The sequence below is a fragment of the Miscanthus floridulus genome, chromosome 19, assembly GCF_019320115.1.
Source record: "Miscanthus floridulus cultivar M001 chromosome 19, ASM1932011v1, whole genome shotgun sequence".
NCBI classification, from domain to species: domain Eukaryota; kingdom Viridiplantae; phylum Streptophyta; class Magnoliopsida; order Poales; family Poaceae; genus Miscanthus; species Miscanthus floridulus.
The window spans coordinates 30,843,060-30,915,148 of record NC_089598.1 but is presented as its reverse complement, the minus strand read 5'-3'; the positions used below and the strand labels follow the sequence as shown (position 1 = coordinate 30,915,148).

Here is a 72,089-nt window from a genome sequence, read left to right as displayed (position 1 = left end):
CGAAAACCGTTCCATGGTCTGTTATCATGGCCTATGTGATTCTGCCTTACACCCCACTGTTATCACCGTGGAGTGGGGATCGTCACTTGGTAGGTCTATTTTCAACAAGGCATGACTCCAACTGTGCGCTATGCCTGAATCGGCTATTTTAGCCGATATCGAGTGCCTTCACGAGCAGTTCGCATCATGAGACCGTTGAAGTAAAGACAAATCAAAAGATGTGTTAGCCCCATGATCTTATTATTATATTACGGCCTGCATGATTCTGCCTCATGCCCCACTGATATTAGTAATGAGTTAGGGTCGTCGAGTTCATTGTTGTTTCTACGGCATGCATGATTCTGCCTCATGCCCCACTGGTTATAGCAGTAGATGAGATCTAACATGTTCATTAGATTTATCTTTATCAAACGGTCAAGTGATGTTGAATTGTTTCTTTATATGAAAAAAAGTTCGGTTACTCATAATCATTGGCTTGTCATAAACCATTCATCATTGATATCTTATTGCCACTGATTAATAATTGCTCACGTAATGATGTTTATCCTAAATGATAACCGATTCTTCTTGTACAACCCCATGAGCTTTAACCGATTCATCTTCACGAATATGCTGGAATCGGCTGTTTAGTCGATTTCCTTTCATATCGGCTCTCAGATCCGCACATTCAGAACTGTCTGGCAACACCGGCAAGTTCTGCCCTTAATTACTGATGAACTTTCTCTCCTTGTCAATTACAGGGTCAAATTGACTGGCACATCTTGGGAGGATTGCGCAGGATCGACCACCCCTACGCTGAAGCTAGGCGGATCTGCTCCATCGAGCGGACCCTTTCGGCTTGCTGCGTGTGTCCTCGGCACAGGACGAAATTCTATGTCGACAGCTTTTATAAAAATGTAAGAATTTAAAGCTTTTGAACCCCAAAATTTGTAGAGAGCTCCCCCATAATATATGCAATGAATTTGAATTTCAATGATGATCATCAACACATCACTTGCATATATTAAGATAGAAACTCCTCCTAAATTTTGCAATCCATGGGGGTGCAACAAGTGTATGTGAACAAGTGAATATCCGTGAAAAAGGGAGATGCAATATGACATGTTATACAACAAGTTAAAGAAAATATGATGGCCAAGATCTCAAAGTAACAACTTGAAATAACACATGGCCATCCAAAGTAACATCCACCATTCACATTTAGAGACAAGCAATATAACTAATAGATATGTAGATAAACATTACTTGTCCTACAATCATCCATCACACATGTAAATATAGTTGTCTATCACATAGTGCCATCACACGACATAGTTCATACAAGCTAAAAGTTTTAAAATCTCACAAACCAACTAACTTATTACATTAAGATCAAAGCCTAACACTCCCCCTTTGTCAACAAGTGCCAAAAGGGGTAGGCCGCGTGAAAGAAACAACTACTCATCATCATAGTCCTCATCATCATCTTGGTCACCACCACCACCATCATCATCATCATCGTCATCGTCATCATTGTCCTCACAGTATTCTTCATCATCAACATCCATTGGGGCCTTGCCATGGGGATGGGGCTGATCGGATGACTCGGCATAGTAATCCTTACAAGCCTCATCATAAAATTCAAACGGATCATGAAGTTGCTCCAAGTCCCGAGGCGGTGCAGAGTGAATATCAAGCTTCTGCTCAATGCGGTGCATCCACACTAACATCTCATGCTCACGCTCAGCACTAGCACAACAAGCTCCAAACAAATATTTCATGAAGAACTTGAACTTGCTAGGGGGCTTACCACTAGAGGAGGAGGACTAAGGCTCCTCACTATGAGCATGGTGAGAATGTGAAGCACGGGGTGGAGAAGCATGAGAGGAGGAGCCTAAGACACCTTTGCCTTTGCCCTTAGCGAGGTCCACTAATTCACGCTTTTCCTGAAGTGACGTCTTGTTGGATAGCTTAAGGATTTTGTGAGGGACATCAGAAGGGAAGTGAATGCCAGACACATGCTCAATGATATGCATGATGAATGGAGCATAGGGCAGTGTGTAACACCCTAGGTGTTTGGCTTCCACTAATTGCATGTCATTCATACACATGTGCATTTGCTATGTCATCATGTCATTATCTGTGAAACATACATATGCAACATTTTAAATTGTATGTGTTTCATGCTTGATTGCTTAGAATGGTAGTAGTGCAACATGTGAAACATTGTATTGAAACATACGTATGAATTGCTTGTTTTACTTTCTTTATCACATGTGATCAGTAGAAGTGGAATAACAACTTTGTAAAATGGTTGATTATGGTCTAATACACCTTAACTACATTTAGTTTACTTGTTGGAACATTGTTCATGTAGGTCAAAATGACAGTTTTGCCCTCAAGTGAAGGGTTGACTAGAATTGACCATAAGAGTCTCATTGTTTGACTGTTTAAAAAGTGCAATTTAGAGACTTTGCATGGCTGTGCACTCTTTACAAAAGTTGTAGCAAATTTATCAAGGAACAAAAGTTGTTTTATAGCCAAGTCATGAAAATGTGTGGAACATGGTCAAACATGGCCCACAAGTCAGAGATACATGCTGTTTTCAACACTTAGAAAAATATTCTAAGTCATAGTGTTTTCCAGTTGCATCAAGCCAACTCTAGCTTCATGTAATTTCGGATCCATGACTTTTTAGGTGTTGATCTTTGAAAAGAAAGTGTAGAGGGCAGATAGGTCCATAGTTTTGATGTTCAAATCTTCCACTAACTCGTCACGGTTTGGGAGCAAATGATCATTGAAATTGCTCTGTCAGTCACCTTCGACGATGACTGAATCGCGTTTTCAGAAGAACGATTCAGTGAACATGGCCGACCGGGTTCAGAAAACGCCGGACGCGTGTGCGCCGCGCGTCGACGGCCGGCTGACCGCGCTGGCCACGCGCCGTGCACCTCCTGGCGTCGCAGCCGCGTCTTGAGCACCCCGCGCGCCTGTCCGACGCACTCGCCTCCCCATTTCGTTTTCCTCTCCTCCCACAGAGCGCAGCAACGCACGAGCTCTGCGGTCCGCCATTGCCGACCAAGCATCGCCGCTGCCGTACGAGCTAACCACCGCGAAAACGCGTTGCCCCGTCCGCCTGCAGCCTCGCCGTGACCCCCTCCACCTCCTCCACCCTTCAGCCGGGTCGTTTGAGCCTCGGTAAGAGCGCATTTCCGTTTTTCCCCATCGCGGCCATGGCGGGAGCTCGCCGGAGTTGGCGCTCCACGCGGCCAGCTGCCCTCACGCCGCTCCCATTCCTTCCTTGGCCGCGCGCTAGGTCATAGGAGCACCACTGAAGCTTGTAGGGTCACCGCTAGGAGCTGTGTCGTCGTCGGTCCACCGGAGCCGGCCGTGCCGTGGCCGTGCGCCGCCGTGTCAGTCGCCGACCCCGCTAGCCACCACCATAGCACCGATTGAGGTCACCAATAGATGCGCATGTTCAAGGCGAATGTCGTAGCGTAGATGGTCTCGCCGGAGGAGCCACCGGCGGCGAGCTACGCCACCGACCGACGCTCCTCCCCTGTTTCGCTCACTGCCGAGCGGGCCCTCCCTGTCAGCGTCGTGGTTCAGGCGGGAGTCCAGCTCGGGCCGCGCCGTAGTCTTGGGCCGCCGTTCTTGGGCTGGCCCGTGTAGGGCTGAGTGTTGTTTTCCCATTTTATTTCGTTTATTTATTCCACAGATTTATGTACATCTTGAAAAATATGTAGCTCCTAGTATATAGATCCAAATGCTATGGTTCTAATTTTGTTGGGTTCCTGGTCATGTCTAGTATTTAACAAAAATATTATATGGGCACTTGTTTTAGAAATTTTTGATGATTTAAATAGGACTTTGAAATGTGTTTTTAGGAGCATGCAAACTTGTTTGAATTTTATCTTGAGTTTCTGTGGTCCAAAAATTATGAAATTTTGTGGGTCCTCTATTTAGGTTTATTAGAAGCTCTGGTAAAAATTTCAGAGCTAGTGCATGTGTAGTTTTTAAGTTATAGAATTTCCTTTTATTAATAGGTGGATCTTGTGTGAATTTTCATAATTTTTCTATAGATCTAGTGAAGGTGAAATTTTATGGGTACTATTATTATGCTATAATGATGCTAGGAAAAATGTGAAATCTGTTGCTTGACACTTTTCATTAGGATTTCTTAATTATGCCATTTTAAGCTAGTATGCCTTATCATTTTTGTGTAGACTGTTATACTTACTCAATGGCTTTGAAATTTTTATAGTAGTCTATGTGAAGCATGAAATAGCTACTGTAATTTTTGTAGATTTTTCTGAACAGGTTTACTATATATTGCTTTAATCACCTAATTAACTAGATAAATTAGAAAAGGATATTAAAGAATTTATTTAGAAGTTAGCACTGTACTTTCTGATGTTGCTTAGGTATGAAAAACAAGTTGGTTAACTTGGTTTGATCAAATTAGGCTTTTGCACCATCATTAAATAATTAAGTTAGCAACCCTGTCATTGCGGGACAGATTCTAGGTCTACTGAAATTGGAGTTGGTCAACTTTAGAATCATGCTTTGATGTTTACAAATAAATTGTAGAGAATGTCATAAGCTTTCCAGAATGTCCTCCTGTACGTCATTTGGAGTTATAGAACTCGGGTTATGATAGATTTAAGTTGCTACTTGTTGCATATGAAGCTTTAACTGTTATTTTAAGTATGTCTTTATTATCCTAAGTTCATGGTACTGTTCCTAGGTGTTAGGCCTTTAACTGAAGATGAGCATCTTTATCTTAGGTTATGCAAGCTAGGTAAGTTGCTCTTGTTATTTAAGTTAAGTTGGATACATGCTTAAAGTGATTTGAATAGAGCGAAGTACTCGGTAAACGAGTGTCCAGTAATACCTTCGTAAACACTTACTACGATCCATTCATCATGAGCATCATGTCATACCTTATGCATCCATGGTATTTATCTTTTGCATCGGCATGCAATAGGTGTACCGGAAGGAGTGACCCTGCTGGAATTCGAGGAACTGAACGAGCAGCAGCAGCCGACACCGGAAGTTCAGGAGGAGCAGCCTTCAGGAGAAGTGCCAGACGAGGTCGCTGTTGAGTGCCCTGACCACCGTCCTTGCAACTTTGTGAAAGGCAAGCCCCGGAGCATATTAAGCCTCCTATTTTCCGAACTGCAGTTACAGTATTGTTATTACATATATTGTTGCATTAAGTTTAGGTGTTGGATGCAAACACTTGCTGCATTGGTTACCATTCCTTGTCCAGATATTGTTACCATGAATCCTATATAGCTCAGGCTCGAGTAGTGCTTAGCCCTGCTTAAACGCGGTAGAAGTCGGGTGATTTCCTGTCACCTGCGAGATATAGGAAGATACATGTGGCACGGTTGGCTATATTTGCTATCGTGGAAAAGAACCAGTCTTAATTTGAAATGAAGACCGGACGGAGGCTTGCCGGTTTGCAGTGACTCCGTCTGTGTCAATTAAGGACTGGATCTTGGAGCCTTTCCTGTTCATGTTGAACGCATGCCTCTCTCTTAGTTGGCCGGCCCGATGACCGACCGCGAAGCCGAGTAGCTCACCTCAGGCCGGGAGTCGATAAGTATAAAGTGCGCCTCGGAAGGGAGCCGTAGGCGTGAGTCCAAGGGCAGGTGATTTAAAAGTCCTGGTCGTCCTGGCAGAAGGGTAATCCCTGAGAGTGCTGGCGCTGATCGAACCCGCGAATTTGGTTCCTGAGATGTCCCAAAGGTGACCCACGGCTACTCTTGCAAAGTATGCCAGGGTGAGGGTTAGGAATACCCCCTCAGCTGAGTTGTAATTCGATTCGAATCGCTGTCTCTCCCGGTTAGTGAGAACTTGACGGGCTTATCTCCAATGTAGATACACCTAATAACTTAATGGTTCGGAATTGATGATATGATGATGACAGCCTTATTATACCTGCTATGGTTAATACTGTTTGCTCCTAATAAGTGAGTGCTCTAGTACAGGTGCTAATCTAGCAGACAGGTAAATAATGATAAGCTTGATGCTTAGTTGAAATTGGTTACTATAATCTTAAGCTCTTTTATGCAACTGTGTCAAGCTAGCCCACCTGAAAAGCCTTGCATGATCCTTGGTGTCTTTTATTCTGATTTTTGTCGGGTAAGTCTAGCTGAGTACCTTCTCGTACTCAGGGTTTATTTCCCACCTGTTGCAGATGACCAGTTCTACCTTGGTTGCTGCAAGTACTGCCTTCTCCCTGCTGGGGATGAAGACTAGACCGTTGGGCGCGGTTTCTACTAGTTCTCGTACCTGATAATGCTTTTGTGGGACATGACTCTGATCTTGGCAATGTATTTGAAAACTATGATGTTGTACTAAACTATGTTGCTTCCGCGCACTCAAACTGGGTTTGTAATATTCTATTTCAACTCTGATGGATGTAATCCGAATGCTACTTATGAAATGTTGTAACAGATGATGTGTTGTGTTGAATCATTACGATCTTGGTTTGTATGTCGAGAGTTGATTGAAATCCTTCGTGATTTCCGGACTACCGGGATTATGGGAGCTTAAGTACAGGAATTTGATCGCTTCGGTGATTGTTTTTGTACTTACGTTCTTATGATTTGGTCGGTTCTGTTACAGCTGGCATCAGAGCAAGATTTGACACTAAACACGTCATTTGTGTATTTAAAACAAAAGTATTTGTGAAAATCCTAAATTAAATACTAAGTATTGCCAGTGGTCATATCCCTTATGCCCAAATAAGGACTCTTAGGTGGCTTATTAAAATACTAACTTGGGGGTTCCTGCTTGTTTCTATTTCGTCGTCCATACGGCGTGCTATTGTATGGATGCCATCCGCTTGGGTGGTAATGTATGGATCAAAATACCTCTACGCTTTGGTAAGTGTGAGTTGTGAGAGCATGACCGTCCAACTGTCGGTCTAGGGGAGAGTAGTTGTGGTTGCTCGCATACTTACATGTTTAACCATGTATTTATGAGAGTACTTAATTGTGGGTATCTCTGACGGGTAGCTGTGATACTAGAGTATATGCATCAGGGGGTGTGTGTATGAAAGTATTTAGTTTACTGCTTGTTTTCTATGCTTTTTGGGAAATTATTGGGCTGAAATGAAATCTTCTGCAGGTACACTAACAACGTATCGTTGTAGATCGACTAGCTACCGTATACGAGAGAACGTATGTATGCCACCGTATATTTCGCTAGCCTTTAAATTTTTCTAGGTTTGTGAGGACGTACGGATCGTGCATGCATCATGTTCAAGCATACATGGCATTTCTTGCATTACTCCCTCCTTTAAAATTGATGGTCCTGAATAATTAAATTTCGTATCCCTTAAATGATTCTCCCCTTACGTTGTAACTTTTTGCTACAGATGGCGCGCACGAAACGCACTGCTCGCAAGTCCGCTGGTAAGTTTCTTGTTAATGATCACCCTGCAGTTGTGCTCTTTGATTCGGGTGCTTCGCACTCCTTTGTGAGTTCTACTTTTGCATCTGAGCATAATATGAATGTGATTACAATTGTCAAGGGTGGGTATTGTATTAGTGCTGCTGGAAATAATATCCTGACTAACCAAGTAGTTAAAGATGTAAAGCTTGAGATTGGGAATCGAGAGTTCCGTACGGATCTTGTGGTTCTACCAGGGGTAGGAATTGATATAATCCTAGGAATGAAGTGGATGAGCGGGAATGGAGTGTTGATCGACACATCAACCCGTGTAGTAATGTTGAGGGATCCTGTGGATAAGAAAGGTTTTCTCGTGCAGTTACCTCGTGATATCTCTATTCACAATACAGCCAATGCTACCCTAGCCAAAGCCATTAAGGATCTACCGGTTGTCTGTGAGTTTCCAGATGTCTTTCCTGATGACTTGCCTGGATTACCTCCGGACCGCGATGTAGAATTCAAAATAGAACTCATTCCGGGTACGGCTCCTATTTCTCGAAGGCCCTATAGAATGCCGCCCAATGAGTTGGCTGAGTTGAAGAGTCAGTTAAATGAGCTTTTGAAGAAAGGATTGATTCGGCCTAGTTCATCTCCTTGGGGTTGTCCAGCTATATTTGTGAAGAAGAAGGACGAGTCTCTACGCATGTGCGTGGATTATCGTCCCCTAAACGCTGTTACTATCAAGAACAAGTACCCTCTTCCTCGCATCGATATTCTGTTTGATCAGCTCTCTAAAGCTAAGGTATTCTCCAAGATCGATTTGAGGTCTGGCTACCATCAGATCAAAATTCGTCCTGAAGATATACCTAAGACAGCTTTCTCTACTCGTTATGGCTTGTTCGAATACCTCGTCATGTCATTCGGGTTGACAAATGCTCCGGCACACTTTACGTACCTGATGAATTCTGTATTCATGCCGGAATTGGACAAATTCGTCGTCGTGTTCATTGACGATATCCTGGTATATTCTCAGAATGAAGAAGAGCATGCTGCACATCTGAGAATTGTTTTAACTCGGTTACGTGACAACCAGCTTTATGCTAAGTTCAGCAAGTGCGAGTTCTGGTTGAACAAGATACCTTTTCTTGGTCATGTATTATCTGGCGATGGAATTTCGGTTGACCCTACTAAGGTGCAAGAAGTTCTTGAGTGGAAGGCACCTACTACGGTCACAGAAGTCCGAAGTTTTCTGGGTCTGGCTGGCTATTACCGTCGCTTTATCCCGGATTTCTCAAAGGTCGCCAAGCCCATGACTCGACTACTGCAAAAAGATGAGAAGTTTGTGTGGACTCCGAAGTGTGAAGAGGCTTTCCACACTTTGCGGACCTTACTAACCTCTGCTCCTGTATTGGCACAGCCTGACATCGAGAAGCCTTTTGATGTCTACTGCGATGCATGTGGCACCAGTTTGGGGTGTGTTCTTATGCAGGAGGCCGAGTAATTGCTTATGCTTCGCGTCAGCTTCGAAAGCATGAAGTCAACTATCCTACCCATGACTTAGAACTAGCCGCAGTTGTTCATGCCCTGAAGATTTGGAGACATTACTTGCTGGGTAATGTGTGCAACATCTATACTGACCATAAGAGCCTCAAGTACATCTTTACTCAACCTGAGTTGAACATGCGTCAACGACGATGGTTAGAATTGATCAAGGACTACAACCTTCAAGTGCATTACCATCCTGGTAAGGCAAATGTTGTTGCTGATGCCTTAAGCAGAAAGGCCCATTGCAATTCCTTAGTTAGTGAAGACTTTCATCTGGCACACCTCCTTCATCCGGTAGTACTCCACAATATCACAGTGGATTGCTCTCTTAGAAGTCGAATTATCGGACTCCAGAAGACGGATGTGGGTGTGTTTCATATCAAACGGAAAATGAAAGAGAAAGAGACCAAGCACTTTAAAGTCGATGACAAGGGGATTCTCTGGTTTAATGATAGGCTGGTGGTACCCAAAGATAAAGAACTTAGAAATCAAATTATGGATGAAGCCCATTCTTCAAAATTGTCCATCCATCCTGGTAGCAGTAAAATGTATCAAGATCTCAAGCTGTATTATTGGTGGACCAAGATGAAGAAAGAAATCGCAGCTTATGTGGCAAGGTGTGATAACTGTTGCAGAGTCAAGGCTATTCACATAAGGCCCGGACTATTGCAGCCACTATCTATTCCTGGCTGGAAGTGGGAAGAAATTAGTATGGATTTTATTGTTGGATTACCCACTACCAAAAAGGGTTGTGATTCCATCTGGGTTATCGTAGATCGTCTAACTAAATCTGCTCACTTTATTCCGGTCAAGTCTACCTATCATCCTCACAATTATGCTGAGATTTATTTTCAACAAGTGGTACGTCTCCATGGTGTACCCAAATCCATTGTTTCTGATAGAGGACCTCAGTTCACGGCTCGCTTTTGGGAGTGCTTACATCAGAATCTTGGCACTCATCTAATCCGCAGTTCTGCCTATCATCCGCAAACATCAGGACAGACTGAGCGTGTCAATCAAATTCTTGAAGACATGCTTAGAGCTTGTCTTATCTCTTGCAAAGGCTCTTGGGAAGACTGGTTACCTCTCGCTGAATTCTCTTATAACAATAGTTATCAAGAGAGTATAAAAATGGCTCCTTTTGAAGCTCTTTATGGCCGCAAGTGTAGAACTCCTTTGAACTGGGTGGAACCCGGAGAAAGAAGATTCTATGGTATTGATTTTGTAAAAGAAGCCGAAGAGCAAGTCCGGACTATACAGAAGAATATGACTGCCGCACAGGCTAGACAAAAGAGCTATGCTGACAAGAGGAGAAAACCTATTGAGTTTGAAGTAGGAGATCATGTTTATTTGAAGGTATCCCCCATGAAAGGAGTCAAGCGTTTTGGAATTAAAAGGAAGCTTGAGCCTCGATATGTTGGACCCTACCGCATTATCGAGAAAAGTGGAAGAGTAGCATATAAGCTCGATCTACCACGTGAGTTGGGAGCTATATTTCCGGTATTCCATGTGTCCTAGCTGAAGAAGTGTCTTCGTATTCCCGAGGAAAGAATAGCAGCAAGGAAAGTCAACTTGAAATCTGATCTTTCTTATGAGGAAAAGCCCGTGCAAGTTCTGGATACTCAAGAAAGAGTGACTCATACACGAGTGGTTAAGTTATACAAGGTAGTTTGGAGTAATCATAGTGAACGGGATGCAACCTGGGAGCGGGAAGATTATTTAAAGGAAAACTATCCGGCTTTCTATACTGATTGGTACGCTTTCCAAATCTCGGGACGAGATTTTTTTCTAAGGGGGGAGGGCTGTAACACCCTAGGTGTTTGGCTTCCACTAATTGCATGTCATTCATACACATGTGCATTTGCTATGTCATCATGTCATTATCTGTGAAACATACATATGCAACATTTTAAATTGTATGTGTTTCATGCTTGATTGCTTAGAATGGTAGTAGTGCAACATGTGAAACATTGTATTGAAACATACGTATGAATTGCTTGTTTTACTTTCTTTATCACATGTGATCAGTAGAAGTGGAATAACAACTTTGTAAAATGGTTGATTATGGTCTAATACACCTTAACTACATTTAGTTTACTTGTTGGAACATTGTTCATGTAGGTCAAAATGACAGTTTTGCCCTCAAGTGAAGGGTTGACTAGAATTGACCATAAGAGTCTCATTGTTTGACTGTTTAAAAAGTGCAATTTAGAGACTTTGCATGGCTGTGCACTCTTTACAAAAGTTGTAGCAAATTTATCAAGGAACAAAAGTTGTTTTATAGCCAAGTCATGAAAATGTGTGGAACATGGTCAAACATGGCCCACAAGTCAGAGATACATGCTGTTTTCAACACTTAGAAAAATATTCTAAGTCATAGTGTTTTCCAGTTGCATCAAGCCAACTCTAGCTTCATGTAATTTCGGATCCATGACTTTTTAGGTGTTGATCTTTGAAAAGAAAGTGTAGAGGGCAGATAGGTCCATAGTTTTGATGTTCAAATCTTCCACTAACTCGTCACGGTTTGGGAGCAAATGATCATTGAAATTGCTCTGTCAGTCACCTTCGACGATGACTGAATCGCGTTTTCAGAAGAACGATTCAGTGAACATGGCCGACCGGGTTCAGAAAACGCCGGACGCGTGTGCGCCGCGCGTCGACGGCCGGCTGACCGCGCTGGCCACGCGCCGTGCACCTCCTGGCGTCGCAGCCGCGTCTTGAGCACCCCGCGCGCCTGTCCGACGCACTCGCCTCCCCATTTCGTTTTCCTCTCCTCCCACAGAGCGCAGCAACGCACGAGCTCTGCGGTCCGCCATTGCCGACCAAGCATCGCCGCTGCCGTACGAGCTAACCACCGCGAAAACGTGTTGCCCCGTCCGCCTGCAGCCTCGCCGTGACCCCCTCCACCTCCTCCACCCTTCAGCCGGGTCGTTTGAGCCTCGGTAAGAGCGCATTTCCGTTTTTCCCCATCGCGGCCATGGCGGGAGCTCGCCGGAGTTGGCGCTCCACGCGGCCAGCTGCCCTCGCGCCGCTCCCATTCCTTCCTCGGCCGCGCGCTAGGTCATAGGAGCACCACTGAAGCTTGTAGGGTCACCGCTAGGAGCTGTGTCGTCGTCGGTCCACCGGAGCCGGCCGTGCCGTGGCCGTGCGCCGCCGTGTCAGTCGCCGACCCCGCTAGCCACCACCATAGCACCGATTGAGGTCACCAATAGATGCGCATGTTCAAGGCGAATGTCGTAGCGTAGATGGTCTCGCCGGAGGAGCCACCGGCGGCGAGCTACGCCACCGACCGACGCTCCTCCCCTGTTTCGCTCACTGCCGAGCGGGCCCTCCCTGTCAGCGTCGTGGTTCAGGCGGGAGTCCAGCTCGGGCCGCGCCGTAGTCTTGGGCCGCCGTTCTTGGGCTGGCCCGTGTAGGGCTGAGTGTTGTTTTCCCATTTTATTTCGTTTATTTATTCCACAGATTTATGTACATCTTGAAAAATATGTAGCTCCTAGTATATAGATCCAAATGCTATGGTTCTAATTTTGTTGGGTTCCTGGTCATGTCTAGTATTTAACAAAAATATTATATGGGCACTTGTTTTAGAAATTTTTGATGATTTAAATAGGACTTTGAAATGTGTTTTTAGGAGCATGCAAACTTGTTTGAATTTTATCTTGAGTTTCTGTGGTCCAAAAATTATGAAATTTTGTGGGTCCTCTATTTAGGTTTATTAGAAGCTCTGGTAAAAATTTCAGAGCTAGTGCATGTGTAGTTTTTAAGTTATAGAATTTCCTTTTATTAATAGGTGGATCTTGTGTGAATTTTCATAATTTTTCTATAGATCTAGTGAAGGTGAAATTTTATGGGTACTATTATTATGCTATAATGATGCTAGGAAAAATGTGAAATCTGTTGCTTGACACTTTTCATTAGGATTTCTTAATTATGCCATTTTAAGCTAGTATGCCTTATCATTTTTGTGTAGACTGTTATACTTACTCAATGGCTTTGAAATTTTTATAGTAGTCTATGTGAAGCATGAAATAGCTACTGTAATTTTTGTAGATTTTTCTGAACAGGTTTACTATATATTGCTTTAATCACCTAATTAACTAGATAAATTAGAAAAGGATATTAAAGAATTTATTTAGAAGTTAGCACTGTACTTTCTGATGTTGCTTAGGTATGAAAAACAAGTTGGTTAACTTGGTTTGATCAAATTAGGCTTTTGCACCATCATTAAATAATTAAGTTAGCAACCCTGTCATTGCGGGACAGATTCTAGGTCTACTGAAATTGGAGTTGGTCAACTTTAGAATCATGCTTTGATGTTTACAAATAAATTGTAGAGAATGTCATAAGCTTTCCAGAATGTCCTCCTGTACGTCATTGGAGTTATAGAACTCGGGTTATGATAGATTTAAGTTGCTACTTGTTGCATATGAAGCTTTAACTGTTATTTTAAGTATGTCTTTATTATCCTAAGTTCATGGTACTGTTCCTAGGTGTTAGGCCTTTAACTGAAGATGAGCATCTTTATCTTAGGTTATGCAAGCTAGGTAAGTTGCTCTTGTTATTTAAGTTAAGTTGGATACATGCTTAAAGTGATTTGAATAGAGCGAAGTACTCGGTAAACGAGTGTCCAGTAATACCTTCGTAAACACTTACTACGATCCATTCATCATGAGCATCATGTCATACCTTATGCATCCATGGTATTTATCTTTTGCATCGGCATGCAATAGGTGTACCGGAAGGAGTGACCCTGCTGGAATTCGAGGAACTGAACGAGCAGCAGCAGCCGACACCGGAAGTTCAGGAGGAGCAGCCTTCAGGAGAAGTGCCAGACGAGGTCGCTGTTGAGTGCCCTGACCACCGTCCTTGCAACTTTGTGAAAGGCAAGCCCCGGAGCATATTAAGCCTCCTATTTTCCGAACTGCAGTTACAGTATTGTTATTACATATATTGTTGCATTAAGTTTAGGTGTTGGATGCAAACACTTGCTGCATTGGTTACCATTCCTTGTCCAGATATTGTTACCATGAATCCTATATAGCTCAGGCTCGAGTAGTGCTTAGCCCTGCTTAAACGCGGTAGAAGTCGGGTGATTTCCTGTCACCTGCGAGATATAGGAAGATACATGTGGCACGGTTGGCTATATTTGCTATCGTGGAAAAGAACCAGTCTTAATTTGAAATGAAGACCGGACGGAGGCTTGCCGGTTTGCAGTGACTCCGTCTGTGTCAATTAAGGACTGGATCTTGGAGCCTTTCCTGTTCATGTTGAACGCATGCCTCTCTCTTAGTTGGCCGGCCCGATGACCGACCGCGAAGCCGAGTAGCTCACCTCAGGCCGGGAGTCGATAAGTATAAAGTGCGCCTCGGAAGGGAGCCGTAGGCGTGAGTCCAAGGGCAGGTGATTTAAAAGTCCTGGTCGTCCTGGCAGAAGGGTAATCCCTGAGAGTGCTGGCGCTGATCGAACCCGCGAATTTGGTTCCTGAGATGTCCCAAAGGTGACCCACGGCTACTCTTGCAAAGTATGCCAGGGTGAGGGTTAGGAATACCCCCTCAGCTGAGTTGTAATTCGATTCGAATCGCCGTCTCTCCCGGTTAGTGAGAACTTGACGGGCTTATCTCCAATGTAGATACACCTAATAACTTAATGGTTCGGAATTGATGATATGATGATGACAGCCTTATTATACCTGCTATGGTTAATACTGTTTGCTCCTAATAAGTGAGTGCTCTAGTACAGGTGCTAATCTAGCAGACAGGTAAATAATGATAAGCTTGATGCTTAGTTGAAATTGGTTACTATAATCTTAAGCTCTTTTATGCAACTGTGTCAAGCTAGCCCACCTGAAAAGCCTTGCATGATCCTTGGTGTCTTTTATTCTGATTTTTGTCGGGTAAGTCTAGCTGAGTACCTTCTCGTACTCAGGGTTTATTTCCCACCTGTTGCAGATGACCAGTTCTACCTTGGTTGCTGCAAGTACTGCCTTCTCCCTGCTGGGGATGAAGACTAGACCGTTGGGCGCGGTTTCTACTAGTTCTCGTACCTGATAATGCTTTTGTGGGACATGACTCTGATCTTGGCAATGTATTTGAAAACTATGATGTTGTACTAAACTATGTTGCTTCCGCGCACTCAAACTGGGTTTGTAATATTCTATTTCAACTCTGATGGATGTAATCCGAATGCTACTTATGAAATGTTGTAACAGATGATGTGTTGTGTTGAATCATTACGATCTTGGTTTGTATGTCGAGAGTTGATTGAAATCCTTCGTGATTTCCGGACTACCGGGATTATGGGAGCTTAAGTACAGGAATTTGATCGCTTCGGTGATTCTTTTTGTACTTACGTTCTTATGATTTGGTCGGTTCTGTTACACAGTGCTTCACCACATCCTCACTAGCGACGAAGATCTTATCCCAAATATAACGGCTGATGGAGAACTTGGTGAACTCATCTCTAAAGCAATCAAGGACAACCCGTGAATCCTCACGGAGATTAGTAGAGTCGCCTATCTTGGGATACAAGATCTGACGGAGGATGTTGTTTAGCACATAGTAGTAGGGCTTCAACCAAATGGTCTACCCATCAGCACGATGACCATCCGAATACATATACTGATATTCATCCATGGCAAGAGCGGAAATGTCAGTAATGGCAGTGGAGGTGCGATCCCTGCGGTCCAAGCCAAGAAGGCGAGAGAAGGTAATGAAATCAACCTTTTAGTGTTTGCCTTCAGTGGTCCAATGAATGAAATGAGTCTTCGCCCAGGTGTCCAAGTGATAGGAGGCGTAGAACTGACAGATAATCTCATTGTCCATCAATGGCTGCAACCCCAGCCTCCTCAAGTCATGGAGCAGCTATTACATATCCAGTCCAGGTAGCTTGCTAAGCTCAAAGGTGTCAATAGCCTTCATCTGAATCATCAGAGCCTCTTGCTTGTTGATGAAGCGAAGATACATGAAGTGATGGTAGAAATCAAAATTAAATGGCACCCAGAACCGGTACTAAATTCTTAGATCCTTGGGCTGATCATAAAGGTGTTGGGCACGATGATGAAAAACCTCGGCCACATGTCGACGATAATCAACCTACAGATGAGGGGTATAACCTCCAGCTAGATTGGGAGTGTGCTGCGGTTCCTGGATAGTAGGAGTGGGACCATCGAACTGAATCAAGCGACTGATCCCAAAGTAACCCGGAGCTGAAGGTGTCATGGTGCACTCATCATCAGCAATGGTCCATAGTTCTTGATCAAGAGCTTCTTCAGCAGGATTGATGGTGGGAACATCACCAAGACCGGGAACAAACTCCTGAGCAGCGGCACCAATGGGTGGAGCTTGGGCTTGAGCACGAGCAGCATGAGCACGAGCCCCATGACCATAGCGGCATCACGAGAGAGTGACGCCTTGGTGTGTCCAGTCAGCCGAGAGGGTGCGGTGGGATCTTGGGTCCATTTGGAACGCTTCTCGCTATGTTGGGGAGGAGAGGCATCACCACTAGAGGCCATCGCTATGGGAAAACAAAGAGAAACTAAGAATCAAGGCAAAAGAAAGTTGAACAAGAGCTTTAGGATGGAGAAACATGGATGGAGTAGCGACCAAAGGGTCGGGAGTTTTGGCCCTGTAGTTGGGACTTCCGACGGTCGGGAGTTCCAACCCTAGAGCTAGGACTTCCGACGGGTGGGAGTTTTGGCCCTGGAGCCAGGACTTCCAGCGCACTTTGGTGGCCAATCCATACATGGGGCTCCAAATCTACGCAACCATTCACACAAGGAAGGTAGAGGATGAGAGAGGGAGGAAGAAAAGAGATGAAAACAAAGGTACATTGAAATTAGGGTTTAGGATAGCCATGGAAGTTGTACCTTGAGAAAGAGAAGAGAATGAAGAAACGTCAAAAACTACAATGAGCATGATGTCCTTGAATCAAATCCACAGGCAGATCGACGACAACCATGCACCATCTTAATGGCCACACGACGACGAGGAGAGGTGAGGAGGAGCAGAGGGAGGGGGGAGGGGGCGTGAGGGGGCGATGGGCAGTGCTCGGCACAGGGGCGGTGCAATGGCAGCATGAGTGCGGGCGGTGGCATAGGGGAGAGAGATCGGTGCAGGGTGGGGGATCGGGCGTGGTAAAATAAAGAACCCTAGGTCAAACGGGCATGGTTAAAGAGTCGTCCACTTAGATCTACGTTGGGATATCTGGCCTGAGCCAGGACTTTCAGCAGTCGGAAGTCCAACTAGGGGCCAGGACATCCAGCTGTCGAAACTTCTGATGGACGTCGAGACTTCCGACACAGGAAACTTCAGAAACGTCCTACCTCGAGCTCACCATGCCATATGTGGCAAAAATGTGATGGACACATCATTTTCACATGTGACTAGGTTTCAAACATTCGACAAAGCAATAGTCACATATGAAAACTATAAATTAGATTTTGAAAGTGTCACACAATATTTTCACAATTCTTTTCTCCTAGCTAGTTCAAACAAAGCATATGAAAGACATCAAGCCATATTACGAGAATCAATGATATTTAGTTCACTCCTTAAAGCACAAAATATTGACTCATTTAGGGGCTTTGTGAAGATATCGGCTAGTTGCTTTTCGGTGCTCATATGATGAATTGCGATATCTCCTTTGGCTTCGTGGTCTCTCAAAAAGTGATGCCGGATGTCTATGTGCTTTGTTCAAGAGTGGTTAACAGGATTGTTTGTGAACTTAATGGCACTCTCATTGTCACACAAAAGGGGAATCTTGGTTAGCTCACAACCAAAGTCTTTGAGAGTTTGCTTCATTCAAAGTAGTTGGGCACAACATGCACTAGCCGCCACATACTCGGCTTCGGCGGTGGACAAAGCAACGGAGTTTTGCTTCTTAGAGCTCGAAGACACCAAAGACCTACCAATAAATTGACAAGTCCCGGTGGTACTCTTTCGGTTTTGCTTTACAACTGGCATAATCCGAATCAAAAAAGCCAAGTATATTGAAAGTGGAACATTTAGGATACCACAAGCCAAGATTAGGAGTGTGCACTAAATATCAAAAAAATTCTCTTAATGGCCATCAAATGACATTCTTTTGGATTAGCTTGAAATCTTTCACACATGCACACACTAAGCATAATATCGGGCCTAGATGCACAGAGGTAAAGGAGGGATCCAATCATGGAGCGATATACCTTTTGATCGACGTCCTTTCCTCCTTGATCAAGGTTAAGATGTCCATTGGTTGGCATAGGTGTCTTGGTGGGCTTGGCTTTGTCCATGTCAAACTTCTTCAACATGTTGTTGGTATACTTGGTTTGACTTATGAACGTGCCATCCTTGAGTTGCTTGATTTGAAATCTAAGAAAGAACTTCAACTCTCCCATCATGAACATCTCGAACCTATTTGTCATAATCCTACTGAATTCCTCACAAAAAACCAGATTAGTACTACCAAATATTATGTCATCGACATATATTTGGCAAACAAAGATATCATTATTGACTTTGTGAGTAAATAAAGTAACATATGTCTTTCCTATCTCAAACCCTTGTTTGAGTAGGAAATCCTTCAAGCAATCATACCAAGCTCTAGGGGCTTGTTTGAGCCAATAGAACGCCTTGTCGAGTTTGTAGACGTGGTTGGGATACTTGGGGTCTTCAAAGCCCGGTGGTTGCTCTACATACACCAACTCGGATAGGGGGCCATTGAGAAATGCACTTTTCATGTCCATTTGATATAGCTTGAAATCATGATGAGCGGTGTAGGCAAGTAGAATACGAATTGATTCTAGCCTAGCCACCAGTGCATAGGTCTCCCCAAACTCCAAGCCTTCAATTTGAGTGAATCCTTGAGCCACCAACCTTGCCTTGTTCCTTGTCACCACGCCATGCTCATCTTGCTTGTTGTGGAAGACCCACTTGGTTCCAATCACATTTTTGCTTGGGCCTTTCCACTAAGGACCAGACTTCATTCCAAGTGAAGTTGTTCAACTCCTCTTGCATGGCTATCATCCAATCCAGATCATCAAGTGCCTCTTCCACCCTATGAGGTTCCAAAGGAGAAACAAACGAGCAATGTTCACAAAAACTTGCTAAATGAGAACATGTCGTTACCCCTCATCGGATGCTCCCCAATATGTTATCAACATGATGACCCCATTGAATGGATTGATGCACTCTAGGATGTGGCACTTGAGTTGATCTTTGGATGGGGCCATCATCTTCATCATCATGGTCATGATCGATTGGAGGGTTGTCTTCACTTCTTTCTTCATTGTTGAGTTGAGGTTGAGCCTGCTTATTGTTGACACCATCTTCATGAGAATGACCTTGTGTTTCATTTGATCTCCCATCTTGATCATTTCTTGTTGCAGAAGCTTCACCATGTTCATTGGATGAAACATGATGAGCGGTTGGATCAAGATCAACATGCACAATATTGTCATCATCTTCATCTTTGATGGGCTTTACTTCACCAATTGCAAGCTTCTTGATGGCTTTATATGGAGCTTCTTCATTACCTACAATTTCAACATTGACTTGCTCCATTTGAGAGCCGTCGGTTTCATCAAAAGTCACGTCTACCACGATTTTAATCAAACCGGTGGTTTTATTAAAAACACGATATCCATGTTCATTAGTACAATAACCAAGCATGAAACCTTCATCAACCTTTGGTGCAAACTTTGAGCTTTTAGATTTCTTGTTAAATATGAAACACTTGGATCCAAAAAACTCTAAAGTAGTGCACCTTAGGCTTTTTACCGGTTAGAAGTTCGTAGGTGGTCTTGTCCCTTTTCTTGTAAAGATATAAGCGGTTGATAGCATGACATGCCGTGCTAACCGCTTTGGCCCAATAGTTGGTTGGAGTCTTGTATTCATCCAACATTGCTCTTGCGGCTTCCATGAGTGTTCGGTTCTTCCTCTCCACAACACCATTTTGTTGTGGAGTATATGGAACCGAAAACTCATGCTTGATTCCTTCTTCATCAAGGAACTCCTCAATGTTGGTGTTCTTGAACTCCATCCCATTGTCACTTCTAACTCTCTTGATCTTGACATCAAACTCATTTTGGGCTCTTTTTGCAAACTTCTTGAAGATGCCATGTACTTCACTCTTGTCACGCAAAAAGAATACCCAAGTGAAATGAGAATAATCATCAACAATTACGAAACCATATTTGTTACCACCAAGGCTTATATAAGCGACGGGTCCAAATATGTCCATGTGAAGCAATTCCAAAGTCCTTTCGGTTGTCACAACATTCTTGATGGGATGTTTAGCTCCAACTTGCTTTCCCGCTTGTCATGCTCTACAAATCCTATCTTTCTCAAAAGAAACATTTGTTAGTCCAAGGATGTGTTTGCCTTTTTGAAGTTTAGCCAAGTTCCTCATCCCAACATGGGCAAGTTAGCGATGCCATAACCAACCCATGCTAGATTTTGCCATTAAACAAGTCTCAGGATTTACTCTATTTGATGTGAAATCAACTAGATAGAGTTTCCCTTTTAAATGACCCATAAATGCAATAGAGGAATCCTACCTTTTATAGACTTCCACACCCTTATCCGTAAAGAGATGATTGTAGCCCATCTCACAAAGTTGTGAAATAGATAATAAATTGTATCTCAACGAATTCACAAGTAAAACATTAGAAATGGAATTATCATATGAGATAGCAATTTTACCCAAACCGAGAATAACTCCTTTTCCATTGTCACCAAACACAATGTTCCCACTTTGGTCATGACTAGGATGGAATGATGTGAACATGTCTTTCTCTCTGGTCATATGATTGGTGCAACCACTATCCACCACCCAATTTGTTCCACCGGAGGAATATTCCTACAAAGACAAATCAAGCATTTGTTTTAGGTACCTAAATGGATTTGGGTCCTAGGGGGTTAGTCACATAAAACTTGGGCACCCAAACACTCCTCATAATATCCTTCCTATTTTGGGCACCAACATACTTGACTACAATCTTGCCATCCTTGCCCCAACAACACATATAGTCACTAGCATAGCACCGTGGAAGTGGTGCTTGTGGCTTGGGGGCCTCAGATTGCTTCATCTTGATTGTCTTATCACTTGTAGGTTGGATCTTGGGAATGTAGACCTTGTTGTAGGCATTGCATATAAGCTCATCAAGAGCAACGCCCTTGTCGAACTTCACACAAGGCACACCATTGATCATGTTACTTCCATTGGCCTTTCCATCATACCTATTGTAGCCAATGCCTTCCTTGATTGATGGGTGCCTTGATGACTTGTATATAGTCTTGTTGGATTGCTCTTGACACTTGCACCCATTCTTCAAGATCATCTTCAACCTATGAATCTCCTTGTCTTTCTTCTCTAGCTCAACAATGTTAGTTGCATATGCATTTGCATCAACTTTATAGCATCTTTTACAACCATTACTAGTGGAGACATTAGAGTCTTTGGTTGCCTTAGGAGAAGTTGAAGTGCTAGCCCAAAGAGTACTATAGTTTTGCTCAAGATTTTGGTATTTTTCTTTCAAGCTTGTGAGGCTTTCTTGAGCTATACTCTTCTCACTCTTGAGGCTAGCCACTAGATCATTAACCGAGGAATGTTCCTTAGTCAATTTCCCAATTGAGTCATTGGCTAAAGACAATTCAACGGTTAACTTTTCAACCTTCATCTTTTCCTCGGCGATAGATGCTTCAAGTGCAAGGTTCTTCTCTCCCTCTTGAGTGATTATGTCTCCTTGCATCTCCAAGTATCTATCCCTCTTCAATAATTTCTTCATTAGTGTTTTTATTTTAGTGTAGGCATTTTACCAAATTTCTTTATCATGATTGTTTCAAGTTCATTAATGTTCTCATCACAACTATCATACTCATCACTAGAGGGATCGGATGAGACATGTACCTTCTCCCCCTTAGCCATGAGGTAAGTTGAAGTGTAGTAGTCGTTGTCGATGAGGTTGGAGAAGAGCCTTGGTGATGAAGATAAGTTGGGGAAGAGTTTTGGTGGTGAAGTCGAGTCGGGGAAGATCATGGTCGATGACGAAGAGTGGTTGATGGCGATGTTTGCGGCTCCCTTCTTCTTCTCAACAACACTTGAGTCACTATCATTTGACTCCCACTCTTCACCAAGATGAGCTTCACCTCTCCTCTTGCCTTTGTTCTTCTTGTCTTCATCCTTGTCATACTTGTGCTTCTTCTTCTCATTAGGACAATCAGCTATGAAGTGACTGGTTTGACCACAACCATAGCAAAACCTCTTCTTGTTCCTTCTCTTCCATCACCGTAAGTCTTTCAATTGTTCTTCTTCTTTATGAACTTTCTAAAGTTTCTAATGATGAGTGCAACTTCTTCATCGGACTCTTCTTCTTCACTTGAGGAATCATCCTTCACTTTCTTTTTCTTCTCTTGACTAGAAGATTTGCCTTTATGAGCTTGAGTTGCCTTTAGGGCTGCACTCTTGTTGTATCCCATTGCATCAGGATTTTGATTGTGAGCATTGATTGCATCTTCATCTAGACACTCATGATGCTTGAGCTTTGAAAGAACTTCTTGGGGTGTCATCCCATCATAACCGGGTCTTTCCATGATCACAGACGCTAGCATGTTGTTCTTGGCTCTATAGGTTCTCAACATCTTTCTAGCAACCTTGTTATCATCCCATTTAGTGCTTCCAAGAGCTCTTATGCGGTTGACCAATGCCATAAGCCTATCAAACATGGATTGTGTTGTTTCATTTTGCAAGAACACAAGCAATGCTATGGCTTGTGCATTTTGATGGAGATTGTGCACTTCTTCCGGAGTTATCTCTCTATCTTCATCGGTAGGAATCATCACACCAACATCCTCAACTTCCCAAAGTCTTGCGGCAATGAGATGCATCTTTATCTTGTAGGACCAATTGGTGTATCTTGTTCCATCAAAGTGAGGTGGCTTGCCAATATTGATGAAAGGAGTATGTAGAGGTGAACCTTTGATGAGTTGTCCATAGTCGAAGTTCATGTTTGAATATATTCCCTTTCCATGAGCATGCTCACCGGTTCCAATATCACTAGCGGCGTCTTTGTTTGCTTCATTCTTGCCACTTGTTCCATCATTCTTGCTGATAAATTGCATCATCAACCTTCTTGCTCAATTCTTCCTTCATCTTGCTCATCTCATCTTGCATCTTTTTCATCTCATCTTGGAAGAACTTGACTTGAGTAGCCATCAACTCTTCAGCTATCTTTTTGGCCATCTCTGCAGCATCGGCTTGTATCTTCTTAGACTCTGACATTGTTTCTTCTCATGCAGTGAAGCGCTAAAAGAAGACCTTGCTTCGATACCAATTGAAAGGACCTAAACAATGCCTAGAGGGGGGGAGTGAATAGACATATCTAAAATTTTTTTGCGTAATCTCAAAGTCAAATGTCAGTGACAGTCGGAAAGTCCCGACAAGTTCTGATGCAAACAGCCAGAAGTTCCAGCACCAACGAGAATTGCACTACAAGTGCTAAAACAAGCTTTGAGTGAAAGATATCTTACAACCCCACTCCCTAGTGGTAAGGTGAAGTATTGGGGTTGCTTATTTGACGCCAGAAGGTCACCACTTCGTAGATTGAGTCCAAACCCTAAGAGGAGAGTTGGGGAGGAAGACAAACAAACAAGAACAAATATGATAGCATAAATCACAACAACAACAAGCACGCGGGACACAAAAAATTATCCTGAGGTTTGGTAACCCCACAAAGGAGCTCATACGTCCTCGTTGTTGAGGTGACCACTAAGGTCAAAGTCTCTTCCACCTCCTTGCCTCTCTCAAAGCAACCACAAATGTTACTTGAGCTTTCCACTAAGAAATCAAGGGTAATACAAACTTCCCAAGGCTCTTCCACAAGATGAAAGCTCTTGGCCGACGCCTAGCCGGCAAGGGTTCCAAGAACCCAAGAGTAATAGATGCAAATCCAACTGGCTTGATGAAGAAATCAAGTGCTCAAGCTTGACAAAGTGATTCTCTCACTCAATCCACTCTCCTTTCACTCAAAACCCTATGGGAATTGAAGATTGGAGCAAAGGGGAGAGGAGAAGGGTGCCTTGAATGCTTGGGAGCTGTTTTGGACGAAGGTTGGTGAGCAATGAATGAGTGGTCATAGTTAGAAGAGAGGAGAGAGCGATTTATACTCATAGGCAAATCCAACCATTCATATGTGAGTCAGAAGTTCCAACACAGGTCGTCGGAACTTTCAACCCTTCTACAAAACACTGTTCAAGATGCAGTCAAAGATGGTCAACACAACCAGAGTCGGAACTCCCGGTGGAATTCCAGAACTTCCGGCAGTTGGGACTTCCAACTTATGTTGGGACTCCTAACGCATAGCCGAGCTAGGGGGCTAAGTCCCAGGGCATCGGAACTTCTGGCGAGAGTCGGGACTTCCGGCACCTGGAACTCCTGACTCCCGTCGGGACTTCCGACGGACGAAGGTGCACAGGAGGGCTGGCGGCTAAGTCAGCAAGCGTCGGGACTTCTGGCACTGAATGTCGAGACTTCTGACTACCGGAACTCCTAGCTCACGCCAGGACTTCTGGCTACAAAAAGTCCATAAACTATATCTAAGTTTTCATGAGGTGATTTTGTGTCTCTCTTTAGATTTTATTTTTATGCTTGAGCACTCTATCTTCCTCAGACCACCCAAACTGGCATCCTTCGTTATAGTACGGCATACCTAATCCCAAAACAGAATAAAAATGCTTTGAAGAATTGAGGGATACCATTTCATCTTAAATCAACTCTTTGAAACTTTCAAGGGACTAAAGCTGCAATATACCTCATTAAGATCTCATTAGTCCCTAATTTGGATGTTATCAATACACCAAAACCCACATAGGGGGCAAATGCACTTTCAATCGGGAGAGAGAATGAAAGTGCGAGAAAACAAAGAAGACAGGAAAGTCACGGCAAGAGCACGTAGAAAAGTGAAGACGGGTAGATGGAAGATGGGCCCCATAAATAATTGCACCTATCGGATCGTTCACTCAATTGAAAACGAGTGAACGCTCGTCAAAATGGAATTGGGATGTTACTGGTGCATGCTTTCATGGAAGCAAACCGCTAAGCACAAATTGATTAACACTCAAAAACTAGAGTCTATGGTTTCAACAAGCACTAGCATAAGTGGCCGACCTGGATATTTTGATTTATTAACTAACATATGCCACTTTGTGAGAGAGAAAATACTTTATGTAGTTCTTGTTTAGTCTAAGCAGTTGTGTTTATCAATAACCCTTAAATTCCCGTGGTGCTCATATTCCTATGGTGCAAACACCAAATCTTCCAGAATTGCTATGTTTTAGATTCCCCTATGAAAGGTCCTAAATGGCTAGAGGGGAGTGAATTGCCTAATTAAAAATTCTAAAAAGCACTATAGCAAAGTTGGTTATACAACAATAAGGCGATAAAGTAATTTTGCTCTAGCTCTACTTAAAAATGCAAGCCACCTACCGAATACTAGTTGCCATAATCTCTATATCAATAAATCAAGCTACGTCACTACTAAACAATCTAGAGAGCTAGCTAAGTGACTAGATACAACTAACTACAACTAAACTATCAATCTACACAACAAACTACACAAGGCAAGCTAGTGTAATACAAGTGAGAGAGTGATATACCGAGCCAGCAAGTGTCCAATAAGAATATCAAGAGACAAATTGACACAAGAGTTATACCTGAGGTTAAATTGCTTGCCGACAATCTACGTCCTCATTGTGATGACACACTCACTTGGTGGCTTATGCGCTAATAGGCATCACATGCCTAGCCCTACACAAGGGCACTATAAGAACCAGTACAAGAGAGGGTACACAAGTCATGAGCAATTTACTAAAGTTGCCTCTCGTGATCTCCCGCGGGGAATATGCACAAGAACCCCTCACAATCAATCAATCGGAGCCGAAAACAATCACCACCTTCCGCTTTATGATCCTCCAAGCTCTGGGCCTGCTAGGTGACGGCAATCACCAAGAGTAACAAGATTTCCATTAGCCCAAATTGCCCAACTTGTGCCACAAGATGCTAGACCACTAAGCAATGCACTAGAGGTTCTTCAATCTCACTCCCAAGGGATGAATCAAGGATGCAAGGTGAGTGGAGTGTGTTCTTTTGTGCTCACAAGGTTTTCTTAGATGTTCGCAGTGCTTGGAGCAAAGAATTCATGGAGAGTCTTGCCAGCCATAGCTCCTGAAACTGGTGTTGAGCTTCCTCTTGGTTGGTTTGATTGAGAAGTTGATGCTTCTCCGGTCTTGCTCTTCCTGATGAGAGATTCTGGATTTTCATTGAAATTTGTAGGAAGGCTAAAATCGGACATGCATTACCCTGTGTAAGATATATGACAAATGAAAACAAGGATAAGCCTACTAGAGCAGTGGTGAATAGTTTTGATACATCAACAAGTATAGTACTATAGTTTAATCAATTCTTTACTTGCCTTGTGCCCTCCTCAGCAACGGCGCCAGAAAATGCTTGTTGGTATTTGTGAGTGCAAATAAGAAATTAAGAATTCTGCAAGCGCACAGATTACCATTGTAGCATTTCACTGGAAGTATTTCAGGTATCGTTATTTATAGTTTTACCACTAGGAGGGACGGTGGCAATAAAGAGATTGATAAACTTTATACTTGTGATGGATCAAGCAACTAATCACTTACTCTAAACAGGGGTAAGCCAAAAGATAGATGTATATGATAAGTTTAACATTCATATAGAGACTCCAAAAGATAGCAATAACTAGTCTAAGTTATAAACAAGTAAGATAAATTCCTAAGTCATTCTTAATTACAAGTCATAGCATGCTATCATCTTTATATACTTAGCAATAGCAAAAGATTAACTTTATACTTATACATAAGGGACATCTCTCAAGAGGGGCATAGAAAAATATACTTCCTCCATCCTTGGAGTCGGTTTCATTGTGGATAAGACTATATTACTGACATAACATGGCCTACATGATCTATTTTCTAGATAAATCAACCTGCATACAAATATTCACCAAGACTTATGGAATTTATTAGTTTAAAACCTCTACCCTATATTTGGTGATTGATTTTAAGGATAAGTGCAGGTGAAATTGATGGTTTATTCTTGTGGTAGAGACCATCAACACCATTGACATCATATATATTGATCATATAAATAACAAAGAAATCAAATGGAGTTGTAGCAATATATCCTGAGATGGGACCAACGCCGAAGGCACTGACAACATCGCTCCCGCTAGGTGAGATAGTGAGCTTACTGATGTTGTGAACCATAGTCGATGCAGACGGAGGTACGTAACTAAGTCCCGCGAACAACCACTAGGAAGAAGATGTACTTGTATTGAAGAAGTTGAGGTAGTTATCTCTTTCATCGCGTACTTGATCGCCCGGAACAGGAGGGCACCATACGCCAGGAGCATGGAGCGAGCGAGCAGTCATGCAAACATGTGCTCTCCAAAAACTTGATCACTTGTACACACTCGAGCAAATGTCGTAGACAGACAACGGTTTTGGAGGCATGCTCTCCCAAGGACTATGCGCACATGAGCTAGGATGGGAAAACTGGACACTAGCTTCAACAAAAGAAACGGTGGTGCGCTAGGTGTGTTGCTCGTGCATGAGGCCGATGGTGAGCACTCCGTTTTATAGATGCTGGGGGTGGAAGACAAAGAGTAGAGAATGAACCTCAGCATCATGAAGTGCTCCTTAGGTAGACAAGTACCAGCCATAACCACAGAAGTTACTAGTAACCGCACTCATAACAACAGGACTTACTAGTAACCATCGTCATAACCGTAGGGGTTACTAGTAACCGCAACCATAACCATGACTGTTACATGTTCAGCCACCAACCACAATCAATTCAGCCCAAGTGGCAAAACCAGCCCCTTGGACCATGTTGTGGCAGCTCGTCATGGACATGTGACACACATTTCACCTCTCTCAACTTCAGAACAGGTGCACAAAACAATCACCTATTTTAGTTAAATCAACATTTAGTCAGATCCCATGTGGGACTAAGACTTTATCGTAACATTTGATCTAGGTCTTAGGATTTATTTGACTTTAGTTGAATAAAATTAGAGCAAGCCCAGTTAAGATCTAACAGCATGCATGGTGATGGTGTAGAGTTCTCGGTATTTGTAGTAGTTGGCGTCATCGTTGGGGTGGTAAGTAAGCACTTGTGTTCAATTCTCTCCTTGCTGGCTTGATCAGCAGGTGGAGGGGCATGCTTCAGGGCCATCTCTGTAATTTTAAAGGCCCTAGGGCAAACATGATCACAAGGCCCATTAAACTAATTTTAATATGACGATTGAAGTATATAGTATGAAAAAAATAACTTACAACATATGTTTAGTTTGTAAAAGATAATGGTTGTACAACCAAAGAACTATAATAACAGTAAAATAATTATTACGATTATTTCAAATAAAACAATAACGCTTCAATACTTTGTAAAAAATCAGTTTTGGGCATTTCTTGATTCAAAATCTTCAAGAACTGTTGTGAGATCAATTTCAAAATATCCACCTCAATGTTGCCCATATCCAAGCCATTCAATGGCCAGCCAGACGCCCACGGTCCTGCTTCTCACACTCGCACGTCCGCAGTGGGTGGCGGGCGACAGCGTTGGGCACTCCACACTGAGCTGACTGGACGAGAAGACGATCCGGAGATTGATCGAAGTGTGATGTATCGACAAACTATATCGATCGAAAATAGGAAAAGACACTGGCCTAATATATGAATCTTAAAACATTTTATTATAATGCATATATATATCTACTATATACATATATACTCATCCCCCCCTAGCGGCTTGGGCCCTCAATGGTCGCACCTCTTGCCCACCCCTAGAGACGGCCCTGGCGTGCTTCTTTCATTAAGTAGTCACCCATAGCTACCTGGAAGCTTTGGCGGGTGAGAGCGGACCAGCCCACCATCCCAATTTTATTCAACTAAATTGTTGATATGTTGGCAATTCTAGTTCCTCCATTATAAATTTTTGAAAACGGTGTGTGTGGGTGTTAAGATAAATGGTGATGTTGGAGACTTCTTTCCCACACACAAAATGGTTTAGGCATGTTAATCCACTTTTTTCAATTTTATACAACTTAATTGCTAATACATTGGCAATTTGAATTACTAATTTGTGGGTGGGAGTGGTTCCGGATTTAGTAGATGAGGGTCTACCTATCTTACAATATGCTGATGACAAATTATTTTTTGTGGATCATGATCTTGAACATACAAAATATATCAAACTCCTTTTATATGCTTTTGAATAATTGTCGTGACTCAAAATCAATTTATGTGCTCCTAGAGGATGATCGAGACAAATACAACAAAAAAGACATCCAATTACGACCAATATAGATGGAATCAAAGTCATTCAGCAATATGCTAATTAGTGTATCTAATATCTAGACCCAAAATGTCATCAAAATACCTATGGATAAGAACAATTGAACTTAATCGATGCTAAGGGATTTGTCAGAAAAACAAAATCAATGATATGGTTTACAGTTACCTTTCTCAAGATTAAATACTCAACCTGAATAATGTATCTTTATGGGTGTCCGGTACCTTTCAACTAAGGCCTTATTTAAATCCAGGGTGTAAAGTTTTGGGATATCACATCGAGTGTCATATGAGGGTGTCACATAGGGTGTTCGGATACTAATAAAAAAACAAAATACAGAATCCGTCAGTAATCCGCGAGACGAATTTATTAAGCCTAATTAATCCGGCATTAGCACATGTGTTACTGTAGCACCACATTGTCAAATCATGGACTAATTAGGCTTAAAAGATTTGTCTCGTAAAATAGTCGCAAACTGTGCAATTAGTTATTTTTTTAGTCTATATTTAATACCTTATGCATGTGTCCGAACATTCGATAGGATAGTGAGTAAACTTTAGGGGATGAAATAATCAAGGCCAAATTTTGTGGGCTGTCGGACGAATCTACCGGTATATTTATGCGAACGTAACAAGTGTGCTATTCTACTAATACGTCAACGGCTGGACGAACTCAAAAATGTACGTAGGGATGATCGGCGAAGATCCTACGTATAAAATGTCACACGTCCTAGTCGCGTCATCTCTTATTGCAGATGACATGCACTTCTCGCACAAGTCAAACAGCCCGCCGTGTGAACGTCACGTGCGGCTGTTGCGCACCCCAAAACACGATCTGTTAGGCTGTTACAACGAACCTGCCTGACAAATGAGAAATCATGGGCGCGTGTGCCCGCTGCTGCTGCCGCGAACCTGAACGCAATACACAGTCAGAAACAAACGGCCGCCGGCTGGCAGTCAAGCCAATACGTAAGCACCAGCACGCCTGGAGCCGTGGAGCGACCACTCCGACACGTATAAACATACAGCGACACCCCTTCCAGGAGACGCAGAAGCAGCAGAGCAGACGCAAAGCTAGAAACAGAGCAAGGCAGTATAGCAGAGAGCTAGCAAGTGACCGGCGGAGTTGCAGCAGCAGAACGCCAGCGACAGAGAGCGACCAGGCCGGCAAGATGGTGCAGCAAGCTGCGAAGGAGGTGATCCCGCTGATGACGCCTTACAAGATCGGGCCAATTCTAGCTCTGCCACCGGGTGGTCCTCACGCCGCTGACGAGGTGCCGCTCCTACGGCAACGTGCCGCAGCCGCACTCCGCCGTGTACTACCGAAGGACTGAAAACGGCGACCAGAGAGGAGTGGACGAGAGCCGTAAAATTTCTCACGAAACTTTTCGACCAATGTATTAAAATCACCGCCAAACGTGCGAAGCAAACTCCGCGATGTCCACGACCCAAAAGAGTGGGTATATGTTCCTAACAAACACAGTGGGACACCACAAAGCAATCCGAGCAAGAACACACCGAATCGAGGAGCTGAAAATAGGATGCCCAACTATTGAGAAGAAGCGGGTTTCTGAATCTAAAATACCCAAGCCAACTGGTGACGAGAGTACTCAGATAGATGCCTCGAAACGGTAGAAAGCCAACACAAAAAATCAGAACTCGAATCGGAGACCAAATGCGCAAACCACAGGCAAAACACAAGGTCTGGAAATTCAGGCAGGAAATTCGAGCAACTGGAACTGGAAATTGGACCGGCAATTCTCACAGAAAACAGAGATACGGAAGCTGGCACCGGACACGACACCGCCTCGAGCGGACGGTGCACCGTCCTGAGACCCGACGGTGTACACCGAGCGTGCTGAAAAGAGCCGGCCTGGGCTGAGTGCGCTCGGCGCTTGCTGCGCTAGGGATCCGGGGACGAGCGGTGGGGCTGCTCACCGCAGAGAGGAACCAGCGGGGTCTGCACCGCTCAGTCCCAGACCAACACCGATGAACAGGATGAAGTAGCGCCTCTGCTACGTACAAGAGAGACAGAGGCGCGACGAGCTGCTATATCTGCGTGGCTGTGTGCCGGTCATCTCCAACCAAGGTCAGTGCACCGGTTTCCTGAGTGAAGGACACAGCTGCAGGTGCCACTCAATCGATTCCCTCTCAGGACTGACACAACAGAGAAGAAGGAAGCAACGCACTCAAGAACAGAGAGCCGACGCTCGACGAACAGAAAAAAGGCGACAAAAATTCGATGAAATTCGACTCAAAACTCCAAGATTCGTTCCCAAAATTTGCACAGACGCAATTAAACAAGGAACGAAACTATTTCCCAAAAATCATAGCCTGGGATTGAACCAAACTTCGAGAAATTGAGATCGAACCCAAAAACGAAAAAGGAAAAAAATTAAAACACAGTGAACAAAAAATCGCAGCTTCAACTGAGGAATCCCGGATGACAGGTGGAGGATTCGGGCCTCCATTCCCAGCTCAAAACTTAGGTTTGAGTACACAAATTTGAAATTTATGGTCCTCTCTCAACAATACTAAGGGGAGCGAAAAACCTAGGGCAAGGAGAAAATGAAAATGAGAAGAGATAAGGGTGATAGGACACCATCGTTCTATTTAACAGGTCTATTACACAATTCTAATTTTATCCCTAGATATTTTTAAGCTGAACCACTGATTTGATGGCGTAATGGTCCAACTCTTTCGGACGGCCACGCTTTCTTCACGGATTTGCTTCGCCTTGACGCAACCTCCATGATTCCGTCACGTGCCGCTACGTTCCTCCTCGGAACCTCCGCCGAGTTTTGGGGCCCAAAACCGCGAAACTGTCACCGGTGGTTTTGAGGCTCAACCCACCAAACCGCCGCGAGTAGCGTACTCCATACACGTCCCCCGTCACTCGACGCGTGTCACCGCCATCCTCGACAGGTCAGCCGCCAAGTCTTCTAGAGCCCCGCTCGACCGCCGTCTTGACTCGGTCAACACGGTCACTCCACCATACATGTGTGCTTGTCGATGTCCTAGATGTCAGCCACCACGGCTGGTCACCCGGCCTCCTGGTCCCTCAGTCCAAGCCTCACGTCCGTCCTTCACTCCCGGTTCATCGGCACGGCACGTCCCTACTTGACCTTCATCTCGCCGTCGACCACCGCCTCCGAGCTCCACACCTGCGCACCACAAGCCAAGAGACATGTCGCACAACCCAACTCACGCCACGGTTAGTTCACAAACTCAACTCAAGAAGCAAGTCACGTTGACAATCACTCATCACAACCGAACCTTAAGGGCACATATCAACCTTGTGTTTGCAATCTCTCCCTTAATGAGAGCATTATCAACACAAACACACAACAGCTGAGCAAAAGAAAAAAGAAGAGAAAAACAAAGAGCTCGCCCAAATGGCCAAAAGCCAAAACAAGGTCATTTGAAGTGAGCAAAACTTGCAAAACTTGGTCCCCAAAGACATGGACAACGGCTCGACGCAACCAAGTAAAACACAGCTAGCCCTCAAGAAGAGGCAGAACGGCTCAACACCACTAGCAAAGCAACTCAAAAGTGCAACTCCCCCTGAACAAATGCAATCTCCCAAATAAATGCATACACTCAACTCTAGATGGATTTGGAGGGAAAAACACATTCTCCCTTTGAAAATATCTCTCCCCTTTGTTTGTGGAATATTCTCTCCCTTGTTGGCACATGCACTTATCAAGCCTTGAAAAACTACCACTCCCCCTCAAAATATGCTATGAATGCAAGAGATGTAGAAATGCAAAAGCTTCCAGAGTATAGCAATCAGATTGAAAAGATGCTCTAACTGGTGTTGTTGTGTGTGTAGCAACGAGTACAAGTGCTAGCAAATGCTCAAACTGATCAAGTGAAACGGAATATGACAGTTAAGCAATTTTGATCAATTTTCAGTAATTCAAGAAGGGGTTCACCACTGAAAGTAGCACATAGCAGGTATAAGCAGGAAATCAACCTAGTGCTAACAAATGTATACAAGGTGAACTACCCCAAGCAGCATTCACACATCATGTCCAAGACAAACCTAAGACTTGTATTTTCATCAAATTTTAGTTTGCCGGAGTTCGCAGCTTAACACAAGAATTTGACAAAACATGTGTCTGTGAGAGGTTATCGGTACTGTCAGGCCTAACTTAGCAACCATGTCAAGCCTATGTCATAGACAATCAGAAGCTTAAGACAATGGTTTCGGCATCCACTACAAGGCTCAAGTTCATCCAAATGTGCAATTGAAAGCCGTCCTGATACCTTGACGTGGGACAGTACAGACCCATCTCGATCTTTTCTCATTACTTAGCTTATTTTTCAAATTTTAGCACAAGAATAGTTGTCCAAGCAAGTGAATGACTCAAAGCATGAGACATAGCAACCTATTATATAAGTGATAGCATCAGGGATCTCAACAAGTCCTACACATGCCGCACAACCCAACTCACACCATAGGTAGCTCACAAACTCAACTCAAAGACGCAAGTCACGTTGACAATCACTCATCACAACCGAATCATAAAGGCATATATCAACCTTATGTTCACAACTACGCGCAGGGCACCACCAAGGGTGGCCTACTCAACGCGGAGGCCACGGGGTGTCGGCCACCACGCAGGGGTACCCGGAGGCTCCTGGAATCTGGACGCAGGAGCAGGTCGAGGCGCGGAAGCCCATCGTCGACGCCGTCCACCGAAAGGGTGGCATCTTCTTCTGTCAGATTTGACATGTCAGCAGGGTCTCCAACAATGGTTTGTTCCCATCTAGCACTAATGTATATATCTTTGTTAGCTCTGATTATACTATTGTTTGATCAGGTGCTGGTTGTCTTGTTGGTTACTGATTTTCCTTCAACCCAATTCGCAGATTTTCAGCCCGACGGACAGGAGCCTATCTCGAGCACGGACAAGCAGATTTCCCCGAACGCCGAGTTCGGAATGGTGTATTCGAAGCCACGCCGGTTGCGGACTGCGCGGACCGCAATTGAAGCCGGCTTCGATGGTGTTGAGATCCACGTCGTGCACGGATACCTCCTCGAGCAGTTCATGAAGGACAGCTCTAATGACTGCACAGATGAGTACGGTGGCAGCCTATAGAACCGGTGCCGCTTAGCCGTGGAGGTCACAGACGCCATTGTCCGCGAGGTGGGCGCGGACCGCGTGGGCATCAGGCTATCAACCTTTGTTGACTTCTTCGATTGCGTGGATTCCGATCCGGTGGCGCTTGGCCACTACATGATCCAGCAACTCAACAAGCACGAGGGGGTTCCTCTACTGCCACATGGTGGAACCTCGAATGGCTATTGTGGACGGTCGCAAGCAGATTCCTCACAGGCTCTTGCCGTTCCGAAAGGCGTTTAACGGCACATTTATCGCCGCCTGTGGGTACGATCGGGAGGAAGGCAACAAGGTAGTTGTAGAAGGCTATGCTGACCTTGTCGCATATGGAAGGCTCTTCTTGGCTAACCCGGACCTGCCTAAGAGGTTCGAGCTGAATGCGCCACTAAACAAGTACGACCGTTCTACCTTCTACATGCAAGATCCCGTTGTTGGCTACACGGATTACCCTTTCCTCGAAGGCAGTGGCAGTAATGATGAGTCAAGTACTCAAGTTTAATCATGCAGATAATCAAATATGATCACAACTAATAATGTGGATGGTTCATCAAGTATGGGTTCATCATTCTATACTAATGTGAGGTGAAATAAATGTACTTGCCGAAATTATTAGAAAAAGTATCTACTATTAATGTGAGGCGAAATAAATGTACTTGCCGAAATTATTAGAAAAAGTATCCACTATTTTCTAGATCATCTGATTTGAAGACTTGTCCAAGGAGAATCGTTGTCACCTATACCTTTTTCGTAATTCCCTTCTTTGGCAGACTACAATGGAATCCTCATGTAGCATTTCACTATACCGTGTGAGCTTGTAGCTTTTCGTGAGTTTACCTAGCATTTCCTTAGTCTTCTTCTGCAAACCATAATGGAGTCTAAATCCTTATGCAACAATTCATTGAATCCTTGTTGAGTCAATATATTCAGTCAAGCGAAAGGGCATGTAGCCTAGTGGTTATAAGAGCCTCAGTAGCACCTCAGGTCCTGGGTTCGACTACTCGTGGGAGCGAATTTTTCAGGATTTAGCGGCGTTATGCTTTCAGTTTCGTCGACAGCGAGACATATGTGATGACTTTGTCAATCTCGACTAGGGGTAGAGTTTGCGTGTGTGCGTTCATAGGACCAGTGTGCATATATTGTGAGTGTCTGTATTGTACTGTGTAATCACAAAAAATATATTCCGTCAAAACTCGATTTTGTAAGGCTTTGTTTGGATTACACTATTTTCAAAGAAATTCTAAAGGAATCATATTCTTGTAGTTTTAAACACTGAAGCATCGTTTGGAACGTAGGATTTAGGAATTTCTTTCTAGAGCAAAGGTTTTGAAGGAACGAGAAAATCCACTACCACCTCTTTCAATCTCTTCACGAAGTCTGAGGAACTCATTATTACTAATGTTACTGGTGCATGCTTTCATGGAAGCAAACCGCCAAAGCACAAATTGATTTACACTAAAAAACTAGAGTCCATGGTTTCAACAAGCACTAGCATATGTGCCCGACCAGGATATTTTGATTTACTAACTAACATATGCCTCTTTGTGAAAGAAAAAAATATTTTATGTAGTTCTTGTTTAGTCTAAGCAATTATGTTTATCACTAATCCTTAAACTCATATGGGGCTCATATTCCTTTGGCCCAAACACCAAATCTTCCAAAATTCTTGTGTTTTGATTCCTCTGTTATACACACTTATTCCTCTTCTATTCTTGTATTTTTTTTCTATCCCTTTATTTTGTACCTCCATTCCAAACAGGTCCTAAACTTGGGGAACGTAAGGTTTTGCTTGCAACGACCTTGAGATTGCGTTCTTCAGTTTTGAGTAAAAGATTGCCTACATTTTGTTAGCATCTATCATTCTAATTTTGCTTGTGACTAATCCTAGGAACATCTAAACTGTTGAATAATTAGGTTTTCTAGTACAATAGCCTAATTACCTAAATTGGGTGAATGACATACATGTCGCTTGTTTTTTAAGATGAAGCCTGACTTTTGAATTAACAATATATCTAGTGATAGTAGTTTTCAGAAGTTCAGTCTACACAATTTTCAGAAGTTCAATCTTTATGAAGTTCCCATGATCCTTATGGCCCACAAAGATATCTACAAGCGCATTGTCCTTGTTGATTATATCATGTCTGTTTATTACATTCATTGCTTCTTTCATGGAATCGTTGCCATCTATCGTGACATGTAGTGTATTGTAAAAATGTATTAATTCATGTTAACCCTTAGAGTCTTGACTCGCCTAACATATGAACACACAAACACTTAATTCACAACATGGAAAAGTACCCTAGGGTTGTTGAAGTCCCTCGGTGTAGCATGTGTAGATATTTAGACAAATTTGGGTGCACTTTAATCTAGAAAATTGGTAAAACATTTTTGACAAGCATGTGCACATGTGATCTATCTGTTGACATTATATTGATCATATACAAAGAAATAAAACAATAGGAGCTGTAGCAATATGCCCTAAGACGGGACTAGGGCCGCGACGTTGTTCCCACTAGGCGACACAAAGAGCTTACTAATATCGTGGACCACAGTCGATGCAGGAGGAGGTTGAGGTGTGTAGCGCCGTCCCACGAATGGCTATCAGAAAGTAGTCACGTACGTGTACTAGAGTAGTCAAAGTAGATGTTCTCCTTTGTATTGAATTTGATTGCCAGGAATAGGAGTGAGCGTACACCGGGAGCAAGGAGCGAGCACAAAATTATTGGACAAGAAGTCCTTCACCTCCTTAATCAATTGACGCGAACACAATATTGTACCTTCGCCCCTACCATAGCAACAATACACACGTATGTCAGCCTCATTCACGATAAAAACTAGCATATGTTAAAGTTTTATCGAACTTCTCATGCCATTGCTTATGTGTTTATTTCAGGCCATACAAAGATTCAAGTCTTTTTCCTACGAGTGTCTTTTCCCTAGCCTTCTCTTCACCACTGTTTTTATTTGATTTTTTTTAGTCCATAAAAACCTTTATGCAAATTACAAACTACTGTCACTAGATATATTGTTAATCACTTTTCCTATACCATTAATTGAAACCTGTGGTTCGTTTCTTGCATTTGTACTAAGCCACGAAAATCTGGCTTCATCTTAAAAACTAGAGCGATATGTATCATGTTTGTCATTCGACCAATTAAGATTACCGCTGTTGTTGGGAAAACCTGATTATTCCACAGTTTAGATTATCCTAGGACTGACCACAAACAAAATTCAAATGCTTTCTGCTAACAAAATGCAGGCAATCGTCTTTGACTCAAAATCGGACGACATCTATCTACCATTCAGAACACAGAAGTCTCAAAGATCCATGCAAAACTTTGCGATACCCAAGTTTACATAATCTAGTTTTGACTTAATATGTTGATTCAATGAGGATTCAATGAGTTACTACATAAGGATTCAAACTATTATAATCTGCAGAAGAAGATTAAATAAATTGTGGATAAACTCACAAACAGCTATAAGCTCACACGGTATAATGAAATGTTGCATAAGAATTCAAACCATTGAAATATACCCAGGAAGGCAATTGCGAAAAGGGTACAAGTGGCCAAAATTCTCCTTGGGCGAGGCAACAAATCCGATTATCTAGAAAATAATAGGTCGTTTATTTTCTAATAATTTCAGCAAGTACATTTATTTTACCTTACACTAGTTGAGAATGAAACATGATGTAATGACTGCCACAAAAGTCAATAAGGAATGGTGGAAATAATCATGAACCCTACTTGATGAACCATCTACTGATGCACATTATTAGTTGTGATCAGATTGGTTATCTGCACGATTAAGCATGAATACTTACTCCTCAGTATTGCTATCATCTTCCATGAAAGGATAATCCGTGTAGCCAACAACAGGATCTTGCGTGTAGAAGGTAGAGCGGTCGTACTTGTTCAGTGGACCATTCAGTTCGAACCTCTTTGGCAGGTCCGGATTAGCCAAGAAGATTCTCCCATATGCGACAAGGTCAGTATAGTCTTCTGCCACTACCTTGTTTCCTTCCTCTCGGTCGTACCCGCCGGCTGCAATAAACGTGCCGTTAAACGCCTTTCGGAACGGCAGGAGCCCGTGAGGGATCTGCCAGCGGCCGTCGACGATCGCCATTCGAGGTTCCACCATGTGGCAGTAGAGAAAACCCTCGTGCTTGTTGAGCTGCTGGATCATGTAGTGGCCAAGCGCCACAGGATCGGAATCCACGCAATCCACGAAGTCAACAAACGGCGATAGCCTGATGCCCACGCGGTGCGCGCCCACCTCGCGGACAATGGCGTCGATGACCTCCACGGCGAAGCGGCACCGATTCTCCAGGCTGCCGCCGTACTCGTCGGTGCGGTCATTAGAACTGTCCTTCATGAATTGCTCGAGGAGATATCCATGCGCACCGTGGATCTCAACACCATCGAAGCCGGCTTCAATTGCATTCCGTGCAGCCCGCCTGAAATCATCGACGATGCCGGGGATCTCCTCGGTTGGCAACCGGCGCGGCTTCGAATACACCATTCCGGACTCGGCGTCCGGAGCAATCTGCTTGTCCGTGCTCGAGATAGGCGCCTGCCCGTCGGGCTGAAAATCTGCGAATTGGGTTGAAGGAAAATCAGGAAAACCAGCTCCTGATCAAACAATAGAGTATAATCAGAGCTGACAAAGATACGCTCGTACTAGATGGGAACATACCATTGGTCGAGACCCTGCCGACATGCCAAATCTGGCAGAAGAAGATGCCACCCTTCCGGTGGACGGCGTCGACGATGGGCTTCCACGCCTCGACCTGCTCCTGTGTCCAGATGCCAGGTGTCTCCGGGTACCCCTGCGCGGTGGGCGACACCCCCGTGGCCTCCGCGATGAGCAGGCCACCCTTGGTGGCGCGCTGCGCGTAGTACACGGCGGCGTGCGGCTGCGGCACGTTGCCGTAGGAGCGGCACCTCGTCAGCGGCGCGAGGACCACCCGGTGGGAGAGCTGGAACTGGCCCATCTTGTACGGCGTCATCAGCGGGATCACCTCCTTCGAAGCTTGCTGCACCATCTTGCCTGCCTGGTCGCTCTCGCTCGCCGGCGTGCTGCAGCTGCACTGCAGATGAGATGAAACACTGCAGTCACTTGCTAGCTCTCTGCTCTAGCTTGCTTGCTGCTTAGCTTGCTCTGTTTCTCGCTTTGCTTCTGTTCTGCTTCTTCTGCGTCTCCTGGCAGGGGTGTCGCTGTATATTTATACGTGTCGGAGTGGTCGCTCCAGGCGTGCTGGTGCTTACGGCCAGCCGGCTGTTTGTTTTCTAACTGTGTAGATTGTTCCCGTTGCGTCACCCTTTCCGTCATCCACGCGTTCAGGTTCAGGTCTGCGGCAGCCGGCGGCAGCACAATGATTTCTTAAGGCCCAGTTTAGATGCAATTTTTTTTGCAAAATGTAACTGTAGCGCTTTTCGTTGTTATTTGGCAATTAGTGTCCAATCATAGTCTAATTAGGCTTAAAAGATTCGTCTCGTGGATTTCGTTTAAACTGTGTAATTAGTTTTATTTTTTATTTATATTTAATGCTTTATACATGCGTCCAAAGATTCGATGTGACGGGGAATCTTAAAAAATTTGGCAAAATGAAGTAGACTAAACAGGCCCTAATTCTCACGCAGGTTCCATGTAACCGGTTGTTCGGCACAATAACCACACGTGAAGTGCATGTCATCTGCAACAAGAGATGACCCAACTAGGACGTGTGACATTTTACACGTAGGATCTTCTTCGTCGATCATCCCTATGTAGTACATTTTTTAGTTCGTCCAACCACTGACATATATTAGTATAATAGCACACTTATTAAATATAGTCGTAGAGTCATCCGAGCAGTTGTCTAAATTAGTTCAAAGTTAGCCGACACCCATATATAAAGATACATTATTCATGTCGAATATTTAATCTTGACAAAAGTATTCTCTCAGATAACTTTGAACTGTAAACCATATCATTATATTGATTTTTTTTGACAAATCCCTTAACATCGATTAAGTTTAATTGTTCATATGCCATAGGTATTTTGATGACATTTTGGGTCTAGATATTAGGTACACATTGGCTAGCATATTGCTAAACGACTTTGACTCTATGTATATCCATCGTAATTGGATATGGCTTTAGAGGAAGTGGTTGGTGCCTTGGCGAGTTGGAGAACAAACGTTCTTTGAGATCTTGAGAGAAGGAGAAAACATCTAAAGGGGGAGTTGGATAAATGTAGGAGAGGGGTGATGAGAAAAGACCAAATCAATAGGGAAGGTGTGTTGCGGTATAGACTGGAGAAGGTGGAAGAGCATGTGGACACTTACGGGAGAGCGTGCACATGTAAAATGGATGCAGTTTGGTGATCGGAGTACTGCGTTTTTCAATGCTTCGTGTACAGAGAGGAAGAGAAGTAATAGATAGGAAAGCTTAGAAAGGAGAATGGGGGTTAGGTAGACGACGAAGGAGAGAAGAGGGGGTCTTATCACTAACTATTTTTCTGAGCTTTCCAGGTCATCTGGTAACCAAAATACACATGGTTACTGGATTATGTTGAGACCAAAGTTACATTTGAAATGAATGGAACACTAATGAAGGATGAGGAGGTGGTTGAGGCCCTAAAGGCAATCAGAAACTTGAAGGCACTAGGGTCGGACGGGCTACCGGCTCTCTTCTACAAAGAGTTTAGAGAGAGAGTAGGGGAGGAGGTGGTCACAAACGTCCTCAATGTTTTGCGGGGTGGACCGATGCCGGAGAGATGGAATGAAACTACCATTGTTCTGATTCCTAAAGTCCAAGGCCCAGAAAATATAAAGGATTTGAGACCTATTAGTCTTTGTACGTGATAAACAAGCTGGTGTCCAAGGTGTTATCGGATAGACTGAAGCGAATTCTCCCGGATATCATAGCACCATCACAAAGTGCCTTCATCCCAGGAAGACTCATTTTGGATAATATACTCATAGCATATGAGATTGTTAGAGTAAATAGGAATAGTACTACACAGTGACGAATCTAGGATTTTAGCTTAGGGTATGCCGTCCAAAAAATTTCATATACAATTCGGTAAATTCATTTTACCAATTCAGTAATAATTTAAAAATTGACAATGTAATTTGATATATATGCACTAAGTAACACAATAAGGCTTAAATTCATGTATTAAGTTGAAACCATCCACTAAATATAATATAAATAGTTCAAAAGCCATATCGATAATTAAAATATAGGTATAATAAGTATTAGAGACTTACAATGCTATTTTTCTGAGGGTTTTATTCGACGCTTTCAAATGGACATAAATATCTTGATTATATCATCTTCATTAACTTCAAAGAAAATATCCTACTCATGAAAGTGACTAGACAATCATCCAAAATGCTATCTCCCATCTTATTTCGTGACTTTGTTTTTACTAAAACCATTGCAGAAAATACCCTTTCAACACTTGCCGTTGCCACGGCTAGAAGCAATTTTTCAGTTACTCTCTCATGAGTTGTGAGACCCAGCCCATTGGGCCGGACCGAATTCATGACACTGTAGCGATGAGGTGTTATAGCTTTGGGGGTACTGTAGCATCAGCGCAGTATTCTCAGTTTAGTCCCATACCGGAAATGAACCAACGCTAGACTAGCTTAAAAGGCTGGACCTGAGAGGCTGCTAACTTCGGATTGATCTTTTTGCGCGAAGCGAGGACGAAAGCGCAAGAGAGTTAATTAGCGGGTGTGGTTCATTTAACGTGTAGAGTGGGCCTTAGCCGTCTTCCTGGGTCGGAGCGTTACATGAGTCTGCTCTTCCACCACAGGTTCAACTGGATCAGGGATCTGGGGAACGATTAGATGTAGCAACTGCCGCCGCCGCCTTCTTCGCTGCATGCTTTTGAAAAAGAGATGCAATATCGGTGTTTCTTTTCATAACTGCACAAATATTAAAAAACACGATGCTAAATAATTTATTAATTATGATGTTAGCAAATAGCACAAGAGATTAGACCAAGGGAACTGGGAAAGTGTGGTGTACTCATCGCGTCTCAGGCGTCAGGCTGTCAGGGTGTCCGGCGGCGCCGTGGCCGTCCCCTCGCTCTGGTCGTCCGTCGCCTCCGATCGAGATTAGATTAGGGAAGAGCAGTTTAGGCCCACTCACTCGGTCCGTCGTGTGGTCAGTGTGGCCGTGTGGGCCTGCGTGTGCTTGTGTTGCGTTTCGTGGTGTGATCCATTCGTGGGTGACCAGCGCCTTCTTTGCTGTGTGTGCCCCCTCAAGTGGGACGTTCGTGGTGGCGTGATCCATTCCAGGTAAGTTTTTTTTTTCTTTTTTTTTACAAATACAAATGCTTATACATATATATAATAGTATATTCACCGGTGCCGCAGGGTATGCCAGTGAATACCTGGCATACCCTCTGCCTCCGCCACTGGTACTACATTGTCTACCCACGTAAGGTGTTAGTCATATGTACTCTATATAATTAGCACATGAGACCCAATGCAATATATCATCCAATTCTATTCTCCTTCATGGTATCATTCGCCTAGGTTTTAGATCCTAACCCTAGCCGCCTTCCTAATTTTCGTCGCATGGAGGCAATGGATCTCGTACCGTCCGCGGCCAGGCCCGGCCACACGCCCCGACCCTGCCTTGCCATGGAGGTAGCCAGATCTGGCGTGTCGCTGCTGTCGGGCGGATCTGCCCATCTCCACCACGTCGATCAGCATCGGCGCCTTCGATTCTGCGCGTCCGCAACCCGCCATGCACCTTTCGTCGCCCGGTCGGGTCGCACCACCGCCGTCGTGCCGTCTCGCTAGGTACACCCGATCCCCTGCTGCTGTATCTTTTTGGTTTGCCCGATCACGGATCGGGATTGAGACGCCCACCGCCCGCCGACCTCGCTGGTACTACTCTGATGTCGGCATTGACTGGGCCATCGGTTGCCCCCGCACGCCATCGGCTAGGCCTATTGGCTATGCATCGGCCATCCCAGCACGGTTGCATGCCCCATCGGCTCGTCATCGACACCATCGTCGAGTACTACGCGCATCTTCTTCGAGCAACAGGGCTATTGTTGTGTCGCCTCATCGAGCCGCAGCACCGTCGTCCGTGTGTCCGCTTCGCCATTGCATCTGCATCACCGTCACATGTGCATGGACGACTATGCTGCGCAATCCCTATTGCGCCATCCGTCTGCACAAGGTCTTCGTTCTGCTAATTGGGCTTCGCCATCGAGCTACCGCTACCCGCGCCGTCGCTGAGCCATGCTCGCCGGTCGCACCCCTCGTGTCGTCGCTGAGCCCTACTCGCCAACGCGTCTACTACCGCACTGCTTCTTCTTCGTCCAGCACAACCACGTCGTCAGCGTCACCGTGGTTGGGGCCCTCTCCCTTGTACGCCCGGTATTAGCAACACCGATGCGTGCTTTCGTCCCCGACGCGTTGTTGGGTCAGGCAAACCCAGTCGCGCCTCGACGTTCAGGCGGCTTGACTGCATAGACTTAGGCATATCGACCCTCCCGTTCCCACCCCGTCTGCCTCAATTGTATCATCACCTTTCTTCTACGCCTACGACGGCCCTGACTAAGTCGACTTCGCCATCGCCCCCTCCCACGACAACTGCCTCGACGCGTCTTCGTCATCACCATGGAGCCCCTTGTGCTCCTGCAGCTCCATCGACAAGCCAACCCGACCACAACTATGTCGACCTCGGCCATCTTTAGCACGACTTCTTTGACCAAGGCTATTACGCCCTCATGCTCAGCTACCTCGACATCGGCACAAAGGGCTACCGCCTTGCATGAGGACTCATCGGCTTCTTCTCTAGCCACAGCATACGCGACGCATCGACTGTTATGACTGCGGGGAGATATTAGCTTGCCCGCTTCTTCTCCAGTCTCACCGTCTGCAGTGCTCCCACTGTGACTGCGGGGGGATGTTAGAGTAAACAGGAATAGTACCATATTGTCTACCCACGTGAGGTGTTAGTCCTATGTACTCTATATAATTAGCCCATGAGGCCTAATGTGATATATCATCTAATTCCACCAATTCTATTCTCCTTCAGAGATGACATGCTATATAAAGAAGAGAAAGAAAGGAAAGGAAGGTTATGCAGCTATAAAACTCTATATGAGCAAGGCGTATGATAGAGTTGAATGGAATTTCCTCTGAGATATGATGCAGAAATTGGGATTTGACGGGAGATCGATCGAGCTGGTGATGAAGCGTGTCTCATTGGTGAAATACAATATCAAAGTCAATGGAGAGCTAATTGATGAGTTCATACCAGAATGCGGGCTTCGTCAAGGGGACTCGATATCGCTACAAGAAATGTGTCACTCTATGACATATATGGCATGGCATCAGGTCAAAATGTCAGGATCAAATGATTTATGACATTTTTTCTAGAGGCATCTCAACTTTGTGACATAACTAAATTCATGTCACAAAAAAATGCATCTCAACTTCACTACTACAGAAATGAGATCTAGTCTCGGTTGGGAACTAGCTCTACTCCCGGTTTCCCAACCGGGACTAGCAATCCGGGACTAAAGGTGTTGTTCTTTAGTCCCGGTTTGCCACAACCGGGACTAAAGATCCTCCCAGCTTTAAAAAAAATAATGCCTCCCACCGCTGCGCCCCGTGAGATTCGAACCCAAGACCTCATGCACTGCCTCGCGCGTAGCTTACCACCCCACCTACACAACACATCTAACAATGGATGGGATGCTTTCCTTTTGAACTAACCCATCGGGGGACCTTTAGTCCCGGTTGGTGTTACCAACCAGGACTAAAGGGTCTACCTTTAGTCTGGGTTGGTATTACCAACCGGGACTAAAGGTTGGAGGACTTTTAGTCCCGGTTGGTGGCTCCAACCGGGAGTAAAGGTCCACCTTTAGTCCTGGTTGGTGTCTCCAACCGGGACTAAAGGTCTCCTGCCACTGTGCCGAGCGCAGTAGCCGTTGGGCAGGGACCTTTAGTCCCGGTTGGAGACACCAACCGGGACTAAAGGCCTCTCTAGTCCCGGGGGCAAAAAAATGCCAAGGCTAATGCCAAATTGGGACATCGTTCTAAGGTCTGTTCTCTAGTAGTGCTTAGTGCTAGAGGGAGGAGGGAGGTGGGAAAAAGTCGGGTGGGCTTTTGGCCTTTTGGCCCAGGCGAAATGAGAGAGGGCGTGAGCGGCCTTGGGCAGGTGAGGGAGGGAGGAAGCTAGGGAAGCCGGGTAGGTCTTGGCCCTTCCAGCCTAGTGAGAGAGGGGCTAGGGAGAACGCCTGGTGGGCTGCTGTCCATTCAGGCCTAGGCGGGGAGGATGGGTGAGAGGGAGGAGTTGGGCTTGGGGAAGACTAAGCCTAATTGGGGATCGACCGACGGCGAGGGCCGCCCTGACGGGCGTGGTTTGGTGGCGCAGGCGGCCCGGCCGAAGGCAGGCGGTCTGGCGCAGGCGCATATATTATCTTTTGGTTGGTTGAATTGTGTTTTTAAATGACACCGTAGCATTAGCACGGGCAACATACCAGTGACAATATGCCTTTAGTCTACACAAGGTTGAATCCCCTTCTCCCTTATTGTATTTTCAAAATAATGAATAAAGAACCCGTTCATTAGGGAACAAACCGCATAGCCTTGCACAAGTTGATCTAAATTGTGATTTATGTGAATTGTTTAATATATTGTTCTCCGTTAGCCTAAACACTAATTCTCCGTCTATTTGTTTGTGTATTACAAGGTGCAGTTGTGATTTGTTCTTAAACCAAGGGATCCTAAGTGTTAGGGCTTGTTTGATGCTACCGCAGCCATGTCTAACCTTCGACAAACTATGGCTGTCATAGAATGTGTGGCGAGTAAAATCAAAGCCACACTCGTGACAAAATTTTGAAAGAAAATAAGTATGACATATTTAAGAGATTGTGGCACCCATAGTTGTGGCAGCAAGCCAAATAACTGTAGAAAATAACTGTTGCATGAATAACCTGTAGCGTGACTAGTTGCGAACGAATCAAATAACTGTGGCTTTAGACCAGAAAACTTAAGATTGGTCTGGTTAGATCGACTGTGTATTGAAAATTTAGGGATTCTTTTAGTGGAAATTTAAGGAATCTTCAGATGTCCAAGTATAATTGTGTGATTGTGTGGATAATTCAACTCGTAAACATAGGAAATAGAAGTTATTACCCGGTTTGTTTTAGTTTGGGTCATTGGACATACGGTGCTGTCCTAGCCGCACGGTCCGCACAGATGATCCGCCAAGAAATTAAAGATGGGTACGTGTAGCATTACGTAGTATACAGTAGTAGTAGATAAGCTGCCTCGCTCACCTCTACTCGGTCTCCTCCTGATGACTGGCGCTTCAGAGTCAACAGTCCGCACTGCATCCACCATCCATTCGTCCGTCAACGGCCACAACAAATAACAAACTAGTGGACGACGGAAGTGGTGACGACTTTCGACGACGGGTCGCCGTTGGAGCACAGGAGCCGAGAGTAAAAGAGAAAATATGGCAGCTAGCCGCCAGAGTTAATGAGCTACTGGTTGGAGCAACTAATAAACTTCCCGTCGGTCTGCAGCCGGCGAGGCTTGGAGAATAGCATGCCAGACTCAGCGTCATGGGAAATCTGTTTGTCTATGCTCGAGATCGGCGCTTGACTTTCTCACTAAAATTCTGGCAGTGTTACATCGGCTAGCCAACCCAAAATTGTCAATTCAATGGTCGAAACTGATAAAGCCAGATTATGGATGGCTATTATTCTTTACTTATAGTTACCTTCACATCATCACCGACTTTAGCCACAAAAACCGATGGCAATACAATGCCTCTTTAGCGGTGTTGCCACAACCTCTTAAGGCTCTATTAAGGAGTTACCATTCATAAATCGGAAATCTGGCTTCATGGGATGAAGATTTAAGCCGATTTAAGAAAAATTCGCATAAATCTTTAGACAAAAGTTTGTGTGTACATTTAAAATCAGCTGTGATTACTTATTGTCGGTGATTGTAGAGTACTGATTCTCGGTGATTGTAGAGTACCGACTTTTACAATAGTGGTGCTGATAATAAAGACACAATCGAGCATATTAGTATGTTTCTTGGATGAATGGGTGAAGGTAGTACACTTAATGGAACACATGAGAATTCGTATTTGTTGTTATCTTTTATCGGTACTACACTACTACAGCAGACATATCACGGTTGGCTCGGAACCCCCCGTTGCAGCTGGTTTTTGGCCTCGGCAGTAAACACTCGACGGTGATTGTCGAAGTCATCACGGTCGGTTCAGAACCGACTGCAACGGCTCACCTCCGCATTGGTCAATCATCGGACTGTAATAGTGAAAATCGCCGTCGCCCTGCACCATGACCTGACTGTGTTCAATGCACGTTCATCGTCGCTTTGACGTCCGGCATGTCTGTGTCGTTTGGCGTATGAACCGTCCTTTATACACATGAGAGTTCTCGATGATTGTAGAGTACCGACTTTTACAATAGTGGTGAAGATAATAAAGACACGATCGAGCATATTAGTATGTTTTTGGGTGAAGGTACTACAATGGAACACATGAGAATTCACATTTTTCATTATCTTTTACCGGTAATGCTTTTTTATAGTTTTCTTCTTTACAACCTTGCTCTGTTTGTTCTTGGGCATCACTGGGGCGACGGTGGCTCGTGCATAGTTGGTCACCACCCAGTCCAGGGCGGTTTTGCCAATGACCGGGAGCCACTATGTCGAGGGCAGCCTGCCCCTGTCCGCCATTGCTAAGGTGAGGTCAGACACTAACGGGTCAAGGGCAGCTTGCCCATGTCTGACCACAACCAGGAATAGGACGGCGAATTCGGCATGCATGCTGAGGAGACAATGTGAGAGACGAGTTGGTCTGGATATTTTTTTAGGGATGGGAATGTCCCGAATCTAGAGGGAATCACGTGTCCCTGAACCAAACACTGGGACCACGCTCATATGAACCACCCCCAACCAGATAAATAAAAGGCACGAAACATGTGCGATACTATTGGAGAATAAATGGAGGAATAACTCAACTCACTTCCATTAATCTTATGTGGGTTTATATAGAGAGTACAAGGGAATACAAAGAGATGGGAAATAAAGAGACTACAACTCTTAATATGGTAACCCCCCCCCCCCCCCCCCCCCCCCGCGCGCAGTTGGAACGTCGACACTAATCCGAAGTGGAGGCATTCAAACTGGAGCGAAATTATGTAAATATGGAGGTAGGAAGACCCTTGGTGAACACATACACATATTGAGATGTAGAGGCCAAATGAAGAACACGAATTTCTCCTGTAGCAACTTTGTCCCTTACGAAATGAAGATCGATCTCAACATGTTTAGTGCGTTGATGTTGCACCGGATTGGTTGAGAGATAAACTGCACTAACATTATCACAAAAAACCACAAAGGAACGCCTGGGTCAGAAATGAAGCTCCTAAAGTAATTGGCGGAGCCATGTATTTCTGCCACGGCATTAGCGACAGCTCTATACTCGGTCTCTGCACTGGAGCGAGACACGGTGTGCTGGCGCTTTGAAGACCAGGAGACCAAATTATTGCCCAAAAAGACAGCATAACCCGAGGTAGAACAGCAAGTATCCGGACAACCTGCTCAATCAGCATCTGAATATGCCACAAGGTCACAAGTGGATGAGCGAAGTAACTGCAAACCATAGTCCAAGATGCCCTTGATATAGCGGAGAACACGCTTAATCAAGGCAAGATGTGGCTCACGAGGATCATGCATATAGAGACAAATCTATTGCACAGCATAGGAGATGTCGGGCGAGTAAAAGTGAGGTACTGTAATGCACCGGCGAGAGCCCAGTAATCAGTGGCGTTGGCAACAGGAGGTCCATCAGCGGACAGCTTGGCATTAGTGTCAATCGGGGTGGAACAAGGTTTGCATCCGGTCATGCCAGCACGTTCCAAGAGTTCAAGGATTTAGTGCCACTAGGAGAGAAACATACCTGTGGAACTCCTGGAGACAGTCATCCCAAGAAAATGATACAAAAGCCCGAGATCCTTCATGGAGAATTCCGCTGTAAGAGAAGCCACAATGCTACGTAGGAGATCTCCAGAAGAGGTAGTCAATATAATATCGTCAACATAAAGAAGCAAGTATGCCATGTTGGAACCCCACCAAAGAATAAAGAGAGAGGTATCCGACTTTGCTTCTAAAAATCCAATAGAGCGTATATATAAAGGAAGCAAACCTGTTGTACCAAGCTCGGGGTGCCTGTTTTAAACCATAGAGTGACTTATTAAGGCGGCACACATGGTCAGACTTGGAAGAATCAATGAACCCAGACGGTTGTGCACAATAAACTGTTTCTTCCAAAGTGCCGTGAAGAAAAGTATTCTTGACATCTAACTGGTGGACGCCCAGTTGTGAGAGACTGCTAGAGAAAGAACTGTGTGAATAGTGGCGGGCTTCACAGCAGGACTGAATGTCTCCCCAAAATCAATGCCAGGACGTTGTGTAAAGCCTCGAAGTACCCAATGAGCTTTGTAACAGTCAAGTGTGCCATCCGGATGTAATTTGTGCTTATAGACCCACTTGCCTGTAACAATATTAGTGCCAGGAGGAGGAGGAACAAGATCCCATGTATGATTTGCTTGGAGGGCTGTGAATTCCTCTTGCATAGCATCACGCCGGTTTGGATCGGCCAAAGCACCACGGTAGGTCTTCGGAATAGGAGACAAAATAGTGGCCTGCAGATTCATAAGTGTCCTGGGCTGTCGAAAACCTTGCTTGCCTCGAGTAACCATGATATGATCATTTGCAACAGGTGTTATTCGAATGGCACCCTGTGGAAGAGAGCCAGCCGCAGGCACAGCACCAGGCGAGGGTACAACGCCACCACGAGCGCTGGCGGCGCTGGATGCCATTGCTGGGGCGACCCAGAGGCCGCTATTGAGGGCGACCGAGGTCTAGCACCGGCCGAAGAACCTCCTCCAGCACCCTCTAAAGATCCAGCAGGGTGGCCCAAGTTCCCGCTGGCAACAACCCGAGAGGCATCGGGTGCAGCAGGAGGTAATCCAGAGCCGGCCACACCAGGGCCTGGGACTCCAATACCTGCAACACCAGTACCTGCAACAATGTGTGAAGGAACAGGGCTAGACACATAGTCAAACTCCGACAGGAAGTCAAGGTTAGATGAAGGTAGAGGAGTAGGAAGCTCGGCAAATATTAGAGAATAATTGGAGGAATAACTCAACTCACTTTCCACTAATCTCATGTGGGTTTATATAGAGAGTACAAGGGAATGCAAAGAGATGGGAAATAAAGAGACTACAACTCTGCAACTCTTAATATGCTAACAGATACAACTCCACTGCAATTGTATTTGTATCTCACTGCTGCAATCTAAACAGCAATACAGAACTCTTTTAAAAAAGAATAGAAAGAATAAGTAAAACTTCTCTAATTTTGACATTTGCAACATCAAATTCCACCCTGAACAACTATAGTCACATTTGCAATGTCTTTATAGTGTTTATTGTACTTTTTATAAATTTGGTCAAATATAAAAAAATAACTTAAAACAAAAACAATGCACCTTACATATATTTTGTAATGGATAGAATAGTATCGATCTCGTGCACCAGCTGTGATTAAACCGATCATCCATGCAATTAATCTTGAGCAGGTAAGTCTTTGCTGTCGTCGCTAAGAAAAGGATGGTCTGTATAGCCAACGACAGGGCTCTTTGTGTGTAAAAGGTGGAGCGATCATACTTGTTCAGGGGCGCATCTAACTCAAACCTCTTAGCTAGGTCCGGATTGGACAAGATGTGCCTTCCGTATGCGACGAGGTCCGCGTAGCCCTCGGCAATCACCTTGTTTCCTTCCTCCCTGTCATAACAACCAACGACGATGAAGGTGCCATTGAACACCGTCTTGAATGGTAGGAGTCTATGCGGAATCTGCCTAGGGTCATCGACGATGGGCATCCGAGGCTCTACCATGTGGCAATAGAGAAACCCCTCATGCTTGTTGAGCTGTCGCACCATGTAGCCGCCGAGTGCCGAGGGGTCGGAATCTGCACAATCCATGTAATCCGCGAAAGGGGAAAGCCTAATGCCAACCCGATTCGCGCCGACTTCATGGACCAGAGCGTCAATGATCTCAACCACGAAGCGGCACCGGTTCTCCACGCTGCCACCATACTCGTCGGTGCGGTCGTTGGCGCCATCCTTCATGAACTGCTCCAGGAGGAATCCATGTGCTCCATGGATCTCCACGCCGTCGAACCCGGCCTCAATCGCATTCCGTGCGGCGCGTCTGAAGTCATCGGCGATCCCTGGGATCTCGTCGGTCCGCAGCCGGCGTGGCTTGGAGAACACCGTGCCGGACTCAGCGTCAGGGGGGAGCTGCGTGTCCGTGCTCGAGATCGGCGCTTGACCGTCTGGATGAAAATCTGCCAGTGGTTCACAAAAGAGATTAGCAACGGGATCACTCGAACGAGCTGATACTAAACTTGCGCTCACGAGTCACGTACTGTTGGCAAAAGAAGAGCGCGCCCTTGCGGTGGACGGCGTCCACAATGGGCTTCCACGCCGCGACCTGCTCCTGCGTCCAGACGCCAGGGGACCCCGGGAAGCCCTACGCGGTGTCAGACACACTCGTGCCCTCGGTGATGAGCAGGCCGCCCCTGGTGGCGCGCTGCTAGTAGTACACGGCGGCGTGCGGCTGTGGCACGCTCCCGTAGGCCCGGCACCGCGTCATCGGCGCGAGCACCACACGGTGGGAGAGCTCGAGCTGCCCCATCTTGTACGGCGTCATCAGCGGGATCACTTCTTGTTCTTGGTGCCCCATCTTTGCTTGTACGTACTCAAACTGCTACCTTGCTTTTGCTTTGCCTCTGCTGCTTGCTTGCGTCAAAGCTATTCCTGTTTGGTTTTGCTCTGCCCCTGCCTCATCTTTCGACGGGAATTTATACGTTGCTCCAACCAATAGCTCATTGCCTCTGGCGGCTAGCTGTCATATTTCTCGTTGAGTTAAATGCACTGGAGGTCCATTAACTTATGTAGGGATTTCGGTTAGGTCCATTAACTCTGAAAGTTGATTTATGGGTCCATAAACTTTCTAAGTTGTTCACCACAGGTCCAAACTAGTCCACGTGTGCATCTAGCAGTGACATGGCATGCTGACTGGACAACTCCCAAATGAGGCATTTCGTCGAGCAAGTCATGGATGTGAGAGAAGTAGCCACGGGAAGAAGGTCCAACGGAAGTAGCGCCGTCGCCGCGGCCACTGGACGGAGGCATCGTCGAGACCAGATCCCTGAATGATGCCACGCTGCCCAGGTCACTCACGGAGAGAGGACTGGCGGTGAAAGCGGACGTGTCGGGCGCGCACCACACTATGCAATGCGACGTCGTCATCGTCGATTCCGGCTACGGAGGCGGCGTGGCCGCCGCCGTGCTGGCGGCTGCGGGGCACAAGGTCATCGTCGTCGAGAAGGGGGACTACTTCACAGCCGAGAACTACACCTCCGTGGAGGGCCCGTCCATGTAGCGCCTCTACGAGAAGGGAGGCATCTTCTGCACCTCCAACGTGACGACCATCATGTTCACGGGCACCACGGTCGGCGGCGGCTCCGTGATCAACTGGTCGGACAGTATCCGCACACCGGAGTGGGTCACGCAGGAGTGGGCGCGCGAGCATGGGCTCCCCATGTTCGGGAGGCGGGAGTACGTGCATGCCATGGACGCGGTCTGCGCCCGGCTCGCGGTGACCGGCGGGTGCCGGGAGGAGGGGTTCCAGTACGACCGGTGCCGGCTCGCGGTGACCGGTGGCGCGGTCATACTGACAGGCTGCAAGGCCGAGCGTTTTGTACTCGAGAGCAACCCCGGCGGCGAGAACAGCCAGAGCAAGAAGTGCGTGGGCCTGGTGGCGGCATGCATGAGCGACGGCGTCACCAAGAAGTTGCGCATAGAGGCCAAGGTTTCCATCTCGTCGTGTGGCGCGCTCATGACGCCGCCTCTCCTCCGCAACAGCAGGCTCAAGAACAGGCACATCGGCCGCAACCTTCACCTGCACCCGGTGTCTATGCCGTGGGGCTACTTCACGGACAGCACGCCAGAGGCAGCCACAGAGCTCAGTGGCAAGTGCTACGAGGGCGGCATCATCACGACCATGCACCGCGTCACCGCCCGCACCATCATCCAGACGCCGGCGCTGGGGCCCGGGTGCTGGGCTTCGCTGATCCCCTGGGAGTCCGGCCGCGACATGAAGGAGCGCATGCTCCGGCACGTGCGCACCGCGCACCCCTTCGCCATGGTCCGCAACTGCGGCGCGGGGCACGTGGACGGCGAGGGCCGCGTGCGCTGCGCCCCGAGCCGGGAAGACGTGGAGGAGCTCCGCAACGGGCTGCGCCAGGCGCTGCGCATCCTGGTGGCCGCCGGAGCGGCCGAGGTGGGCACCCACAGCAGCGACTGGGCTCCAGCTGCGGTGCGACGGCGGCCTCCGCGACTGAGGACCTAGAGGCGTTCCTCAACGAGGTGACCGTAGGGAAAGGCCCCATGCTCCCGGGGCCTGACACGTGGGCGCTCCATTGCTCGGCGCACCAGATGAGCAGCTGCCGGATGGGGTCCAGCCCAAAGGACGGCGCCGTGGATGGGCGCGGCGAGAGCTGGGAGGCGGAGGGGCTGTACGTGTGCGAGGGCAGCCTGCTGCCCACGGCTGGTGACCATGCTACTTCTCTCACATCCATGACTTGCTCGACGAAATGCCTCATTTGGGAGTTGTCCAGTCAGCATGCCATGTCACTGCTAGATGCACATGTAGACTAGTTTGGACCTATGGTGAACGACTTAGAAAGTTTATGGACACAGAAATCAACTTTCAGAGTTGATAGGACCTAACCGAAACCCCTACATAAGTTAATGGACCTCCGGTGCATTTAACTCTTTCTCGTTTACTCGGCTTCCTGTACTCCAACGGCCGACCCGTCGTCGAAAGTCGTCACCACTTCCGTCATCCTTTGCCCGCGCCGCGCCCCCCGCGTCCGGCTCCTCTCTTCGCGACACGCCACCTGTGGTCGGCTCCTCCGTCTGCGTCGCGCCCCCCGTGGCCGGCTCCTCCCTTCGCGCCGCGCCACCCACGGCCGGCTCCTCCGTCCGGGCCGCGTCCCCCGGGGGCCGGTTCCGCACGAGCCCCGCCCGCGCCCCGCCGCCGTCGTGGCCTTCACCTCCATCTGCGCCCCGCCCGTCGACACCCCGTCTATTCACGAGCACATCTCCACGGCCCCAAAAGCAGCGCGTAATCATCGACAGCACACTCCACCGCCCCAAGAGCATCGCATCCGGACCTAAATCCTGCCAGTTGCCACAAGAGTTGGAGATTTGCTGCCACAAGAGCGGGAGAAGGAGATCCTGCAGCGAGAGGTGATTTGATTCTTCTCTTGCAATTTTTTTATGGATACTGAATCATTGGCATGAATTGTGAAATATCAGCTATATGATTGTGCAATATATGCTCAGTGGTCTAGCAAAAGTCTACTTAACCCTCCACCTTTCATACTTGGTCTACTTCACCCCCAACTATGAAACCGCCTGTTTTACCCCCTTGAACTTTCTAAAATCGTCTATTTTTACCCCCTGGGCGGTTTTCAGCGGCGGTTTTGCTACAGTAACGTTGGTTTGCTACATTGCCGGTGGTTTTGAATTTTCTTTTTTTATTTATTTTCGGTGAATTTTTGAAAAATCATAGTAAATCATAGAAAAATCATAAAATAAAAAATCTAATTTTATTGGACTCCACATGAGTAGATCTACACAGTGAATATATAATACGGTATGCTTTAGTACAATTTTTTTTTGTAACTTTAGATTAATTGGAAAATCCAATTTTATCTGTAATTAATTAGAATTTATCTATAACTAAGTTATACATAGTCCAATGAGTACAAAATTTTTACTATAGTTCAAGCATACAATAATTAGCGTACCATAAAAATTTCACCACAATTGGACCATAGAAGCTGCAGCTATGAATTATTCCAATTAATTACAGACAAAATTAGATTTTCCAATTAATCTAAAGCTACAAAAAAAATTTATACTAAAGCATACCGTATTATATATTCACTGTGTAGATCTACTCATGTGGAGTCCAATAAAATTAGATTTTTCATTTTATGATTTTTCTATGATTTACTATGATTTTTAAAAAATTCACCGAAAATAAATTTAAAAAAAGAAAATTCAAACCACTGTAGCAGACCGCTGTTACTGTAGTAAAACCGCCGCTGAAAACCACCAGGGGGTAAAATAGACGGTTTTGGAAAGTTCAGGGGGTAAAACAGACGGTTTCATAGTTGGGGGGTGAAGTAGACCAAGTATGAAAGGTGGGGGTTAAGTAGACTTTTTCCTATATATTAATGTATATGCAAATAGTATTTTTTCATACAAAATTACCAATACTGTGTATTGATGGATATGAGCTTAATTTTTTATTTTTGTCACTGTTTAGTGTGAGAACAGATATGAAATTCGCTCTGGTTGGCCATTGTCTGTTTATTTCACATAGAAAAAAGTCCAGCTGAGCGTCCTAACACTACCGGAAAAACGTCCTTTGCCGAGATCCAAGATTTTTGCCGAGAGCAAAAATGCGGGCTCTCGGCAAAGAAAACGTTTACCGAGCGCGGCTCTCGGCAAACACCGGCCGTCGGCAAGTGACAGGATTGCCGTGGGCCTGCATCTCGGCAAGCAACAGCTCTCGGCGAAGTGGGCCGTTTTGCCGAGAGCCGCGCTCGGCAAAAAATGCCCATCGGCAAAACGGTCCTTTGCCGTAGGCCGTGCTCTCGGCAAAATCAGGCTCTCGGCAAAACATTGCCGCGGGCCCATAGCCATGACCTGCCCTGACGGCGTCACCGCTTTGCCGAGAGCCCCTCCGTTACTATTCTCGGCAAAACTCTTTGCCGAGCGCCGCTCTCGGCAAATATTTGCCGAGCGCCGCTCTCGGCAAATATTTGTCGAGAGCCCCTCCCAGGCTCTCGGCAAATGTGGTTTCTATATTTCATGTGCATGTGTTTCTCTTCTCCTAACTCTCTCCAATTAAATTATTTTTTCTTTCATATGCTCCAAACTTTTTTCTCTATAGACATACTACATGTTGTACTCAATATTAAAATTTTGTGTATTTTTGTAATTATTTGCTATATATAATTAATTAATTGCATTTCAAGGAGTTTTTTTAATCGATTAAAATTTGAACAGCGATTGATTTAAACACAGGAAAAATTAAGTAGAAAATGATATTCATGATATTTATGCATTATTGAGGGCAAATAACATCTTGTTGACGTTTTTTTCACCTTTTATTTTACGAATCGAAGACCACGAACATATGTCGCCCAACGATTTAAAAATTCTTAAAAAAGGAAACGAAGTCGGAAAATTGTGATATTTGCAATGAAGTCATGGTATCACACTTGGAGGCTGTGGTAAAAAATTGAAAATGTTTCGCACAAGTGGTTACGTATGATTCTTATAATCTGAGACATCTCCGAATAAGTTTCATAAAGTTGAGAAGGATCCATTAGGATTTTCAAACAATGTCACGGTCGAATTAGTTTTGGAGTTCCAAACTTTTTGTATAGCCATTAGAGAGCATAAGTGGTAACACGACAAAATTTCGTATTTTTCCGGAGCCGTTTGCTGTTTATTAATTTTTTTTGGATATTATTTGTCGAGAGCTTCAGGGGATTGCTCTCGGCAAAGGTTCTTTGCCGAGAGCAACTGGGCCCGCTCTCGGCGCAGATTTCTTTTTTTTACCTGGCCTGGATCAATGGTTTGCCGAGAGCTGGCTCTCGGCGAAGAGGTTTGCCGAGAGCTGCTCTCGGGAAAGATTTAATTTTTTTTTAGAAATATCATTTTTTGTTCAGTTTGCCGAGAGCTACTCTTGGCAAATAATAATTTTTATTTTTTTTTATATTTTTTTGTGCAGTTAGCTAGTTAAAAAATTCGAACGAAATTTGAAAAAAAAAACTTTACCGAGAGCCGGATCTGGGGGCTCTCAGCAAAGGGGGAAGGTTTGCCGAGAGCCTCCCAGATCTGGCTCTTGGCAAAGTGGCTTTAGACACTTAACCGTTTCGGCGCCTTATCTGTCTCACTCTTCACGCACACACTCACACAGCCGCCGCCGTCGCCGCGAGGAGCGCCGCCCAGCTTGGTGTGCCGCCGCCGCGAGCCTCGCCGTCGCCCAAGCCCCCTCGCCGCCGTAGCCCCGCAAGCCCGCTCCGGCTCGCCCCAGCCCGCCACGCCCGGCCGCGCGCGCTGTCGCCGCCGCTCTGCCCGAGCCTCATCGCCGCCGTAGCCCGGCCAGCCCGCCCCATCCCACCACGTCCGCCCGCGCACACCGGCGGCGGCCGCCGGCCCGCCCTAGCTCTGCCACGCACGGCCGTGCGTGCCGCGGCGGCCGTGCCCGCTGGTCGTGCCCTCCACGGCCGGCCAGCCCATCCAAGCCCGCCCAGCCCCAGCCACGCCACGCCTCGGCGCCGGCCGCGCCCCTCCTCGTCCTCGACCTCGGGCTCGTCCTCACCCGCGCCCTGACTCGCCCTCGCCCGCGCCTCGACTTGCCCTCGTCCTCGCCCTCGGCCTCGTCCTCACCGTCGGCCTCGCCCTCGGCCTCGTCCTCGCCGTCAGCCTCGCCCTCGCCCCTCGCCGCGGAGAGGAACAAGGTATACTAAGTAGTATTAGTGGTAGTAGTAGTTAGTAGTTGTAGTAGTAGTCTAAGTAGTACTAGTGGTAGTAGTAGTAGTCAGTAGTTAGTAGTTGTAGTAGTAGTTAGTAGTTGTAGTAGTGGTAGTAGTAGTGGTAGTAGTAGTTAGTAGTTGTAGTAGTGGTAGTAGTAGTTAGTGTAGTAGTAGTTGCATTAGTTAGAGTAGTAGTTGTAGTAGTGTTAGTAGTAGTTAGTAGTTGTAGTAGTGGTATTAGTAGTAGTTAGTAGTTAGTAGTTGTAGTAGTGGTATTAGTAGTGGTAGTAGTAGTTAGTGTAGTAGTAGTTGTAGTAGTAGTTGTAGTAGTTAGAGTAGTAGTAGTTGATAATTAAGATGCATGTGGCTCCTTGATATATATGTGGTTGTCGGCCATCGTGCCGTGGTTTTTCTTTCAGGTTTGGAAACCTCACCGTTCAGGGGAGATGCTGCCGAATTTTTGAGTTGACGTTATTTTTTTGGACAGCCCGAGGATGCGCAGATGGTATTAGTTTCCATGGTCTGCTCCGATCCGAGACAGAGTTTCGACTTCGGGGCAACCTTAACATCCACGAATTCGGGGCTAGATGGGTATGTGACTTGGTGTAGCTTCATTTATTCTTTCAGACGTTTATTCCTGCATGATTTATAATCATCTTGTTGTTTTTCTCGCAGTCGGCTGCACATCAAAACCAGCCATGCGGAGAGCTCAAGTCATGGGTTCTGGCCCACAAGGGCAAGGCGACAGACAACATCAACTGGAACCCGGACGACCCAGCCGAGTCGTTCACCAACGAGAGCATCCCCGAGCGCATCAGTTAGTACATCGAGGCGGCAAGGGGAGTCCATGGGGCAGACTGGGATCCGCACACCGCGGACATTGACGGCGACATCGTCATGAGGGTGGGAGGAGGCAAGAAGCATGGGCGGTACCTCATCGGCAACAGCACGCTCGACCCGCACACCACTCCCACTCTCTCACAGGTCCGGACAAGCAGCACAAGCGGTAGCGTGCCCATACGCCCAAGGCAGGACACTTCGACGCATCGTGTGGCAGCACTACAGGTTATTTCTGTTTTATTCGTCGTTCATTGGTTTTACATTCCTCGAAATTGCTTGTAACAATGCGGTGAAAAATTATAGCCCAGGTGCATGCACTCGAGGAGCATAAGGCTAGGGTGGAGGAAGAGAGACAGAGGGAGCGGGAGGCCGAGCGACAGAGGTGGGAGGCTGAGCGGGCGAGGTTTGACGCCTTGACTCAGTACGTGGCAAGTCTTGGCGTCACGATGGGTCGTCCAGCGCCACTAGAGCTGTTCGCTCCTCCATCGCCTTACCCATACCCACCTTACTCATACGTGAGTTCAACTTCTCTAACAAAAGCTCTTTACTGTGCATGTCGGCCATCGTGCCGTTGATATGTGATGGGAGGCCTTTGTGCCGTTGATATATATGTGTGCCGGCCATCATGCCGTTGATATGTGGTCGGCGGCCATCGTGCCGTTGGTTTTCTTGTAGGTTTTGGAAACCCCACCGTGCAGGGGAGGTGCTGCCGAAATTTTGATGTGTCTAGGCTTAGATTACAATTTTATACCTAGTTCTGTAAATTTTGACTTGTCTACGCTTAGATTACAATTATATGCCTTAGTATTACTATAATTACTAATTTTTCTTCTCCTTTGTGCAGAATCAATCGGCGGGTTCGAATGATGTGCCTGAGCAGCCATCGTCGGGAGGGTCGTGGCACCAACCGTATCCACAACTTCCGCCGCATCAGCAGCCGTTGGGAGGGTCGGGGGTACCAGCCGTATCCACACCTTCCGCCGCAGCAGCAGCCGCCGTCGGGAGGGTGGGAGCCTTGGGGGTGAGCCTGTTGTTCTTCATCATGTATTAGCACTTTGTGACATGAACTTGTGTGAGATGAACTTAGCACTTTGAGATGGACATGTGTTGTTGGATTTGAGATGTTTAGATGGATTATAATGTGAGACGTGTGATGTGGATGACATATTTGTGATATATGTGATGTGGATGATGTGTTATATTTGTGAAATATGTGTTGTTGAAGCTGGAAATATAAACAAAAATAAAAAAATGCTCTCTGGACTCTTTGCCGAGAGTAGGGCTCTCGGCAAATCTGCCTCTTTGCCGAGAGCTTGGTGGTCGGCTCTCGGCAAACCTTTTTTTTTGAAAACCACCTCGGCCGCAAATCTTTTTTTTAACAATTCTTTGCCGACGGAGTCTCTCGGCAAAGAAGTTCTTTGCCGACGGTCGCTCTCGGCAAAGAAGCTGTCACACCATTAGCGGTCGTTTGGCCGTTACTAGGGCGCGCCAGTTTGCCGAGAGCTAGAGTTTGCCTAGAGCCTTTCCATTACTCTCGGTAAATATTTTGCCGAGAGGGGCTCTCGGTAAAGAATCCTTTGTCGGTAGATGTTTTGCCGACGGCTCTTTGCCGAGAGCTGCTCTCGGCAAATAGTTTGCCGAGCGTCAACTCGTCTTTGCCGAGAGCTTCGGGCTCTCGGCAAAGGCCGGGAGTCCGGTAGTGTAATTAGTTAGGCAATAGAAACATGATATATGGATTAGAACTTAGGCTTATTAGAACTATGTAGAAGGCAATATGTTTTGCTGTTTATATGAAACTATATCTATATAAAATTGGGAAATAGTATTGGGCACCTCATTATATCACTTTGTGAAAGTTGCCAGCAATACTAAATTATGGATGAGCGTGATTGGATGTATAGTGGTTGGAAGCATGGTAGACCAACATGTGATTGGGTTCAGCATACAAATCAGTTATTGGATTTTGCATTCTCTAATCAGTCTCTAGTACAAGAGGGTACCATAAAATGCCCTTGTGCTATGTGTAGGAATTATTTTCGGCACAAAAGGGGCAAGGTAGAGCTGCATTTATGTCAAAATGGGTTTAAGTCCAACTATAAAACTTGGTCTGCACATGGTGAGAGGCGCTATCAGTAGCCAGGAATTGAGGGTTTTGGTGAGACGGATAGAATGGATGATATGTTGGCAGACTTAGCTGCAGCTGCACTATCACTAGGTAATGAGGAACCAACAAAATATGCTCAAGCTTTCTATAGGATGATTGATAGTGCAGAACAATTAGTTCATGACAAAACAACCCAGTCAACATTGTCAGCCACTGCTAGGTTGCTATCCATAAAGTCACAACACAACCTCTCTATTGTGTGTTATGATGACATTGTGGCACTCATCCATGAACTCATACCAGCTGATAGTAACTTGCCTAAGGATTTCTACCATTCAAAAAAATTGCTAAAGGGTCTGGGCATGCCATATGAAAAAATTCATGTATGTTACAATAGTTGCATGCTTTATTATAAAGATAACAAGCATAAAGAGAAATGTGACTTCTGTGATACCCCTCGCTATGTGGATGGATCAAATTAGGTCCCGCGCAAAGTCTTGCGCTATATGCCAATAACAGATAGGTTACAATGGCTCTATGCACATGAGGCAACAGCGAAAATGATGCGATGGCACAAAGAATCTCTTCGCTCCATGTCTGGTAGAATGGACCACCCACGTGATGGTGAAGCTTGGCAACAATTTGATGTTGATTTTCCGGAGTTTGTAGAAGAGGCAAGGAACGTGCAGCTAGGCATTGCAACAAATGGTTTCATACCATATGGTCCCATGGCTGCTCCGTATTCTTGCTGGACAGTGTTTGTTTTTCCATATAATTAATCTTCCACCTGGTGTTGCCATGAGGCCAGAATCTATGATGCACGGATACGTGGATACGGATACCGGTACGCGATACGGCGATACTCCGATACGCCATTTTTCCCAAAATACAGATACGGGGATACAGCAATATATATAAAAAATAAAAAATAAATCCACCGAAATTAGAAATGAGTGCATAGACCATAAATATTACATAACATAATATTGTTCAGGGCATAACGTTCAGACCATCAAGCCATTATTCAAACTTAGGTTCAACATACACACATAACTACATGATGAAATGATAAAACGATAATTGATAAAGTGATGATGCATGAACGGCAGCTGGCCATGACAAATTGGCAATCATCAAGAAGTCTTTTAGTCACTTGATCCAACATCTTCAGTCAGACCCAGTGCCCCAAGATCTTCAAGAACTCTTTCAAGGTCTGGCTCATCAAGTGACAGATCAGCATGCTCAAGGAAATCAGCACCGCCCTCAAAATCAGCTTCAAAAGTATCAGCTCCAATATCCCACATTGCTGATGGACCATGGTTGTATTCCTCATTTTTTTCTAGAAAGAAGATGCAAGTTCTGGTGTGTGAAAACTAGATCCTCAGCACGTGCAGGATTGAGCCTACAAAGTCAATTGCAAGTTTGCAATTAGGAATCGAACTACAGGTGTCAAACAATTGAGATTTAAAAAAAATAAAAGGTCAAACTAGAACCTATTTCTCAAGGAACTATGAATCAGTCCATAGGTACTCCAATTTCTCTCAGCACAAGAAGATGATGTTGGCTGGCCAAGTAATCTAAATGCCAACTTCTTCAGTTCTGGAGCAGAATGACCATGAATTCCCCACCATTGCTTTGGATCCATATAAGTTCTATCCTCAAGTGAATCAAATGAATTGAATCCAGGTCCAAATAAAGAGAAATTAGCATATTGTTGCTTGATCCTTTTTAATTCCTCATCAGAAAATTTCCTCCTGAAACAAGCATTTCTCATTTCTGAAATCTCCTCATCATTGTGGGGGGCTTGTCGGTTTGGAACCTCATTGATCCATTCCTCAGTATAGTACTTGAGATTTAGTGAGTGTGCCAAGCAGTGCAAGGGGGTATTGCTTTTTGTCCAACGGCTCACCAAGATGTCTTGCACAGCTGAATAAAAGGTGGATTCTTCATGTGGCTCTTTCCCTTCATAACGATATATCACATTCTTCACCTTCTCTATCATTGTGTCCCACATTTCATATATCAAGTGGAGGCATGGCTTGTCAGTATCAGCTGCCCGCACCATAGAATAGATAGGATCAGTGAAACTGAGGAAATAGCGCACCTTATCCCACCACACATCATTCATAATCTTGTCCTTCACAAATTGGGCCGGACCAGGATTATCCTCCCTATAGGCAGTCCACTTTTCACTCACTACCATCACTGAAAGAGCATCTTTTATAGCCACAAACCTCTTCATCATCACAACAGTAGAGGCAAATCTTGTCTCCGCAATGGCAAGGAACTTAAGCTTGCTATACTCATTGAACATGGATAGCCTCATGGAGTGATTCATGATGAAATTCTTTATACTGCTAGCATCTCCAATGATCTCACTGATCCATTGGAATTCATTATAAAGCTCATCCTCAATGTCCCTAGGAGCACATATGTTCTTCAAGCCAAGGTTCAGAGTATGCACGACACATGGGGTCCAGAAAATCTGAGGGTGCTTCTGCTCAACAATGATACCAGCAGCTCTGCAATTGGCAGCATTATCAGTGATCACTTGCACAACATTTTGTGCCCCAACCTCATCAATTATAGCTAGCATCTTCTCTGAAATATATTCCTTGGTCTTGGATATTCCTTCAGTGTTGAATGCTTTAAGAAACATTGGACCATCTTCCGTCACAGCTAAGAAATTCAAGAGTGGGCGCCTTTGAGCATCTGACCATCCATCTGATACAATACTCACACCTTTAGAATTCCATGTTGCCTTGATGGGCTGCAGCAATCTCTCAACATTTGTCTTCTCTTGCACAAGAAGAGTTGTCCTCAGCTTGTTGTAGCTTGGAGGGACATATCCTCCAATTGGATGATTGGCAGCAAACATGAAAGCCTTCCTGAAATATGGGTTACGTGCAAGATTAAAAGGCAGGCCTGCTGTGTAGAACATCCTAGCTATCAGTTCATCAAGCTGGCTACGGACTTCTAGATTGAAGCTGCACTCAATAGCCGAAACACCCCTCATCTTCCTCATCTTCTCATCGCCCTCAGTTGGAAGTGGAATATCTCTAGGAAGGTTCCTGCAGGCAGCAGCATTTGCAGCAGAAACTTCAGCTTGCAGTTGTTCAAGAATATATACAGTCACCACTCGACAAAATGTAACCCCAAAACCAGAAATCTTTAACAGATGTGCTTTAACTCTAGAGTAACTTCCTTGGAAACCCTTGTTACAAAGTCTACATCTCATCTTTGCGTTGCCCCCTTGACCCTTTCCAATTTTCTTAAGAATCTGAACATACCTCCACAGGGGCTTCTTGTCATCATCGTCTGCAAGAATCACACGAGCAGAAGCCAAGACTCGATTTGCAATAGTAGGATTGTCGACAACAGGAAATTCTTCACTTTCACCACTATGAGTGGATGCAGAAGCATTCGTACTAGTTGCCATTTGATCTGAGACGAGGGGAAATAAACACAGAGCAGATGAATCAGCACATGGGGAGATTGATTTGAGAAGGGAAGGACCAGACATGGAGGAAGCAGAGGAATGTCAGACTCACCATGGAAGGGGAAGGAGCAGGAGGAGGCACGGGCGGGTGGCCTGGAGGCGGTGATGGCAAGGGAGTGATGAGCGACGCTGCTTCGGGCGGCCGGTGGCCGGGCGGCGGTGAGCAGCAGGCTATCGGGAGGATGCACGGGCAGGTGGCCTGGCGGCGGTGACGGCAAGGGAGTGACGAGCGGCGCTGCTCCGGGCGGCGGGTGGCCGGGCGGCGGTGAGCAGCAGGCTGCCGGGAGGAGGCACGGGCGGGTGGCCTGGCGGCGGTGACGGCAAGGGAGTGATGAGCGGCGCTGCTCCGGGCGGCGGTGAGCAGCAGGCTGCCGTGCGTGAGGCAGCTGCGGGGTGCGCGAATGGGGATGAGAGGGGGCGCAGCTGAACAGAGGGCTTTAATACGAAGCGATTGAGTGGTGTTAGGGTTTGAAGGTCTCGCACAGGTGTCCCATGAGTATCCAGTTTATTTTTATTATTTGGAAATTGCTAAATTGTCCGATACGTCCGGGATACGTATCTGGACGTATCTGCCGAGTATCCATATCCGATACGGTATCCGACACTGGTACGCGAGTTTTGTGAAGTATCCGCGTATCGTAGGCTAGAATACATCTTTCTTTCCCTTGTTATCCGTGGTCCAGAACATCCTGGAAAAAATTTTAGTGTCTTCATGCGACCTTTAGTAGATGGACTGCAAACTCTGAAGGATGGAGTTCTAACATGGGATGCATCGGTAAAGAAAAGTTTCACCATGAAAGCAGCATATCTATGGTCAATACATGATTTTCCTGCCCTTAGGATGCTTTCTGGTTGGAGCACCCATGGGTTGTTGGCATGCCATCGTTGTTTAGGTGACACCAAAGTATTCTGACTCACTAAGGGTGGTAAGGCATGCTGGTTTGATTGTCATAGATGCTTTCTTCCCATGGACCATGAATTTAGAACCCAAAGAAATGCATTTAGGAAGGATACAATAGTGTTGGATGAACCCCCAAGGAAGTTGAAGGGAGAAGAAATAGAAGCCCAAATGAACCTCCAAGTCGGTGATAGGAAGGCATTTAATAAACCACACAACTTGACACACATTAATGGTTTGTGGCAGCTACCTTACTTCAAAAGGTTGCTACTTCCACACAACATTGATGTAATGCACAATGAGAAAAATATGGGTGAAGCTATATGGAACACATGCTTTGACATAGCTGATAAGACAAAAGATAATGTGAAGGCAAGGCAAGACCTAGAATTGATTTGCGATCATCCTAACATGCATCTTGTATTAAAACCAAATGGAAAGTGGCATATGCCAAGGGCACCATACTACATTGACAAGGATGATAACCTCATCATTTTAGAGTGGTTCAAAACACTGAAGTTTCCCGATGGGTATGCTGCAAATATTAAAAAAGGGGTTAATTTCCAAAAAAAAGAAAATATTGGGGCTGAAAAGTCATGATTATCATATCTTCATGGAGTGTCTACTTCCTGTTGCTTTCCGTGGATTCCTTCCTGAAAATGTTTGGCTTTGTCTAGTTGAGCTCAGCTAATTCTATAGGAAATTGTGTGCTAGACAAATTACTAAGAATGATGCATTAGCTTTGGAACAGAACATAGTGGTTTTTGTTTGCAAACTAGAGAAGATATTCCCTCCAGGATTTTTTAACCCTATGCAACATCTTATGGTACATCTTGCTGAGGAAGTTTGACTAGGAGGCCTTGTACAATATTGATGGATGTTTCCAATTGAGAGGTACATTTTAAACTGTAGGTTCAATTGGTTGCTGGTCTGTTAGTGCTAGTGCTAATTTTTTTCTTCTTAGGGCTATACAAAAGCTTACACAAAAAGTCCAAAACAAAGCAAGAGTTGAGGGCTGCGTTATTGAAGCTCAGCTTGTTGAAGAGGCCACAAATTCTGTCTCTTTTCTTTAAATCGAAGGTGCATTCAGCTAGAAACAAGGCACCTAGATATGATGATGGTGCCTCAACATTTGTGCCCGCTTGTGATGATATCAAAATCTTTGGACAACCTGGCCGATGCCATGTCCAAAGGGGTTGTCGTGATCTTTCTATAGAAGAATACAAGGCTGCCTTCTTATACATATTGACCAATATACGACAGATGGAAGATTTCTTGAAGTATGTGTTGATTTTACTGAAATGAGTTCTAAAACTTTACCAAAATAAATCCTCATGTTGATTTTTCCTTGTCTTTATAGAAAGTTCGAACATGAACAATGGAAGGGAACAAGGAATCCAACTGAACAACAAATTTCTGACTTAAGGATGAATGGTTGGAAACTTGGGCGTGGGAGCCATGTCCGTAATGGTCCTAATTTCTTTGATTGGTTCAAAGCTCATGTATTGTCTTTACTGTTAGAATCACACATCAATTTAAGTTCCATCACTTTGTAGGGTACAGAGTCATCACATGCCGGAGAAGCTGGTTCTGGTGGTCAAGAGAGCAATGGTATCGAAGAGGATGAAGGCAACGCATAGACTAAAATAGTGTTTAGACAGCGTAAGCCTCTTTTGCGCAGTTGGAGTGTATATGGTGAAGCTCCAAGTTGACTTGCTTCTATTGAAGTAAGCTGACCTCTTTTGTGCAGTCATATAACTAGTATGTAGATGACAGAGAGTGAAAAGGTCTCTCTATTATTTAGTTGTCATGTAAGCAGCTAGACTTGCTAAAGTCTTGCCTCTTGAACTGTTAGTTGGCATGTAAGCAGCTAGACTTGGTGAAATCTTGCCTCTTGAACTTACTTAGTCGGCATGTAATACTTGCTGAAGTTGAGCAATGTGGTGAATTTGGACTTGTGAACCAGTTCGAAATGTAATGTGCAATTTGGATTTACAATGTGTGTGTAAATTTGTCTCTGTGATGCCAAATGCAAGTGGTAGAATAATATTTTTTTTTGTTTTTCTGAAATAAAAATGGATGGCTGTGAGCATGATCTTGATTCCTGTCACCACTCCCGTCAGGAACTTAGAAAGGATTCCTGTCATTATTTTTCCTGATGGCTGAGCAATAGGAAATGAAATCTAATCCTGTTGCTGGTTTTTTTCTCCTGACGGACGGCAGCCCCGCGCTGACCCCCCTCCCTCATATTATTTCCTGGCTTTAGTTTGGCCCAACAGCAGTTTTAGCCCACAATTCCACCCGCAGCGATGACTGTCGCGCTTCGGAGCACTCGATCGTGTGGTCTAGGTTCCGTCCGTAGGTGAGTTTTTCTCTTTTTTTATATTTCCTTTTCCTTTTTCTTTTCTTTCTACTATTTCTTTTTCCTTTCTGTTTTCGCTTTTACTTTTTTGTTGTGTTCTATTATTCTTGTCATCTTTATTCTTTTTTATTTTTCTTTCTTTTCTTCTATTTCTTCTTTCTTTCCTTTCTTTTTTTCTTTTTCTTTTTTGGTGCTCTTTAATTATTCTTTTTGTTTCCTTTTTCTATTTTCCTTTTTATTGTATGTTTCCTTTTATTTTTTTTTCTTTCCTTTCATTCATTTATTTTCCTTTTCTTTTTCTTTCTCTAGACTTTTGTTTCCTTTTTCTATTTTTTATTGTATGTTTCCTTTTATTTTTCTTTTCTTTCATTCATTTATTTTCTTTTTCTTTCCCTAGACTTTTGTCATTTTTTTATTTTCTTTATTCTTTTATTATTTTTATTTTACTTTATTAATTTTTATTTTCTTTTATTTTTTGTTTTTTCTTTCCTTGCTTCTATTTAGTTTTTTATTTTTCTTTTTTCTTATCTTTTTATTTTTTTAACGTGTATACATTTTTATTTTTTTTGATAGAGTTAATAATTTTATTTATTTCATTTTGTATTTTGGTTTTTTATTTTTTAGTTTTATTTCTTTTCTTTTATTTATAATTGTATGTTTCACTTTTTTTATTTATAGATATAAGAGATGTTCATGTAGTATACATGTAATGTTATACGATGTATTTTATGATGTTCAGCAAGCAAACATTGATGTGTTAGGATATATTTTATGATGTTCGGTAGCTTTTTTCTTCTTTCATTTGACTCTAATTAATTAATTCACTGATTTTATTATTTTATTTTACATTTCATGATATTTTTGTATTGTTCATGTAGTATACATATGATGTTCTATGCTATATTTTATGATGTTGTGTAGTGTTAATGTGATGTTATATGATGTATTTTGTGATATTCAGTAAGCATACATTGATGTTCTAGGATATATTTTGTGATATTCGGAAGCACTTTTTCTTCTTTTTTTACTCTAATTAGTTACTTCACTAATTTTATTATTTTTTTATATATTTTTTAATATTTGTGATGTTTACGTAGTATACATATGATGTGCTATGCTATATTTAGTTATGTTTGTTTAATGTTATTGTGATGTTCTACGATATATTTTGTAATATGCGATAGCATCTTTTTTTCTTTTTATTTGATTATAATTAATTACTTCACTAATTTTATTTTATTTTTTATTTTTTTACTTTTATATTTTATTATATACGTGATATTCACGTAGTATACATATGATGTTCTGTGCTATTTTTTTGTGATGTTCGCGTAGTGTTAATGTGATGTTCGATGACTATCTTTAAATACATATTCATCATGAGATAAATGTTCGTTAAATTTTTTTATTGAAATATATCCATGTGGGGTCTTATTTTGAATAGTTTATTGCAATACGATGGTGTAATCAGATTTTAATTAGGATACTTAGTTTAGGAGTTACGACTTTTTTTACTTCAAAAAACATGGGATATGCTAACGCCAGCGCTATTGGTTGTAGTGCATGGCTCTTGCTTGGCTTGCCAGCGCGTTATGCGAGAAACAACTCGTAAAGGCCCAAGACAATTAAATTTGGCCCACGAAACGCGTGTGGAGAGGGGGTCGGCGTGGGATATCTGTCACCCAGGTCGGCACCTAGGAGTCCCCGATATCATGTAGTTTAACCAAAGGGACTGAATACACATCTCATGGCAGATTTTGCTGTTTGTTATCTTCCACATTTTCAACAAATCAGTAGTTGACACGTCACATGATACAAAACAACTAAACAAATTGAAAAAAGCAGCACACTGTAACACCCTAAAATTTGCTTCTCTTGCAATAGAGCTAAAATGATTTAATTTTGTATTTTTATGCTCATGAAAACATGGGGAAATAATAAAATTTCATTAGATTAAAATTTATCTTAAGGTAGAAATGTGTTTGTTGCATTCATGCCCATCGCACCTTGTGTTTTTTTAAAATACATTTAGGAGACGAATATCTATCTCTAAGAATTTTCCAGCTTCTTTCTGGAATTTAATTTCTACCTCCTTCACCTTAATATTTATGTTCCAAGTTCCCAACAATCTTTTCATGAGCTCCAAATACTTTATTTGGGTTCATCATATTTCAAAGTGTCTCTGTGAATTTTCCCCAAATTTTCGGAGGTCTGGGAGTATTTTTCGTGGCTTAAATATCAATTCTGGACTTTTCTAGAATTATTTTATTCGTGAAATTAATTAATTATGAAAATAAATAATATATCTCATTTTCCAACCAACTCTCAAAGCCCACGTGCAATAATCCTAATAAATCTTAAAGGCCCATGCATTTATTTACTAATGGGCTTTAATGATTATTTAGGTCCATTAGTAAATGTAGATGGTGTAACATCAATTAGTACCATATTGCTAGTTGATATAGATGTTGGGAGTTTTTCTCCCTATAAATATGTGCCAATCCATTGGGCAAAGTACACCAAAACTACCGTAAGGGAGCCCCTAGTTTGGGAAATCCATCGTGTAGTAAATTATATTTTTCTCCTCCTTCTCTCGCCGTCATCGTCGCCGCCGCGCTGTCGGACGCCGTAGACCCGCCGTCGACCGCAAGAAAGCCCTAGGTGAGTTCGTTGTATTCTCCTCATTCCCTGTGCTCTCGACTCATCAAACCGTGGCCTCTAGGGCCTAAACCGAGCGCTCTAGGGAGCTTCTCGTCGCCGGTAATGAAGCTCTGCCGCGTCGGTTTTCTTCTTCAGCCGGTGACTCTCTCCCCCTCCTTTCTAATCTGGGCCGTCCAGATTCAATCCAACGGTCCAAGATCGCCCGTACCCCTTCACCGGGTTTATTTGCAAAAGAGCCCCTATAGTTTCGAGTAATATAACCCACAGTCCATGGCGCACTTTCAGAATACGTTTTCTTCTTTTGAAAACGCAGTTTCTTCGGTTAGATACAAAATACGCTTTCATTTATTTACAGTTTTGCCACTAGTCTTATTTAGGCCATAAAATCTATGTTTTAACTCCGTTTTGATCCATTCAAGTTGCGTTAGATTCGTAAGTGAGTAATCTACATGTTCATCCTGCTGTTAAATATATTTTCAACTTTTGAAATTCGAGGTTAGATTTAATCTATTATTTTATTAAAAGAAATCTTGTTTAATTCATAATTTTTTTATTATAGCTCTGATTAGAGTACTTTTCACATCTGTGTGTTCATAGCGAGACGTATATTCGTTTTACAAACTTTTCATCTTGATTTTATGTTTGATGTACTGTTCTAATTTAGATCTATTGTTTGCTTCATATATGATTGCATGGATGCTTGTGTGGTGCTTTATGATCATGTCCAGTCGGTGAGCTTTGCGTTGGTGATATAAAAGAAGTTGGTGATGTAGAAGAAGTCCTTTGAAGGTTACAACTCAATAGAAGAAGGATCTGAGTTTAAGGCAAGTATAGCATGCGATCTTCCTTGTCCTATTCACCTTAATATCATTTTAATCATATGCATGTGTCTACCTTGGCAACCGTAGTAATTTTTCTAGCTATTTGATATCCTGGATTCCTTGATTCCTATGGGTTATTGCATTGGATAGTATGATGCTAGTGCTCAACTAAAGCTATGATCTTGTAACTTGACTAATGGTATATACAATAAATATTAAAAGATGCTTTTTAGCAATATGGAACAAGGGGCTAGAGCATTGGGCTATTTTATGGTGCTCTAGATTCCCCTCCCTAAGGACTTATCTGTAAGCGAACATCTAGAACTTATAGTACAGCTATGAGGGTTACATAGCTCTGGCTTTAGCTCAGTATGAGGACTTTTTCTAGCTTGTTAGTGGTTACCTATATGGCGCAAGAGGGGCTCTAACAGGTATGATCTCGGCCTACCCAGAGGGTGCACTTTGGTTTCTTGGTATTTTGTTAGTCACTCCTTGGAGGGGGCTTATTGATGGAGAAACCTTAGCGGCCCTAACTTGTTAGACGAACCTTTGAAAGGCTTCATAGTGAACCCTGCCGATCTTTCTTGGTAGTGGGTAAAGAGGTTGGCCGCCTCGGATAAAAGGGTAAATCATGACTCAAAGTGAAAGTGTACAACCTCTGCAAAGTGTAAAACTGGTATATCAGTCGTGCTCACGATCACGAGCGGCCTTGGACCCTTACGAAATAAATGATGAACACTGATGATACTTTTGATGAAGATGCTCACTAATGATTACTGTTTATGCTATTTATT

At 44.6% G+C, this 72,089-nt stretch overlaps 2 protein-coding genes and 4 pseudogenes across 2 annotated transcripts; 2 read left to right on the top strand and 4 right to left on the bottom strand.

Moving 5' to 3' along the window:
- The first annotated feature begins 30,457 nt into the window (after positions 1-30,457).
- On the top strand, positions 30,458-34,910 carry LOC136525826 (12-oxophytodienoate reductase 1-like; annotated as a pseudogene).
- A 3,187-nt stretch (positions 34,911-38,097) lies between these two features.
- On the bottom strand, positions 38,098-39,599 carry LOC136527586 (12-oxophytodienoate reductase 1-like). The gene is made up of 2 exons (XM_066520369.1): positions 39,107-39,599; positions 38,098-39,003 (listed from the first exon to the last, which is right to left on the bottom strand). The coding sequence occupies exons 1-2, from the start codon at positions 39,453-39,455 to the stop codon at positions 38,231-38,233; spliced, it is 1,122 nt and encodes a 373-aa protein (XP_066376466.1). The 5' UTR covers positions 39,456-39,599; the 3' UTR covers positions 38,098-38,230.
- Positions 39,600-49,775: 10,176 nt separating this feature from the next.
- Positions 49,776-50,297, bottom strand: LOC136525825 (uncharacterized mitochondrial protein AtMg00820-like). The gene has a single exon (XM_066518682.1). The coding sequence runs from the start codon at positions 50,295-50,297 to the stop codon at positions 49,776-49,778; it is 522 nt and encodes a 173-aa protein (XP_066374779.1).
- A 747-nt stretch (positions 50,298-51,044) lies between these two features.
- Positions 51,045-52,226, bottom strand: LOC136529176 (12-oxophytodienoate reductase 1-like; annotated as a pseudogene).
- A 399-nt stretch (positions 52,227-52,625) lies between these two features.
- On the top strand, positions 52,626-54,205 carry LOC136525824 (long-chain-alcohol oxidase FAO1-like; annotated as a pseudogene).
- A 7,923-nt stretch (positions 54,206-62,128) lies between these two features.
- LOC136525823 (uncharacterized) lies at positions 62,129-64,493 on the bottom strand (annotated as a pseudogene).
- Between the last annotated feature and the right edge of the window lie 7,596 nt (positions 64,494-72,089).

Bases quoted from the DNA above. Each gene is read 5' to 3' on its own strand.
- LOC136527586 (XM_066520369.1), bottom strand. From the start codon at position 39,455: ATGGTGCAGCAAGCTTCGAAGGAGGTGATCCCGCTGATGACGCCGTAC. The intron at 39,004-39,106 runs GTATGTTCCCAT...CCCAATTCGCAG, and splicing joins CGGCAGGGTCTCGACCAATG to ATTTTCAGCCCGACGGGCAG.
- LOC136525825 (XM_066518682.1), bottom strand. From the start codon at position 50,297: ATGGCATCCAGCGCCGCCAGCGCTCGTGGTGGCGTTGTACCCTCGCCT.